Source organism: Gossypium hirsutum, chromosome A12 (assembly GCF_007990345.1).
Source record: "Gossypium hirsutum isolate 1008001.06 chromosome A12, Gossypium_hirsutum_v2.1, whole genome shotgun sequence".
NCBI classification, from domain to species: Eukaryota; Viridiplantae; Streptophyta; class Magnoliopsida; order Malvales; family Malvaceae; genus Gossypium; species Gossypium hirsutum.
The window spans coordinates 83,710,077-83,782,165 of NC_053435.1; the positions used below are offsets into that span (position 1 = coordinate 83,710,077).

General features: G+C 34.4%; 5 protein-coding genes across 8 annotated transcripts; all 5 read right to left on the reverse strand.

Annotated features, from left to right (window-relative positions):
• Positions 1 to 10,941: 10,941 nt before the first annotated feature.
• Positions 10,942 to 17,215, reverse strand: LOC107922900 (protein translocase subunit SecA, chloroplastic). Its single transcript, XM_016853109.2, has 19 exons — positions 16,596 to 17,215; positions 16,377 to 16,449; positions 15,884 to 16,090; positions 15,605 to 15,708; positions 15,319 to 15,498; positions 14,779 to 14,997; positions 14,552 to 14,665; positions 14,344 to 14,457; positions 14,006 to 14,173; positions 13,645 to 13,820; positions 13,451 to 13,517; positions 13,226 to 13,372; positions 12,900 to 13,064; positions 12,656 to 12,757; positions 12,321 to 12,572; positions 12,152 to 12,219; positions 11,764 to 11,881; positions 11,402 to 11,641; positions 10,942 to 11,320 (listed from the first exon to the last, which is right to left on the reverse strand). Exons 1-19 carry the CDS (start codon positions 17,025 to 17,027, stop codon positions 11,189 to 11,191), a joined length of 3,078 nt encoding a protein of 1,025 aa, XP_016708598.2. The 5' UTR covers positions 17,028 to 17,215; the 3' UTR covers positions 10,942 to 11,188.
• Positions 17,216 to 24,213: 6,998 nt separating this feature from the next.
• On the reverse strand, positions 24,214 to 24,762 carry LOC107919333 (uncharacterized). The gene has a single exon (XM_016848811.1). It carries the CDS (start codon positions 24,760 to 24,762, stop codon positions 24,214 to 24,216), a length of 549 nt encoding a protein of 182 aa, XP_016704300.1.
• Positions 24,763 to 31,524: 6,762 nt separating this feature from the next.
• LOC107922884 (proline--tRNA ligase, cytoplasmic) lies at positions 31,525 to 36,665 on the reverse strand. Of its 2 annotated transcripts, XM_041082896.1 has the most exons (14): positions 36,383 to 36,529; positions 36,099 to 36,173; positions 35,853 to 35,915; positions 35,666 to 35,751; positions 35,479 to 35,571; positions 35,234 to 35,350; positions 34,912 to 35,099; positions 34,569 to 34,635; positions 33,694 to 33,816; positions 33,419 to 33,571; positions 32,904 to 33,188; positions 32,590 to 32,808; positions 32,274 to 32,367; positions 31,525 to 31,814 (listed from the first exon to the last, which is right to left on the reverse strand). In XM_041082896.1, the coding sequence occupies exons 3-14, from the start codon at positions 35,905 to 35,907 to the stop codon at positions 31,750 to 31,752; spliced, it is 1,545 nt and encodes a 514-aa protein (XP_040938830.1). In that variant the 5' UTR covers positions 35,908 to 35,915; positions 36,099 to 36,173; positions 36,383 to 36,529; the 3' UTR covers positions 31,525 to 31,749. The 2 variants fall into 2 exon arrangements, with proteins under 2 accessions (XP_040938830.1, XP_016708580.2); XM_016853091.2 differs by lacking the exon at positions 36,099 to 36,173 and having other exon boundaries at positions 36,383 to 36,665.
• Positions 36,666 to 37,983: 1,318 nt separating this feature from the next.
• On the reverse strand, positions 37,984 to 42,263 carry LOC107922867 (protein transport protein SEC23). Of its 2 annotated transcripts, XM_016853075.2 has the most exons (6): positions 42,091 to 42,263; positions 41,211 to 42,005; positions 39,217 to 41,037; positions 38,697 to 38,813; positions 38,518 to 38,589; positions 37,984 to 38,440 (listed from the first exon to the last, which is right to left on the reverse strand). In XM_016853075.2, exons 2-6 carry the CDS (start codon positions 41,655 to 41,657, stop codon positions 38,303 to 38,305), a joined length of 2,595 nt encoding a protein of 864 aa, XP_016708564.2. In that variant the 5' UTR covers positions 41,658 to 42,005; positions 42,091 to 42,263; the 3' UTR covers positions 37,984 to 38,302. The 2 variants fall into 2 exon arrangements, with proteins under 2 accessions (XP_016708564.2, XP_016708571.2); XM_016853082.2 differs by having other exon boundaries at positions 41,211 to 42,257.
• A 2,540-nt stretch (positions 42,264 to 44,803) lies between these two features.
• On the reverse strand, positions 44,804 to 49,861 carry LOC107922854 (ABC transporter B family member 4). Of its 2 annotated transcripts, none has more exons than XM_041082897.1 (11): positions 49,760 to 49,861; positions 49,111 to 49,522; positions 48,846 to 49,021; positions 48,553 to 48,774; positions 48,244 to 48,482; positions 47,624 to 48,149; positions 46,391 to 47,536; positions 46,049 to 46,315; positions 45,711 to 45,974; positions 45,329 to 45,622; positions 44,804 to 45,258 (listed from the first exon to the last, which is right to left on the reverse strand). In XM_041082897.1, the coding sequence occupies exons 2-11, from the start codon at positions 49,475 to 49,477 to the stop codon at positions 44,902 to 44,904; spliced, it is 3,858 nt and encodes a 1,285-aa protein (XP_040938831.1). In that variant the 5' UTR covers positions 49,478 to 49,522; positions 49,760 to 49,861; the 3' UTR covers positions 44,804 to 44,901. The 2 variants fall into 2 exon arrangements, with proteins under 2 accessions (XP_040938831.1, XP_016708546.2); XM_016853057.2 differs by having other exon boundaries at positions 49,628 to 49,807.
• Positions 49,862 to 72,089: the final 22,228 nt, after the last annotated feature.

Consider the following 72,089-nt stretch of genomic DNA (forward strand, 5'->3'; position numbering starts at 1 on the left):
CATATCAGGTTGCCATGGTATCTTTCAACCATGGTCTTACACATTTCATATCAGAGAGCACACTCCCGCGAACCTTATCCTTACAGTGGGATTACCAGTCCAGGCTAAATCCCCTGTAATATAAACTCATAGAGTATTGTCGGGATTACCAGTCCAGGCTAAATCCCCTGCAACGACAATTACTCTAATGAGCTTGGATCTGAATTACCAGTCCAGGCTAAATTCAGACCCTAATTCGGATTACCCGTCCGGGCTAAATCCATTTACACGTATTCTTCGGGAGGGCTATATCAGGATAGGATCACCCGTCCGGGCTAGATCCTTTTTACCGTCAATTCCTTTTCAGAGATCCATCAAATTTTCCTTTCATTCAACCGGGATTTATTTTCAATTTATATCGAGTATTATCAATATTTTATCAAATATCATGAATTGAACATTCAAATCATATTTTCATCACATAATCACATATTTCAAGTATTTAAAATACAATTAAAGTTACACAAACTTACCTCATTGCTTGTTTGTGTTTATAATTTCATTAATCCGATATCTTTTCTTTTCCACGATCAAGTCCCATATTTGAGTCGTCCAGATCTTTATAAATAAATTTGATCATCATTTTCATTCATTTCATATTCTAATGCATTTAATTAATGCTCTAGGTAAAATTATCATTTTGCCCCTAACTTTTAATTAATGACGATTTCGTCCTTAAGGTCAGGAAAATAAAATTCTTGCAATTTAATGATTATTTCCAGCTATTATTCTCATATATATATTGATAACAGTCCATGAATTCTATAAAATATCAGAATTTTCCATAATTTCAACACTTTTCAATTTAATCCCTAAAACATATTTTCCCCCGATCTTGAACTAAATTAATAATTTCATTCAATTTTGTAATTTAAATAATAAAATAATCCATTTCATGCAATTTGGTCATTTTCGACATTTTTACAAAATTGCCCATAAAGTTTTATTTTTATTCAATTTAGTCCCTGAGCCTAAAATATGCAAATTAGCCATGCTAGATGAATATTCATATATATTTTTCCTCCTCCTCCTCTCCATTCCACATCCTTAATATAGATAACACACTTGTAAGTAACATTATCCATAATTTTTATTATTTACTTTTATGAATATTCAAGCTGTCCATCTATGTCATAGTCACTAAATTATTTATATCTGAAGCTCTAGAACTCTAAATTAAGATCCGATAATTTTCCATGAAACTAGACTCAAATATATTCTTACCATAAAATTTTCAGAATTTTTCGTTCATTCAATAAGTACAGTTTATTCTTTAAAGTTACCCCTATTCTGCTGTTTGACAGTTGTAACCCTTCTTCACTAAAAATTAATTATCTTCTCGTACATAATTCGAATGATGTTCCATTTATTTATATTGAAACTAGACTCATTCAATATTCTAAAAATAAAATTTAAGCCCATAATTATGATTATCCAATTTTTTATGATTTTTCAAAGTCAGAACAGGGGAACCCGAAATCATTCTGATGTTGTCTGACAAAATTTATTATATCTCATGATTTACAAATCTATTGCTTACACCGTTTCTTCTATGAGAAACTAGACTCAATGATATTTAATTTCATATTTTTTTCATCGTCTAATTAGATTTATACAATTTATGGTGATTTTTCAAAGTTAGTCTACTGCTGCTGTCCAATACTGTTTTAGTACAAGATATTAATTACCATGTTATAACATCCTTATTTTCTTTTTCTACACCATTTCTCATCACTTTCTCTTATTTTCTCTTCACTAACATATCAAGAACATAAGACCTTATGTAAGAAAACTCTACTATAACATTATTTCCATGTTTTATCAATAACAACAAACTTAAAAACATATTGAAATCTTGATATACTTACCTTGTTCTATTGATACTAATCTTTAACTTGATTTTCTCTCTCCTCCAACTTCTATTTCTTGAATCCAACTTGATATTCTAACTCCCCATGGCCTCCTTAACATTTCTCTCTCTTAGTAGCAATGGAAATTCTTTTGATTTCTAGGTGGAAATGGTGAATTTTTGGTGGAATGACCAAATTGTAAAGAAAGAAAATTTCTTTCTTTTCCTTCTCTTCTAACGTTGGCTGCATGCAAGGAAAGATGATGAAATTCTTCATCTTTCCTTCCTTTCATACTAAATAATTAATAATAAAATAATAATAAAATATCTCATTAAAATAATATATATCTAATTAAATAATCATAAAATATCATCAACATCATCATTACTTTCTAGATTTCTCTCTCTTCCAATTGACCATTTTTCCCTTTATTATCTTCTAAAATTCCATCCTTGAGTCATCATTTAATTTTGGTAAAATTATAATTTAGTCCCTCATAGTTCTTCACCTATTCAATTTGGTCCTAATTCATCCATTTTCCTTAGTTTCTAGATCATTCCACTCTTAAAATATTTACACTATTGGTCCTTCAACTTTTTCATATTTACACTTTAACCCCTTAAAATTTGAGTATTTACTCTTGTGCAACAAAACTTTTCTCACTTTTACAATTTAGTCCTTTCTTGAATTAATATATCATAATATACTTCTTAATATTGACATAACTCAAAATTTCCCTTTATGTCACTTTATTTCCTTATTTTACTATATCAAGGATAATATCTTACTGTAAAAATTTTCAGGGTATTACAGAGATTCACTGGGTAAAGTCTTGTTTACATGACATGAGATCCTGCATTAATTGCAGAAAGGGATTTAGCCCGGACAGGTAATCCGATGATCTCAATATAGTAACGATCTAGCCCGAACGGGTGTTCCTTAAGTGATCAAAACTCCCGATGAATATATGTGCATTGTTGATTTAGCCCGGAAGAGTAATACGATTAAGGACTGAAATTAGCCTGGACTGGCATTTCAGATCCGAGCATACTGGAGTAATTTTCGTTGTAAGGGATTTAGCCTGAAATGGTAATCCCGACAATACTCATTGAATTTATGTTATGAGGGGTTTAACCTGGATTTGTAATCCCACCGTAAGAGTAAGGTTCACGGGAGTGTATATTTAAAATGGTCACTAGCATGACTTGAAGAAAAACGGGATAACCATCGAGATTTCCAAGAAATTCAACGGGACTATAATAAGACACGAGAATAGAAATGTTTGAATTGATGAGCTCACTAAGATTAATGCTATATTGCTTGAGAGGAAACTAACTTGATGATTGAGTGTATGTGATATGGAATTTATACTATGTATGTTTGGCGTGAATATCTTTTATGGTTGTACGCAAAATAACCGGCAAGTTTACCTTCCTATTATTTGAACTTACTAAGAATGTTAATGCTTACCTCCTTCCCTTTCCTTGTTTTACGGAGCTCATGGACTCGTGAAGATTGGATGACGATTGGAGTACTGTCAACACTATCAGCTTATCTTGCTTTGGTATATAGATACCTTTACTTTGTTACAATGGCATGTATAGGCTTTCGGTTATTTTGTTATATGTGTCATTGGTTAGCCAATGAAAGGGCTTGAATGATATACTTATTCATTTTGTATATGGCCATAAGACATGGCTCATTTTGATGTAGGTTGTAACTTACTAATTGTGCATGTTGGTGTTTAAATGTTCATGAGATGGTTAAATGTGGTATATCATGAATGGACATGTGGAATGTGGCGAAATCACTTGGAGATGGCTAGGCCATAATTGGTAATGAGTTATAAAATGAGCCAAGTCTAAATGTGTTTGATGATATGGTAATCCTTAATACAAAGAGGATGATCTAGCATGTGTAAAACCAATGAGATGAGGTTAACATGCAATAGACCATTGAAGGTAGTCATTGGGCATATTTAGGCCCTGTTAAATGCCATAGAAGTTCACAGATGTGTGTGGATGTTGAGGTGACCATTGGCTTGGATTGTAGCCTCCAAAAAGATCCATACGGGTAAACACACGGGCGTGTGTTTAGGCTACGTGTGACACACAGTCAGTTCCATGGGAGTGTGGTACGACCATGTGTCCCTTGCACCTAAAATTTTTAGGTCAGCATGCATGGTAGTAAACACACGAGCAGAGACACAGCCGTGTGTCTCAACCACTTGGAGGACACGGCCTAGCACACGGGCGTGTGTCTTGGCTGTGTGCCCCTAAATGCATGATGAAGTCATAAACAGAATGCTCAAGTTTTTGGACACGAGTGTCGACACGGATGTGTCTAGGCTGTGTGAAGGACATGGGCCAGGGGCACGGGTGTGTGTTCGGCCATATGAAAACTCTTGTAGGTTCGAAATGGAAAATAGATTCAATTAATTCCACACGGGTAAGGGACACGAGCGTGTCCCAAGCACATGGGCGTGTGCATTGCCTCCACACGGGCATGTGAGGCTTAAACCTAGAAATTTTCCTAAGATTTTCTTAAGCTCTCGGTTTAGTCCTGAACCATTCTTAATGCATGTTTTGGGTCTCGCGGGCCCATAATAGGGACACTATGAATATGTTTGATTGGTTTTAATTTGAAACGAAATTTTATAGCCTATGATTTTTCGGAAATGTCATGTTTGTTTACGGTAATGCCCCGTACCTTATCCCAAACTCGGGTACGGGTAAGGGGTGTTACACAAATAGGTAGTCTATTTATTATTTCTTGCTTGCTTTAAATTCTAGCTTTGTATGAAGTATACTGACTTGTTTCGTTTTGTTTTGACTGTGATTACATTGCATTTTCATTATAGAAAAGGGTGTTGATTCACATTCGGTTGCTAAATAGAAAGCTTGTCATAGAAAATGAGTTTTTTAATAAAGTGGAAGACAACATGGCCGAGCGAATATGGTCCAAGAAAAGGCAACAAGAGAAATGTGACCGCATGTGAGGGGGGCAGGTGATCAGATCACACCTCATAAAAAAAGATTGGTTGCGATTCCTATTTTTCGTTTTTTCAAACAAAAGTCGATTTCAAAAAAATGGTTTCGACAAAACCCGTAAACGAATTTAGGATCTATTCTTTTTGGGTCCAATCTGATGTACTATCAATCCAATCAGTCACATCTACGTTTCTATCTTTTAGGAGTTATTCGCTTCGATGCCCAAGACAAGGCATCTCCCCAATTGGACTTGATAGACGACATATTAGTCTTTCAATCGATTTGCTCATTTTCTATTAGACTAAGGACATATTTAGGTTCGTCTACTAGTATAAGTTGTCTTTTCGTATTACTATCCAACCTCGTAATATCGCTTAGTATCAATTAAATATTAGACAACCGATGAGTAACATTTACTTCTATTTTGCTTTGCATGCAAAACTCATATGAGAGCAATTATACCAAGAATATTAATGTAATCAATGGATTTGTTTTATTAATCAATTTGTTCAAAAAAATTACAAATTTACAAATGAATATACTACACTCAAGGCACCAGATCCAACAGTCCTATTGATACAGAAGCTTCTACCAGTAACATTCAAGAACTCATGGTTGATTAAGAAAAGATTCATGATGGATAAACGTATGTGGTGTTCAACAAAAATGAATGCTACATTAATTTTCAAAATAAAAAACTTTTTCTTTTTGTTCAAAGTAAAATTATCACTTGTTGAATGTTTTTAATTAATTGCCAAGAGATGAGTTCGATAAATTTTTTTCTCTCTTTTTTTTTTTAAAACATCCTTGCATTTGAAACAGTATTTTAAACTTAAATAAGGATTATTATGAAAAACAGGGCATGCAGTTGTGTCCTCAGGCTGCATGGATCTCAGGAATCATGTGGTTCCAAAAACATTTGCTTCCAATATTCACACAGTCATATCATAGCCCGTGTCTACCACACAGCCGTACAGTTGGCCCATTTAACTTTCAAGAATTGTATCCCTATTTGAAATTTTAAGTTTTCTTTGCCAATTTTATAAATTTTACCTCTAAGTCACTGCATACAACTTTCAAATGCAACCAAATCAATTTACAATTTAAGCATATAAATCATTCATATCACTCACTTATTATCATACACCACAAATATATTGATTTTCTATTTAAGATATCAGAAATTATAAAGTTTGCATTTTAGTCTTTTATACCCATTCTCACACTGTTTAGCCTATGTACATGCTAAACTAAACCAAAATTTAGTGTCACACTCTTTTCCAAGCTTGGCGATGTGATGAGATGAGCCGACCACAACCTCAGTTCCAGCTTTTCAAATTTATCTTCAACCTACGCATTAAGCCAATGAAGGTTTAGTAAGTACATCAAAAAAATTAAAAAAATATTAGTTATATAAACTACTACACATTACATCATATATATTAAGTTTTGCTCATCACTATCATTAACTCAATCTTTTCCTTTGAAACACTTACCATAACTTACCATGTTACATATTTGTTCGTTTAAACCATATTTCATTTAGTAGCACACTGTAGACTAAATAAAACATTTAGGATTTATGGAAACAAATGCAGAGTTGCACCAAAGTGCATTAACAGAACAGAGGTGCACCGAAGTACAATGTCAGAACAGAGGACACCGTAGTGCAATCGGAATAAAGGGCATCGAAGTGCTAACAGAATAGAGGGCGCACTAAATATCCTTAATGGCATGTCACCTATATCATAATAGTTCACATCTCATCTACATGAGTTTTACTTCCAACAAATTGCAGCATTTTATACGTTTCAGAAGCTGCACTGTAATTTGTCACTTTTCACCATTTAGTCCTCGATCATATATATATATGCCAAACTTGTAGATTTCATCACACAATTAATATTCATAACATCATAACTTTAATATTTTTCATATAAACCCTCTTTTCAACATCTCAAATCATTATGGCATATTTTGCTTTCTTTTCAATTTTGTCCCTTTTTCACCAATAGTATGATTTACTTCATTTTTTCAAGTCACAAAATAGAATTTACATAATTTACATAGATTTTAATAAAAAATTATTTCATAAATTCATATAATAATAGTAATTAAAACATCTAAATAGCATAATTTTTAGCAAAATTAAAACTAAACAAGGTAAAATTCTTGAACTACTTACAACCAAAGTTTGGATAATAAGGTTTCCTTTCTTTTTACTCCTTGATAGCCTTTTTTCCTTTCTTTTTTCAATTTGATCCTCGCCATTCTTCTCTTTTTCTTCAATTCCATATGAAAACATATAATATATTCATGTTAAAAATCACAATCAAATAACTTTTTATGCTATTTTATTGAAATAAACATATATATCATGAAGATTTCATCATCTCTTACCTTAGTCACTTGAAATCACAACCTAATTCTTACTTTCTTTCTCCTTCAATACATCTATGAAGACTCTTCTCATGAAATTAAGGTAGCTAGAAAACTCCTCTATTGATTTTGCTAAGGAAACAAGAAAGAAATTTGAAGAAATAAGCTTAGAAAGGTTCAAAAATAGTGGAAGGACCTAAATCTAATAAAAACAAAAGTCCAAAAGATGGAAAAAGAAATGGTGGTGGCGTGGGAATGGAAAGATGAATGGCTTTTCATTTTTTCTCTTCAATTTTCTACACAATTCCATTAAAATATCTCTTAATTTAATAATCAATCAATTTTTATTAATTTACAAATTAATCCACCAATCTCATTCCAACACAATTTCATCTTTTAATCATTATGTTTCCATAATTATCTAATTTAACTAATTACTATTTTGTCGTTTACCTTTTTCCATAATATCATAAGTGGATCATACTTTATTTTAGTAAAATTTCACCCCTAGTCCTTCCTCCTTTTCCACCAATTCCATGTAATCATTTTAAACTTTTGATTTTCTCACTTTTGCCTCATCAATTTCTATTTTCCTACAATTTAGTCAATGTCCTAAATCAAGTTTCCTCATCTAATAAGCATTTCCTAATTTCTTATCGACTCTAACTATTTTCTAAATTGACATTCAAAATTTCTATTTTATCTATTTCGAAAATTCCCTACTATTTCCTAACCCGATATATCATTGTACCCAACTCCAAGGCATACCACGGATGTTACACCTAATGTGTTGTGATATTGGTTTAGCCCAAACAGGTAACCATATAAATATACTCAGCTTAGACGAGCAATTAGTGTGGTGTAGTTATCTGTGTATCAGAGTCTTTACTAAGGTTCATTGGGCGAAACAATATAAATGGAATTGAAATTTTGAAACGTGATGAAATGAACTTGATATCCAAAGTGAAAAGTTATTGAATGGATTGAATTTAAAATGATATATTTTTATGATTGTTAATAGCAAAGGTGACTGAGTTGAATCATGTATACTTGTTATAATCTTATGATTGTTGATTGAATGTACCATTGTGATATGTTATATGAAAGTAACATGAATTGGTAGGTTAAGTTACTTGTAGCATTTAATGATCTTGGTTATAAATTAATGCTCACCTTGTTGATGCTTTGAGTGCCATGTTTTATTCAAAGTTATGTCAAACTAAGATAGCTTTAAATATTTAGGTAAAAGTAAGGTAAGCATAGTATTTTACATATGAACTTACTAAGCACTATATACACTTACCCTCATTGTTTTCTTTCTCTTATGGAACTTGCCAAGCCGAATCATCTCAAAGCTCCCACTATCACCAAATTGGTAGATATACGATTATTTTAAGTTTAAGGTTGTGGCATGTATATAAGGGTCTTAGTGTGCACTTTAGCATTTGAAAGTGTTTACTACTTAGCAAATGTAACAAAACCCATCTTGTGTAATATGTTGCCTTTGTGACTTGGTAAATGTATGGTATTAGTTATGTTTTATGCTAGAATAAGTGATGATTTATGCTTTTATGTTTTGGTATGTGGAATGTTATAAAAATGGGGTAGAAAAGGTAGCTAAGTTAATGAATCTTTGGAATCTACATATTTGAAAAAGTGATGCTTGGAAGTATGTTTGTTTTGGTTCAAAATAAGGTTATATAAATTCATGGTGTACAAAATGAAATGGATAGGTTAGTTGTGGAAGCTGAATGGTATGTTTTAATATGTTTTGGCATAGGTAGATTTGGCATTTGAATGAATGTATTGAAATGAATTGATTTTGAATAGGATGAACTCATGTTTGAGTTGGTTTTGATTGGAATTTGTTAGGTGATTTGTTTGGCATGAAATGGTATGGTTTGAAATGGTTTTAATGGTATAAGGTGGTATAAATCAATTAGGTAGTATTGCACATCTTGTAATGGAACCAAAATGGTGTTTTTGTAAAAAATAAAGACCTCGTCACGACCACATATGTCCAACGTTGCAACATGGTGCCAACAATGAGTGACGTCACAACGTTGATATGTTCGAAGTCGCAACATGACTTAATAAGTTGGCAACATCATGACATTGTGAGGTCGCGACGTCGACCCTAAATTTTTAAAACCATACAATTTGGTCCTAATTCAAGCTCGGGTTAACAAAAAAACTTTCCTAAACTCGTGTGTGACCCAAAAACGATTGTGTAACCTATTATGTTCGTGAATGCTATAGACTTTCATGTTTGAATGATTGAATGTTGCATAATGGTTTGAATTTACTCCGTTAGTAGTTGTAGCATGTCGTAACTCAAACCCGGTCACGTCATCGTACTCTGGCAACCTTACGTAAGGCAGAGTTTGGTTTTTTGGGGGTGATAGTGGAAAAGTTGACAGATAAGTCACCCTTACTGCCACTCTACAGAACCGTACATGAGATTTTCACCTCATACAGCTCCTCGTTCAATTCTTTCGAAGTCATTGGGTGTCGTAACTCAAACCCGGTCACGTCGAGTATTAGGTGTTATAGAGGATTTTTATTTTATTTAATATTAATATAATATATTTATTTAATATTAATATTAATTTATTTTTTAATTTATTATTATACTTTTTTTAAATTATTTATGTATTTTTATAAATTTCTTTGAATTTTTTAGAATTAAGATCAAATTGAGATTATTTGTAAACTTTGAGGGTTGATTTTTTAAAATTATAACTGAATTAATATGATATGTAAAAGTTGGGGGTTAAATTTTTTATTTTATAATTTTTTTAACTGTCATGTCAGCTTACCGTTTGTAATTTTAGTGGGAGTAATCAAAATAACCAAATTATATAAGGTAAATACTTAAATTATAAAATTTTTAGTTTAGTTGCCTAATATAAAAGTTTTTAACAGTTAAATGATATTTGCATAATTTACCTATATAATATAATAATGGGGTGCAAAAGCATAGGTATTTTTTGTCCCTATGTGGAAGAGACCTTCACAAATCGTTTAATTTACCCATGACCCTTTTCATGTGCTTTTTAATAATCTTACTATCAATACATTTGTCAGTCCACATAAACTGAATGAAATATTGATGTTTCCTTAAAGTAGTTGACGACGGAAAAAAGAAAAAGGTGCTCGAAGGCTAATTACTTTTATATCCTTACATTGATGATAAACAGTTAAAAATTTAATTTAAATATGAAATCTGATATTGAAATGAACTAGACCTGAAACTATTTTAATCTAAAAATGGCTATAAATTTTAACTTCAATTTTGTTATTAGATTAGTGTAAAGTCATGAATTTTGTTTATCAACCCCGAGATTAAATAATAAAATTTCAAAAGTCAAAACTAAAAGTATTATATTAAAAATACTTAAATTAAATTATTTATTTTATAGAATCTTTTCATTTTAATAAAGGCTTAAAATTAAAGTAACAATTATAACTATGCCTCGTGGGTAAATGACATTTTTAATCCTTATACATTTTAAAATTTCAGTTTTGACCAAACATTAACCCTTAAATCCAGTAAGTCCTGTTATTTTCAAAATCTAATGCGATAAGTATATTATCACATATAATTCCATCTCAGCATATTACTAAAAATACAATTAATATATTTAACAAGCATCATTTACATCAAATTTTGACAAAGTTGGTATCTGAAGACATCAATTATTATACTGTACAAGCTTCTCTGAAATATTACATAATCAATCTGTAGCAAAAATTGTCGGATTTTTATGTAATTTTCCAAGGTTCAATAAACTGGACATGTTTCTTTCCCTTTTGAAAATTGAAAAATCTATACAAATCTAATCTTTACTCAATTATATAGGACTGCAACAAAACAGCACTTACAATAATCTCTCACTTTCCCTCTAAGAAAATGATACAATGAGAACACTAGGCACTGGCAGTTGATGAAGATGACTCTACTGCACCAACCGGGTCGGGTTTTTTATTATCGCTTCTACCATTGGTACCTACTTTGTCTGACCTATCATCCTCATCTTTCTTTACCATCACCGGTTTGAACTGTGACCAGAAAAAAAAACCGAGTAAGCTTGAGATGCTTATGCGATGGTGCATAAACCATATAACAAGTTTTGTTCATACCTGATATATCGAATATATTACGTTTCGTCGTATCTGTGCCATCATATCCAAGAAAAGGTTGTACCCTTCGAGCTTATATTCAATTAGTGGATCACGTTGAGCATATCCGCGTAAGCCTACAGCTTGTTGTACAAACTTAAGGGCTTGTAAATGTTCTTTCCACAGACGGTCGATATTGCTTAAGATTAAGAATCTTTCAGCTTCTTTCATTAACCCTTCTGCTTGCTTCTCCACCATATCCTAAATTCAAAATTATGTGGGAAAATATGCTTGAATCTTTGTTTAGGCACAAAATAAAAAAAAAAAAAAAGTTAAAGCAATAAAGAAGGCTTAGATTTGTTTAATATGGTTGATATACTGACCCTTTTCTGCAAATATGCTTCTCGACCACGACGGCGAAGGTAATCCTGTAACTCCTCATAACTTGAACACTCGCTCCTCAACAAATCTGGGGTCAAATCATTTAAAAAGTAGCAGTACCTGAAATTATTGCGGTATGTATAGAAAGGTTAGTATGTTTCTGCATAAAGCATGAGGAAGAACCGGTATACAAGTATGATGAACAGGATCCTAAATCCTTCGGGGCAAGTATTGTATTTCGAAGTGCATGAGAGTGAATACTAGTTCCGAAACTCAAAAAATGATGTAGGATAGAAAGATAGTTGCAATTAGACAGAATTCCGGTGACAATCCCGTCGAGTATTTGCCCCTTTTCGAAAATCAAACATAGAGAATAAAGTCGACTCTTACTGTTGAACTTTTGCAATGAGCTTTTCAAGATCCCAGCTTTCTTTTGGAGCATCTGAACCAATATTTGCCTATTTATCATAAAAATAAAAATAAATAAATACCCGAAGACTGATTAGAACCTGGATAGACATAAATGAGAGTGTTAGCCAAAAAGGTCATAAATCTTCACCTCTAAGATGTCATCCATTGTCAATTCAGCATATTCAATAATAAGAGATTGGAGATTGTCTGACATGAGGGCTCGTCTTCTCTCTGTATAGACACGGTCTCTTTGACTGTTTAAGACCTCATCATATTCGAACAACTGTTTACGAATGTCGAAAAAGTAGTTTTCCACTTTCCGCTGAGCTTCATCGAGTGCTTTAGTCAACATCTTGGATTCAATCGGTAGGTCTTCAACTCTGAAAGCTCTCATCAAACCCTTCAAGTATTTGCCAGAAAAAGTTTTAACAAGCACATCGATTAGCAAACTGAAAATTGGAAAAATGCAACCACAGAGCAAACCTGAATTCTATCCCCTCCGAAAATACGGAAGATATTATCTTCAAGACTTAGAAAAAAGCGAGAACTTCCGGGATCCCCTTGCCTGCCACTCCTTCCACGAAGCTGCATGGACATGAAATGCAATCTAAAATTGAATGGAACAGACACTACAGAAGCATATTTCATGTATTCTGAATTAATCAGGATTCTTCTGTTTCTTTTTGAAACAACAAATAAAAAATTTATAAATGTATTTCGAATTAACCTGATTGTCTATTCGTCGTGACTCATGACGTTCTGTCCCCACCACATGAAGCCCACCAGCTGCCACAACCTGTTTCCTCTCTTCCTCAGTGTAGGCCTTATATTCCTTTACAATTTCTAAAAAAGTACTTCGTAGCTTGGCTATAACTTCATCTTGAGCAGGTCCCTGTAAATACAAAACTACAATGAGTATTGTTTTATAGCGTATCTGACAGATACTATTTGGTAGTATATCAATGGATTCAATGATTCTTAACAGGTACAAGGGGGTTAAAAGTGAATATGTCGGACAATATGCAAAGTAAACTCTTGCTGTATGTAGTACACCTTTTCACAAGAATAAGACAGAAGCTCCTCAGCTTCAAGTTCACTTAAAGATTTCTTGCCCCAAGTGTTGACAGACAACTCTACGGCTTCCTCGGCTAACTTGGTGTTCTTGTCAGATAGCTTGCACGGAAATAACTTCCCATTCACCTGGAATAGCAACCCTAATCTAAATTAAATTCATCTACCAATACCAAAATATTTTCATATTGCAAATGAGCATAAAACCTTCCATGTCTTCATTGGAGGAGGTTTCTTCACTGATACAAAGACTCCTCCAGCTGGTTTGACAACTCTGCAACATTTACACACTTTAAATGTCAATGTAGACCAGTTCCCATGATGCAAGTAGCCACTATGAGGCTGCGATAACTTACAAACTATTGCAAGTAAAACTAAATTAGTGAATATCAAATATTAACCTTGGCATTAGCATCTCACGAAGCTTCAGCCTGGCCATAAATTCTGCATTGCCACCTAGGATGATGTCTGTTCCACGGCCAGCCATATTGGTAGCAATAGTCACTGCCCCTAGACGACCACTCTGTGCTACAATCTCTGCTTCTCTCTCCACATTCTCCGGTTTTGCATTGAGAACCTTTAACAAATAATTTATTAATATCTCACACAAATACATTTAGTGGCATCGTTGTGCTTGAGTTTCTTTTCCTCAAAGCACAAGACGAAGCTATACATCTTTATACAAAGAAGACTTAAATAAGCACATTGCAGCCATAATTCTTCGTTTCTAACATTAAATCCATAACTTAAAAAAGGGCTTACCTCATGGGGGATCCCAGCTTGCTGCAGTTGCTCCGACAATGAGTCACTTTGCTCAACACTTGTTGTGCCAACAAGCACTGGACGGCCTGTCTTGTTCATTCTAGAAATTTCTACAACAACTGCCCTCCATTTTCCATTAGTTGCCCGGAACACTACATCAGACTCATCCTGAGAAGACATTAAAGAGCAAAGGGATTAGGATAACATCTTAAATATAAAGCAACAGATTTCTGAGATTAGGATCAAAATGACAATAATCTCAGTTCTCACCATCTGCAAATCATAACCTGCAGTACAAATAAAAAATATATGATCATGGAAGGCAAGCTAGAACTAACCTTTCTTATCATGGGCTTATTTGTGGGGACAATAGTAACTTTAAGCTTGTATATGCTCTCAAATTCTGTGCTTTCAGTTGCTGCAGTGCCAGTCATTCCACAAAGTTTAGGAAACTGTATAGCAAATGTAGCGGCATTGGGAAGTTGAATTAATATAAATTTCCAAAAAGAGTTTCACCAAACTACTCAAGAGAAGAAAATCTCCAACCTGGAGAAAAAAGTTCTGGTAACTGATTGATGCTAGAGTTATAGTTTCATTTTGAATAGGTAAACCCTCTTTCGCTTCAACTGCTTGGTGAAGTCCATCACTCCATCTTCTGCCCTGATGGAAACATTAGTAATATTATATATAACTATTTGTCCTAATTAATCTCATATCTTACCTAAAAAATTTTATTCGCTTGTAAGTGATATCATCAGTTAACCATAATTTACCTGCATAACTCGACCAGTAAACTCATCTACGATAAGCACCTCCTTGCCCCGGATAATATAATTTACATCTTTAAGAAACAATTCCTTCGCTTTAATAGCATTCAAAAGATATGATGCCCATTGTTCCCGTGGATCATACAAATCTTTTACATCCAAAATTTCTTCAGCATCTTCATAACCCTGTTCTGAAAGTAGAACAGTTTTCTGCTTCTCATCCACCTGCATAAACAGCCTTCTTATTTAAGCAGACTTTTAAAAGTTCTGTTCTTTCATGTACTTGGATCTACGTTGACAGTGACTCTTAATAGGTTAACTTTTATTCATGTTTAAATGCACCAAAATAATATCATCATCGTACCTATATATTCACAAGAATTATTCAAGGAGGCCCCAACTCAATATTCTAAGTACTATTCTAGCAGCCTTTTTTGATGTAACAACCAAATTAAGGAGACCGCCTGGTAAAACTTACAACTCTAGTAACTAGATTGTGTTAATTTTTAGAAGAAAAAGAAAGACAATAGAGTTAAGCAGCCTCACGGTATAATGTACATCTCGCTCAAAGGCAGCAGCGATTTTTGCTGCTTTGTAATATGCATCACTAGGTTTTTCAGCAGTTCCAGATATGATGAGTGGCGTTCTTGCTTCATCAATAAGGATAGAATCAACCTCATCTATGATACAATAATTGAAATCTCTCAAAACAAGCTCCTCAACACTCTGCTTACAATAAAAAGTTCAGTCAGTTAAGCAGAAATGCTATAATGTCTTGATTGAATCAAAGCAACAAAAAACAAAGCCAGCATGTAAGGCAAGAATTACTTTCCGTGGCAAGATTATCTCTCAAGTAGTCAAAACCTAGCTCACTATTGGTGACATAAGTAATATCACACAAGTAGTTTTCCCTTCTCTGTTCACTTGTCATATTCTCTGGTAAAAAAGAAATAATAAGTAGTTAGCTATAATGATTATAAAAGTTATAAATCAGCATGCAGCTCGAATTGATGAGGTCTGATTGACCTAATCTCGAGCTTATGACAACTGCTTTAGTAAAATGTATTGTGAAGTTAAATATACATTCAAACAAGTAAAGAACAAGACCTACGTTGAATTAGGCCAACCTTCAACCCTAGAAAGCGAGGAACTTGACCAACCCACTCGCAATCTCGTCTAGCCAGATAATCGTTGACAGTAACCACATGAACTCCTTTTCCACTTAATGCATTCAAATAAGCTGGTAAAATAGCAACAAGTGTTTTCCCTTCTCCAGTCCTCATTTCAGCTATTTCTCCCTTATGAAGAACCATGCCACCTACAGGACCAAAGTTCAGGTACCTCAAGGAACTTCTATTACAAGCATTCACAAAAAATTTCCATAACCAGGTAGTGAAAAACTCAAGACTATAATTCACACATTGAAGTGGCCACTGATCAATGACAAAGAAACATTGGGCTGATCCTAAAAGCAGTCCTAGTAGCATTTTCAGCTCTAGATTACTAACGATCACTGTGCAACTAAAGTTCTTTTTTGTAGGAACCAGCAATAAGCATCAAATATCAATTTCGACAAGGAGATAGATATGAACATGAGACTTTACCTATTAGTTGGACATCAAAAGGACGAAGTCCAAGGACCCTCTTGGAGGCTTCTCTTACAACAGCAAACGCCTCCTGCAACAAACAAAAACACAAGTACAAAGTTGGATGTCATGTTGTAATAGAACATGTTGGGTAATAAGATACCTTAAGCTCCTTCTCTTTAATTTAACAAACTATTAGCATCCCAAATCTATACCATAGAAATGATTTAAACTTACAGGCAAAAGAGAATCCAAAGATTCGCCTTGAGAGGCACGTTCCTTCAAAGCAAAAGTCTTTTCCTTCAGCTCAGTATCAGACAATGCAGCCATGGTGGGTTCCAACTTATTAATAGTCGTAACAGTCGCAGCATATTGCTGCCTAGTGGACTCTCCTGTATCATTCCCTTTAAAAATTCCACCTAAAAGACCCCCTAATGAAGCTGTAACACCCACTCTTTTCTTCCTCCTAGTTCCCAATCTGGGTGTTTTGGCTCCAATTTGGACCACTCTAAGGGACTTCCCACTCAAGAACGAAGAACCCACATGGGGAATTGAAGGGTAGGTTTTGTTTCTGTAGTTGAAGATGAAATTTGAAGTAAATGGTGAAACAGAAAGAGAGTGATGGTGGTTTACCAAGGTGGAGTCCAATATGGGTGCTGCTGTGGCCATTTTCGAGGAGAGCTGGGGAAGAGGGGATGCTTATGGCTTTACGTATCGTTTAAGTCGTTAACCGATGATGAAAGAGAGAAAGGGTTGGAGGGGATAAGGTGGAGGAGTGAGGGAGAAAATCTAGTTATTGAAACTTATGGTTAACATGTGGCGTTTGCGTGCCACCCCCACCAGCCCCAACAGCAACAGTGACAGTTTCGGACTGCCATATTCGGGCTGATTTATGTAAGTATGCTGGAAAAAAAAAACATTTGAGAAATTAAGCTGATTTTTAAAAAGATTATTTATCTAAACTGTTTTTTTAAGTAATGTTTGATTTTACATTAATGTCATGGAACTGAGTAACCTATCAATTTTATCTGCCATGTAAGTATGGAGTATCACTTAGGAAACCTAATCGTTGCAACTTAAGATCCCAATTGACGATGATTATATGGTTTGGTGTTGAAGTGTAACTAGGGCTTTAAGTTTACAAAGATAATGTTGTCAAACGATAGAGCATAAATGCGGCCCTAGTTGATAGTGGTTCTGCGTGCACGACAACAAGTTTTTTCTCATCAAAGGAGGATGCTTTATAAAACTTAAACAGACGTATGAGGAATAAAACGCAATGGCCTTTTAGTATAATCAAGTATTTCGTTTTATCCATATCCATCAAAGGCGTTAAACCTGTTATTATAACATGTGACATAATTGGAGTGTAACATGTTTCACTAACAAAGTCACTGTCTTTGGTGGTAATGGACAACTCGAATTACTTGATTATGCTGGAAGGCCCCTACATTTTTCTTCCTCGCACTTTTGTGTGGATTTTATAAAGCACTTTCTTCTAACGAGGAGAAACTGGTCGTCGTACCCGCATAACCACCGTCAAGTAGTACTCCAATTATGCTCCATCCTTTGATAGCATAACTTTTGTAAACTAAAGCCTTAGTTACAGTTCAATCCGAGAAGATATAATCATCGTCATCGTCAACTTGGACCTCGAATTGCAAAACGATCCTAGTTTCTTAAGTGATGGCGCCATACTCATATGAAAAGTAAAATTTGTAGGTTGCCGAGCTCTATGATATCACCGTAAACTTAAATACAACTTAAAACTATGATCATGTCTCCCTCAAAGCGAGAGAGTAATAAATCTTTAAACCCAACAATTTCAACACACAAGAAAAAAGAAAAAAGAATTTAGAGGAGACTGAGATGTAGGTGAGTAAAGGATGAAGAATGTGCATTTATATAAGGGATGGAATTGGGTATATAAAGGGAAAAAATTATCCCAGGAATCTCGAGTTGCAAGGACTCAGAAACAATCAAGTTGGGCTAGTTGAAATGGCCAAAGAGAAAATGCTCCCTACAGGAGGGCGTAACGCTTCCTTTAAGACGCGTTTTCCACTAACATATCAAACATATGGCTGAAAAACGCGTCCTGCAGGAAGTGTTTTCACTGCCATGTTAGATGAAAACGCCTCTACAAGGAACGTTTTCTCTCTGAACATTTTAACCAAGCCAATTTGATTGCTTCTAAGCCTCTGTAACTCGAGATTTTCGGAATAAACTTGATTAGGGAAAATGTAGAAATCGCGAACTCAATGGCTTTAGTGTGTCCACATAACCCGGGAGCATCGAAGATCAGAGCTAATGATTATATGGTAACTCATACAGTGAAAACACTAACTTATTCATTTATTCATTAAATTTCCTATAAAGTGTAAATTAATACTAATTATTGAAGTAAGATCTATTACAATACGCAAGTTAAAGTTTTAATATTTTTTCGAACCTTCTGAGCAATTCTTTGCTTTTTGAAAATATTATACTTAACAAATGGATAGAGAAAAACTTAAATGAAAAAGTATCATTGTAATCCCCTAACCCGTATCCGTCGTTGGACTAGGGTTAAGAGGCAATACCGGACATATCAAAACATTTAGCATTCATTTTACAATCATCATAACATCATAGTCATACATCAATACAAAGTCCCTTGCATAAGTCAACGAGACCTTAAACATGTTTTAGAAAAGGGTCGGGACTAAACCAAATGCATACAAAATTTTTTCGAAACTTAAGTATTTTTTAAAAGTTATACAGGTCAGACGCCCGTGTGAACAGGTCGTGTGCCTTACACGGCATTAGACACGCCCGTGTGTCTAGGCCGTGGCAAAACAAGGTCATACATACTGACTTGTCTACACGGCCACAAGACACGCCCGTGTGCCAGGCCGTGTGGAAATTAAGGAGGCTACTGACTTGGGTCACACGCCAGTCACACGCCCGTGTGTCTAGCTCGTGCTCGAAATTGACTTGGCCACACGGCCTAGCACACAATCGTGTGTGCGACCGTGGGGTCTGCCCAGGCTAATTTTGAAATGGCCATTGATCAACACGGTTGAGACACACGCCACACGCCTGTGTCCCTGCCCATGTGAGCAAAAATAGGCCATTTACAAGGCTAATTTTCCATCCATTAAAGATCCTCCCTACAAGCATCAAAACCATATCATTTTATACCAAATTCTCAACCATTTCACAACCAAAACATACACCATTCATGCCATTTCATTATCAACAAATTCCATGCTTAACATCCATACCAAAACATACCATAACATGAGCCATAATCAAACCAAAACATATGGTTTATAACCTTAATATACTCATTAAATCTTATACCATATTCTTACCAATTTCACAATTAAGCATATACCAAAAACTTACCAAACTTACCAAATTTCTTGGCTATTCATAAACACATCATATTGATCATATTGTATCACATTTCATATACCAAAATCAAATCATAATCATAACCAAAACCAAGCTATATCACATGGTTAATATATACATCACAAAACATAATCAAAGTACTTCTGGCCTATACATGCCATACTCCAATATTTACACTTTCAAAATGTACCAAAATAGAGTTTGATAGTGTGGTGATGATCCTCGACGATCCCTGAGCTCCCGATAGCTACGATATCTATAAAACAATTGAAAACACACATAAAGTAAGCTTTCAAAAGCTTAGTAAGCCATATACAAATAAACTTAGCTCATAATATAATTCATTCATGTAAATTATGGCAAAATAAACACACATGTTTAAGTCTCATGTAGCTCAAATGTTTATAACCATATGCTAGCAAGTACTTTAGTTTTCTATAAAGATCATATATCAAAGGATCATATTTATACTCACCTTTCATTGCCAAATTACTTATACAATTCATATGTACCTAAATCGGATACACATTCACATAGTCATTCATTTCTCGGAATGCTCGTTGAACTATTCAGAATTAATAAGGATACTCGGATAGCTCGAAAAGCTCGTACAATGCTAACGTCCCAGACATGGTCTTACATGTAATCAAATATCGATGCCACTGTCCCAGACAGGGTCTTACATGTAAATCATAAGTCGATGCCAACGTCCCAAATGTGGTCTTACAGAAAAAACATATTGGATCCTATGTCATAACATATGTATCCTAACTATTCCTATGGTTCGTACAGGACTTTTTGGACGTCGAAACACTATCGATGCTTTCACAATTACACATATTCATCATCCAAGCCATTCAATTCATTTCAATAGCATATAAGCATAAATAAATTGATGCAAACACATTTATTTGTATATCGAGTTACCTCGTACAGAAATGAATAGAAACGAGCGACTATTCAACGACTTCCGTTTTTCTCTGATTTAATTCTGTTTTCTTTGGTTCTTAATCTACATCAATTCAAATTTAACTTATTCAAACTCACATTCATTCAAATCAATCCAAAAACACATATTTAGGGCATTTTACAAATTAACCCTCACATTTTCACATTTTAAAATTTTAGTCCCTAATTCATAAAATCACAAAATACACCAAATTTCCATACACACTTGCTTAGCCGAATATACATGGTGTTCATATAAGTCCACATTTTCATTTATTTCACATTTTAGTCCCTCAAAATCTCATTTTCACAATTTAGCCCAAATTACTCAAATTCATCAAAAATTCAAAGACAAAATATACTAACCCAACACATATCTTTCATTTTCTATCAACTAACTTCACAAAACTCATAATTTCATCAATGGAATAACTCAAAATCATAAAAAAAAATCAGAAATTGAAACATGGGCTTAATAGAACACTAAGCAACAATCACAAAAACATATAAATTATCAAAAACGGATCAAAATACATACCTTAATAAAAAAAATCAATGGTCGAACCCTGGCTTGTGTTTTTCTTTCTTTTTCTTTGTGTCTTTCGGTAAGGATGAGCATAAAATGAACTAATTTCATGTTTTGTTTAATTTAATTAACATAATAAGCCATTCACTAAATTAGCCTTATTATTTTTATTATAATTCCACTAACTAATGTCCATCCATGTCATTTCATGAATTCAATGGTCCATTTACAACATAAGGACCTCACATTTAACGAGACACATCAAATAGGCATTTTAACAAACATCAGGCAACTTTTACATTTTACGCGATTAGGTTCTTTTATCAAATTAAGCACACAAACGATCAAATTTTCGTACGGAATTTTTACACATACTAATTCACATATAATAAAAATAGAAAATAATATTAAAATATTTTTCTAACTTGAATTTGTGGTCCCGAAACCACTATTCTGACTAGGGTCTAAACCGGACTGTTACAATCATAAATAATTACACCTGTACATTAGGGTTGATTGCTACAATCATTTCCTTCATTTGTCATTGACTGGGACCGTTTTCCTAGCCGCCCATTGTACATTCCCCTATTTTGAGTTGGCAGTTGCGAGGATGACCCACCTCGGTAGAATAATGATGTTAGGAGTGTTTTCGAGACTATCATTGGATGATTATATGGTGTCACATGGGCCAATTGTGAATAAATAATGAGAATTGTCAGCGATACCAGATGCATCAGTGTTGTTGGAGGGATCGACATGTAATATGATACGGTGGGTGGTGGTCGTACAAAATATATCCCTATAGAAGGTGTTGATGTAGGGAATGATTGTGTGTGTTGTGATGCTTGTATAAAATAAACCGATGTTCAATGTGTTGATGCAGGAAATAGTTGTGCGCGTTATGGTGCTTATGTAAAATAAACCGGAGCTAAATGTGTTGATGCGGGAATGAGTGTATGGGGGTGGGTTGGTGGGTGGGTATGTTTGTGTTGTGATTCTTGTGTAAAAAAGAAAAAAAGGGATAGAACCAAAATTAAATTAACCATACTGATTGGGAGATTGCAAGACAATCGGGTCCTTTGGGCAGATGTTGACCCCCCTGCAGCATCTTTTCCCAACCTAGGATTGATGGACCCTCGTTTTGACCTCCTACGGCGATATTGCCTACTCCTTTCTAAAGTCAACAATAGATACAACTTGCAATTATGCCTAAACCAATCCATGTAATCTGGAGATGTCGCCAACTCCGGTATGAGAAATGGTTCACGCGTTGGCAAGTAATCGTACCTGCGCTGCCAAATCTTGATACTTAATGTTGGCTAATCTTCCTCAAGTCTCCCCCACATGTTGATCTTATATAGATCATCGAGATCTTCGGATGGCAGCCGAATACATTGCATACACCTGAACTACCGCATCACTCGATTAGATTCGTGCATTTCAATCATTAAAAAAATTATCAATGGCACTTTCATGTGCCAGATACTGCGATTGGCCAATAATTTGATCAGGACGCATTCTTGAAGCCTCAAATCTGTATATGACATTTATATAAACTAAAGTACAAATCTATAAATTTTAGCATGTTCCTAATATTTAATTTCAAATGCTGGAATAAAAAATCGAAAACTTTGAAATTAATAAACTAACATCCTCTTTGGTTTGTTGATCTAAAACTAGTCAGATATCCCTAAGCTCGATCGGTATATCACTGTGTCTCACAGGGTTACTCCATCTATTCAAATAATATGTTATTTTAAAATTACAACAATAAAAAATAAAAATGGTAATGATATTATCAAATGAATTTTACCATACTACAAGTAGGAATTCGTAGGGGAGTTCCACTCGGGGGCATAAAAATAGTAGTTGATACTATGCACACGATTGAAGAAGAAGTATGCAACTGCCAAATTTAACTTTTTCGAGTATCGTTGCTCGACACATTTCTCGGTATAATGTCGCTAGCACCAGTGATCCCTAACTAAGTTGTCTCGTTTTTTTCAAGTCGGCTAGTAGTAGTAGCCACCTTAAATGTATCAGATTGTAAGATTTATCTGGCATTAGTAAACCCCTGATTAACCTTAAGATGAATGCACATGAAAATTATTCTTTTTCAACATCACTCACAGAAGCCTCGATAGTTTGTAAGTTGTCCTCCAACCATCTCATCTCGATCCAGCTACCCCTAAACTTGTTCGACACCTTTCCTAGTAGTCACTTGCATGTTGCACTCCAATTGACACTAATAGCTGGCCTTGTAACAACTTCCCCATCAACCGATAGACCGAGTTGTAAATTAAATTCCTCGAGCGTGATTGTACACTCACCGCAAAGAAGATAGAATGTGTGTCTCTGGTCTCATCTTTTGACTAAAGCACTGATAAGTGGGGGATCCAATTTACTGGTCTCATCTTTTGACTAAAGCACTGATAAGTGGGGGATCCAATTTAGTCCCCCCAAGCATGCGAGCCACGTATAAAAATCATGCATCTCGCAAGTGTCCATAAATGACATCTGGTGCACTTTCCCTTAAATTGTTTATATACGTCTCCAAAATATGATCTTCGGGCTGAGTATATAAACATAAAAAATTAATAATCTAAATAGCATAATGATTAACTATTTTTTTTGTTGAAAATACTAGTATTTATTAGGCACTTGGCTCAAAGTGGGAACAATAAAGGATTACAGCTGGAACAAGCAGAATAAACATGAAAAGGCAAAAGTAAAAAAGAAATCAAATGGCTAGAAAACAAAGAAACAAGGCAGTAATGACACCGCCCATAGAAAAAGAAAAACCATCAATGCAAGAAAACCAAAACCCACTCGTAGCCAAAGCTAGAAGATAAGCACAAAATACCAGTCGAAAAAACTTCTCTCTTCTTGTAAAAGACGAAAATTTTAGATGATAGAACAGAGAAAATCAACACTTTGAGACCAACCATGGAGAAACAAAAGAAACCTCTCCAAAATCAAAGCATTCTACAGCGAAAAATGATGCATTTGTGACCAAAGCGCCCAATCCTTTTCTACTATCTTTAATACCGAGTCAGGAACACCATTGACCCAAAGACCAGAAAACTGTATTCTCCTACCTTTCATAGCCAGAGTATGGGCCGCTCCATTATTCCGATAGGGAACGAACAGGTACTGCACTTCTTCAAAGTATTTTTCCAACATCTGAATATGACTAATAATGGATCTAAGAACTGATTTGTCTTTTTTCTTTGCCTTAAGTTTTTTGATAACCGTCATAGAGTCCCCTTTAACCACAAGACATAGAAAGCCCATTCGAGATGCAAAAAATAAAGTCCTTTCACATGCCCTTACTTCCACCACGAATGCGTCAACAACATCCGTAAACAGATAAGTTTCTACCCCTACTACTTTTCCTTCAGAATCTCTAGCTAGGACTGCAGTTGATGAAGTTTTAGAGTTACTTTGAAAAGTTGCATCAAAATTTAATTTGATAAAACCTAACTTTGGGGGCCTCCAAACTTCATTTGATAGGGAATCACAAGACACTTCCATTTTCTCTTTACATAAATCAAGTTATTGACCATAGCCTCGAATAAACCCTAACACTTTCTGCAAAGAAAAATTAATACCCTCATGAATCAACTTATTTCTTCTGTACCACAGAGCCCATAAGGAGATTGCAATATATTGTTTATTATGATCATCTGCTAAACAGAAAGTATTAACAAAGTGATTTTTGCAGCTCAAAGTGGTATCAACAGGGGCGATTCTGATTTGAAAAGATGTCCAAACACTCTGTAACATATCATAGGACCACAATAGGTGGTCAGTATTCTCTGGTGCTGCCCTACAAAGGGGACAATCAACTCTAACCCGCAAGGTCCTTTGCTTCAGATTACAGAAATTAGGCAGAAAGTTGTTAAACAATCACCATACATGAATTTTGATTTTTGTTGGTACATGCATAGCCCATAATGACCTGTAAAAATCCTTGTAACCCACATTATTAGGATTGATGTAATTTGTGTATAGAAGATGTTCTGTAATTAAGACCTGTATCCAATTTTTACTGAATATTCCCTCGAGCCTTCATACTTCCAGACCAACGTATCCTCTGATCGAGCTCCAGACAATGGAATGGACAAAATACGCTCAACATGCACAGCATCAAAAATGTTATGAATCAACTCATTATTCCAGGTACTGGTTTCAACATCAATTAATGGTCCACTGTCGTCCAATTTGGTCTAATATTATATCCTGATATTCTATTATTTTTCGATTCCAAAGAGCCAAGGTTCATTCCAAATATTAATGCTAACCCCATTGCCAACTCGTCATAAAAGCCTATCTGCAATCAGATCTCTAGCACTGCAAATGTTCCTCCAGGTAAATAATGGGTAAGATCCTATCCTTGCTGATAGAATATCTGAATAAGGAAAATAACAGGCCTTAAGAACTTTGGCTAATAAACCGTTGGGCTGGGATAAAACACGCCAAATTTGTTTTGCTAATAAGGCTTTATTAAACAAGAACAAATTTTTAAACCCCAGCCCACCATCGCTTTTCGGACAACTCAAAGCATCCCAACTAGTCCAATGAATACCTTTAAACGGTTTATTATTAGACCACCAGAACTTGTTCATGATACCTTTAAGTTTACAACATAAAGTTTTTGGCAAAGCAAAACATTGCATCACATAAACTGGAATAGCCTGTAATACAGACTTAAGAAATACCTCTTTCCCCCCATTGATAAGTAGCGAAGACTCTAGCTTACAATACGTTTTCTGAAATGATCAATAAAATTGGCAAAAGCCCAGTTCTTCTTCCGTCCAACTTTCATAGCAACCCTAAGTATTTCTCTGGAGTTGATGCTAGCCTAACACCCAAAACATTAATAATTCTGTCTTTAACATCTGCTCCCACATTAGCCCCAAAATAAATCAGAGATTTGTCAAAATTCACCCTCTGACCAGAAAGCATCTCATATTCCTTTATAATATTTTGAACCACTTGAACCCCCTTAATGGACGCATCTCCAAAAAGTATACAGCCGTCTGTAAAAAACAAGTGATTTATCAATAATCTTTCCCTTCCAACCGAAGCACCCCTCATCAGTCTATTCTGCTTAGCCTCATTAATAAAGGTTGAAAAGCCCTCTGCACAAATAGGAAAGAGGTAAGAGCTAAGAGGGTCGCATTGTCTTAATCCTCTTGAAGGTGAGAACCACTCACTATTCGACCCATTAAGGCTTACAGAATAGGAAACCAAACAAATGCATCTCATTATAAGAACAATCGAATCTGTATGAAAACGTAAATGAGTCATCATTCTTGCCAAGAAATCCCATTCCACTCGATCATACACCTTAATCATATCGAGTTTAAGCGCAAAATTTCCCTTCTTCCCTTTCTTCTTCATTTTCATCGAGTGAAAGACCTCATAAGCAATAAATACATTATCCGAAATATGCCTTCCGGGGAGAAAATCTCCTTGAGTTTCATTAATGCAACTTCCTAAAATAGCGCTCATTCGATGCACCAGATCTTTTGCAATAATTTTATAAACAACATTGCAAAGACTTATAGGTCTAAAATGAGAAAGATTCTTTGGTTTATCTACTTTAGAAATTAAGACTATTCGGGTTTTATTAATAGCTTCCATTTCATAATGCCCATTAAGAACAGATAAGCAATAGATAGAAATTTCAGAACCAATAAGATGCCAGTACCTTTGGAAGAAAATTGCTGGAAAACCATCAATGCCAGGAGCTTTTAAAGGCGCCATCCTCTTTACAGCATAAGTGATATCCTCTTTTGTGAATTGTTTAATTAAAAGAGCATTCATCTTAGTAGTGACTCTTTTCTCCACTAACCCGAAAAGACGATCATCAAAGCCCATCTCAGAAGCTGAAAATAAGTCACCAAAAAACTTCGAAGCAAGTTTAAGCATCTCCTCCGTCGTGGAAACCTTTTCACCATTTTCCCCCTCTAATTCTTTGATTCAACCACATACTTAACGTTGAAAAGCTACTTGATGAAATTAACTCGCGTTTCTATCTCCATTCTTCAGCCAATTGACTCGAACCTATTGTTCCCAAAAAATTTCTTCTTGGTCAGCTTTTAAGTTGAGGCCCAATTGAATATCTGTGATCTCAGCAAGAATCTCATCAGTTGGATCCCGGTTATAAAGGCAGTTTAGCCTATTTTCAAAATCCACCTGTTTATTTTTTGCTTTCTAATATTGTGCCGACTCTAACTCTAAAGCTGTTGTCCCAATTTCTCAAGCTTATCTAGAACACTTTCAGCAATATTCACCCAGCTTCTTTTAATCTCCTCATCAAAAGAATTTTCTAGAATCTAATTTGCCTCAAAACGAAAAGAATTTCAGCCATACCATGGAATTTATTTATGCCTTCCTATAGTATCCATTAAAATTGGACAATGGTCTGAGAAAGAATGGGATAGATGTTCTAATTGATAATTGGAACAAATATTAATCCAACTCAACGAGGCAACACCCCGATCCAGTCTCTCCCTGATGTTGGTTGATAAAAATCAGCCTCGTTCCCATGTAAACCATCTACCAATATACCCTAGATCATTAAGTCCACAATTTTCCAATATTGTTCTAAATTCTTGCATATTACGTTCAGCATGAAGCCTTCCACCATTCTTTTCCAAAGAACTCATAATTTCATTAAAATCCCCCATCACAAGCCAATGAGTCATTTGGTTCTGCCCTAATCGTCGAAGTAAATCCCAAGACTCTCTCCTATTTTATTCAACCGGGTTCTCATAAAAATCCGTCAAATGCCAAACCGCATCAACCTCGTCATCGTGCACCTCGACATCAATATGGGAGGAAGAAAAACTCTTTATTTGGATCAAAGAATTTCCTTTCCAACCCAAAATAGTCCTTTTTTCGAGCCCAATGCCCCAATATCAATCCCATTTTCAAAACCACACTTCAATCTCACCGCTTCCATCTTTTTAGCACTTAATTTTGTTTCTATAAGAAACAAAATTCGGGGATTAATGACTCTCAATTTGTTTTTGAGCCTTTTAACATTTCGTGATCTCCCCAAACCACGAACATTCCAGTTAAGAATTTTCATTGCATTTGGCTGCTCTGTTCCCCAGAGGTAGCCTTTAAGTCAAGAAGTCCTTCATCCATCTTGTTCCCTTCATTCATCGATAGTCCTTCCACAACCCTCTGTCATTTTTTCCCTTCCAAATTATCTAAAGGGACATTTTTCTCCTCTAAAATTAGATCTGTGGGCCCCTTTCCAAAATCATCATTAATTAAAACGCCACTGTCCAGATTACGCCAATTGTTGGTATCTTTAAAAACAATCTGTTGATTTGATTTCAAATAGATAAATTTGGGATTTGAAAATTGATTCCATGATTCCCCCATTAAATTACGCCCCAAATCATTCCCTCATTTATTACTTTGATTGTTGCCTTCCAAACTTTCGTTGCTCCACTGTGAACCATCAGCTTGTCGGAGCCACCTACTCGCCACCATATTTCGCCGTTGCTCGTAGCACTCAACGATATGTCTAAACCAAAAACAATCTTGTTTGGTTCTATTCAAAGTCGAAGTGGACAATAACTTTCACCATGCCCCAACTTGCCACAAATGAAACAAAACAAACTCAATTTTTCATATTGAAAACGAGCATAAACAGTAATTTCTTTATCAATTTGGATTTTTTTTCTTTCGTTTCAATGGGGAAGAAACATCCGAACGAACACAAATACGCATAAATTTCTTCAAACCCATGGTCGGGATTGATGTGTCATATTCTAGAAATTTTTCTAAAAAATCTCCAAACTGTTTGGCCATTGTTTCTGTCATCAAACCTGGAGGCAAGTCATGGATTTGAACCCAGAATTCAGTAAAGTTTAAAATTATATTTGATGGATTTTCTCTTTTTTGGATTGTTTACAGGATCAGCAAGTGGTTGTTGAAGAACCAAGGAGAACCAGTAAGTACCCACTGCACATCAACTTTATGGAAAAACTGAAAAAGATACATTTTATCTCCTAGATCCGTAATACATATTCCTCCAATTGGATGCCACAAATCAACCATATTATTGCGTAACGACGGAAAATGGACCACACTATCCGTGAGACATCATCCCACCAAACAGAATTGATAGCTTTGATCCACAAGCTCTACTTCCTCCTGGAACGCCTCTTCTTCCTCATCCAACAATCTCAGATTTGCTAGATCCTCTTTCATACCAAAAACACTCCAAAGGAAAAACTAGAGACTAGATAAAATCCAATCGAAAGAAGATAAAAAATCAAAACAAAAGAAGAACTAAATGGAAAAAATTTTGCAATAAAAAAAACGTGTCATGAGACAGACAAAGAACGTTTCATGAGACAGACCGCAGATGGTATAATTAACTATTTAAAATTAAATAATTTAATAATATTTTCTTACAATTTGTAATTGAACACCGAAGATATACTTGTCATACAAACGAAAAAACTTATTTGTCATTTAAAAATTATAACAAATAAAATAAAATCGAAGAGAATAAAACTCAGAAAAAGAGTTAAAATAATTGAGGATAGAAAATTGGAAATTGAAACTTGAAGATTGAAAAAATAGGATGGAAGAATGAGTGTTGAGTATTTGGTTGAAAAGAATAGAGTTTGGAGGGGTTTATATAGGAAATTTTATAGTTTGTTGGAGTCATTGGAAAAGTTACTATTAAAAGAAAAATGCGTCCTACAGGGCGCGTTTTACTGATGTGGCAGTGAAAAGGCACCTTGTAGGACGCATTTTTCTTTCTCTTTCAAAAACAACTTAGATTAGTAAATTTTTAGAAAATCAGCATAGTTTCTCAAAATAAAAAATCAGCATATTTAGATAAATCTACCGCCATATTCGCTTATTATTATTTTTATTTGGCATAACCACTTATTTGGCCCTCTAATTTTACAGAAAAGAAAAAAAAATTATTTTAGCCTCTTATTTAATTTGCTTTTGTATTTTTTAACTCTTGAACTTGCATTATTTGTCAAAATGGATGAAAAAGCTAACCTATGTTAGCTTTGTTGATCATCACATGCGAATCCATGTTAGCAATTAATTAAATTTTTAAAAATTAAAAAATATTTTTATACTTTTTTAATGACTATTATTTTTAAAAAATATATATATATATTTTTTTACAATTTTTTTATTTTTTTAATTAAAAAAAGGTTAATTGATTGCTTATTTGATATCCATGTGTTTTGTTAACTTTTCCATCTATTTTGAGTGTCTAAAAGAGATGAAAAATTACATGAGGGACTAAAATGATTTTTTTGTAAAGTTAAAGGGTCAAATAAGTTATTATATTTTTTTATTTCCGGAAGGACAAAAAGTAATCTAGATTTTTTTGTTTATATTAATAATTTCTGCTGTTAGAAACAAATCAAACCCTTTCTATTAATCAATTTATAATATTAAAAATTGATCCATCCACTATTAAATTTGCGATGAAATATAAGGATAAATTTTTACCAGTAAAAATAAATAAAATTTTAACAGAAAAGTTAATTTATTTATTTTTTCTAATAAAAATGGGACTTTTTTTGTATGAAGAGCAGTAAAATAGTATTGAAATTTAGAATTTAAATTTGAAAAAATAAAATAAGTTTGTAAGTTAAACGAGATGATTTTTTTGTTGTTGTCTGGATCAGGACCACCTGTTTATTTTTCGAACGGGATTGGATCAAATTCAAAACCAGTTAAATTCAAGTTACTTTGCCATTCTTCTTAACCGAAAGAGGATCATCCCATCCTCTGAATTTAGTAAAAATTCAATATAATTACAAAAATTTTCTCAAATAAAAACCATAAAATAAATAAATTTCTTCGAGGCAAAAATAAAAATGTTTTAAACTAAAATGAAAAAAAAATCAAAATTCTAATTTGCTCACTTTTTCTATGTCACTACAAAAGCACAATAAATCAACATTCTCTTAGTGTTACATTTCTTTATAGTTCTAACTATTAGCTTTGCTTTAAAAATAAATGTAAGAAAGAAAACTATATTACTCACTTTTATAATCAAGAGTAACATCAAGAAAACTATATTACTCACTTTTATAATCAAGAGTAACATCAAGGGCTATATTTGACTCTGCCACCCTATAATACGGTACTTGCAAAAGCCAGAAGAAGATATGACAGCAATAAGAAAAAAGGATCCAAGCCATTACCATATCAACCAGAACATGACATTCAAGATTTCCCAAGTACAATGACCATATATTCTAAGTATGCAAATTGTAATAAATATCAGATAAAACACAGTATATCTATTATAGCAAAGCAAAATTCTGCCAAAAAGGAAAAAGAAAAACCACAGAAGTTTTAACATGATTAAAAACTGAATCTTCTCATCAGTTTCATATAACAATTTTAAATTGAAAATTTCCCTGTTTACAATGGCCCCAATGACCAGAACCGTTGACATCAGGCAAAGAACCATGAAAAGGAGATGGTTGTAAAAAGTGAATAAACCTAGTAACTTCTGCCCCAATAGGTCCACTTTGTTGCAGGCTTCCCAGAAGCAAAGCATTTAGTACCTGCATAATATTTTCTTTGGATGAATAAAGAATTATACAAGACAAATAATATCCTATTTCCCTGTTCCCCCATTCTTTTCTTTTGTAGATGAAAAGTTTCAAGTAATCGAACTGCATCCACACGAGTCTCCATGCTAATGCAAGGTGGAATTCACAGAGTTCACTCAATGAGAAAAGACTGTATTGTTCACAACAATAGCAACTAGAGGAAGCTTTGATTCCTCACATATATGAGGCTTGCCCGAATCAAGCTTACCAGCTTCTCTGGCTTTTACTTAATCCTTCATTCATCCTCTCGTATTTCTCTAATTCCAATAATTTTCACAGTTTGTTCACAGACTAGATTTTTAGGCAGTTTAACAGTTCATAGAAAAACAAAAGATCACAACTAGAATTATAAGAGAGGAAAAGTACCCTATTGTATTTAAAAGAAATGCCTGCTTAGATGGAATCAAGTACCTTCTGGAAGTTCAGGCTGTTCAAATGGGGTACATAGAGACTTAGCTGCTCCCATCTCACCCTTTGTTCGAGCTTTAACATCTTTCTCCACCTCCTATATATACAAAACATAAAACGTCATTTAAGAACATTAGTAACATATGCCTGGAGAGATTTAAATATGACCCAACTCATGTTGGTGCCTAACAAAATACTTCATATTAATGATGCAATTCTGAGATAAAGGATAAAACATAAGCATTCAAACAACACCGACTAAATGCCAAAACGTCATGATCCCTGCAAATAATAAGGATTCTGCAAATTCAAGTCATACCTCCTCGTCACACCAAGGAGCTAAGATCAGTTTCTTTTGCCCGAGAGCTTTTATAAACTCATCCCAAGTTTTTACAACTTCAATGCAGGCATCTCTTTTTTGTTTTGCCACATCAAATAGGTTCTGTTGAATCTTTTCCAACATTCCTTTTACTTGTTCAACCAAAAAGACTCTAGAGATATCAGTCTTTTCTCCATTGTCACGGCGAACTGCACGCACCTGTCAAATAAAACACATTTTGGTTTAATAATAGGAAAATAATACACAAAAGAATAGAAGGAAAGCAGCAATGAGAAAAAGGGGTGGGGATTCACCTGATTATTTGCCAAGTCTCGAGGTCCTATTTCAATCCTTAGAGGAACACCTTTCATTTCCCAGTTTGAGTACTTCCAACCAGGTGAGTAGTTCTCTCTAAGATCAGCTTCAGCACGAATACCAGCATCAGAGAGGATTGCCACAGTGGCAGCACAGGCATCAAATATCCCTTGAGTATCTGCATCTTTGTAAGGCACAGGAATCACAATAACTTGCAAAGCTGCTACTTTTGGAGGCAGCACTAAGCCTTTGTTATCCCCGTGAACCATCACCATTACCCCAATCTGAAAAAAAAAAAAAAAGGAAAAAGAAAAACAGCAGGATAACAAATAAGCAGAATAGCAAGAATAAGGAGGGAAGAATTAAAGAGAATAATGAGTGGTTAGGGATTCTTTCGACTAGCAAGTCTGTGTGATCACCTAAAACAACAAAATATACATGGCAGGTTGGTATCACAAGGAACTTGAATTAATAAATGCTAAGACCACTCAAAGTAAAGGGAAAAGTGTTTTACCGTTCGAGTGCTATATGCCCAGGAATTCTGCCAGACCATAGACTTTTCCCCCTTTTCATTTTCAAAGTTTATCTCAAACATTTTTGCGAAGTTTTGGCCCAAACAATGGGAGGTTGCACCTTGAATACCACGCCCAGTGTTTGGAATAAATGCCTATCATGATATGATCAGGTCAAAAGCTCTTCACTTTAGGTTAAAGCACATTGATCAAGCAGACAATTTATAATTGATTATAACTAGTCCAAATTGTTATTACATGCATGCTTATACTATACCTCAACGCTGGTTGTGTAAAGTCCACCAGCAAACTTCTCCAGTTCACTCTTCCTGCCTTTCGTAACAGGAATTGCCAAGAATTCTTCATATATACGTCGGTATAGCTCCAATATTTGAAGAACCTGATGTATAACAAAAATTTAGATAGATTTAAAGTGATCTAGCAGATATGCTTACCACTGTTGGTTAATAAGTCCCTGTTTTTCCAGGTCTGTTAACAGCACAATATACCAAAAATGATGTGAAAATGAGAATATATTGCATGTTAGATTCTGGAGCTAAAGTCTACAATCTACAAGCACAAAGTAAATTCAACAATAAAATACATATAACTCAGCATGTAACTTTTAGCACATCAGTCCTTCCATAATATATTCACCAAAACAATCCATACTTGGACACACACAAAAGGTTCTAAGGCACAGGCACATTCTTCAATGATACTTCAAAAGGCAATAAAAGTGCAACTTGTAAGAGCAATGAACTATAACCATTTGATTATTTACACATTGCAAAAACAAACAGCAAAAATATATTAACATTATTGACAATTATAAAATAACATCTCATGTGAACTTTCTGAAATGCTTACTTAAATACTTAATTCAGGAATTCTGAGGCAATAATGCTTTTTTAAACCAAAAGCCAGTTGTTGGTAAATGTGGAAGAACAAAGGATCAGCCATGCAATATTTCCATTCATTTTCCCCCTTTATTTATCTTCTCTCTTCCCGATGGAATTGGGAGGGTCAAAGTAAATGGAAACCTTGCATGGCTGATCACAACAAGCCCATCGGACTCCAACAGCACAATGCACAAACTTTACCTCTCTAAGTTTAAATACTTCTCAAAAGTAAAAATTTTAAGACTGCTACCTCAGTGTCTGCCTCCTCCTTGGTTGCGAAGGCAGTATGCCCTTCCTGCCATAGAAATTCACGACTCCTACAATCAAGCATCAAGTTAGCAGTGCAAAATCCATTCTCAAATATTTTAAATAAAAATTCTAGCTTGCCATTGAAAGAATAGAGTAATTAATCTATACATCTGTGAACATTAATAATTAATGCTAAGAAAATTGACCCAATATTAGAAAATTATCTGAAAACTAGCATCTCATTACATGTATGGGATAATCAATCAGGTGGAATGGGCAGGGGGAAAGGAAGTACAATCAAAATGGAAGAGCTAAAGTAGACAACGGAGTTTAACACAAACTACCTGATAAATGGTGTGGGATTGCTAAACTCCCATCGAACAACATTGCACCACTGATTAAGCTTCAAAGGCAAGTCACGGTGTCCTCTTATCCACTTAGAATAGTAGGGATACATAACTGTCTCACTAGTTGGGCGTAGAGCAATTGGCACCTCCAAATCAGACTCACCAGATTTTGTCACCCAAGCAACCTGATTAAATCAGGATCCTAAAAATTAGTTTTGAATGACTTCAAAAAAACTGATTAAAGAAAAGTAGAAACTTCAAGCCGAGGCATATTCCACAATCACAATGTCATCATGCCAAAAAAGAACTTAATTCTCACCTCGGGAGCAAAACCCTCTATGTGATCCTTCTCCTTTTGCAAAACACCCGGAGATACAAAAAGAGGGAAATAACAATTCTTGACTTTCATTTTCTTGATTTTCGCATCGAAGAACGTCTACAGTTTCACATGATGGATAAGTTAACCACAAAAGAAAGGAAGATAGAAGATTAGCAACCATAACCAATGAAAACTTCTACTTATTTACTAGATAAAATGAAATATAGAAAGATCATACGACTCACTTGAATGTTCTCCCAAATTGACATTGCCCATGGCCTAAGAATATAACATCCAGAAATGTCATAGTACTCAATCATTTCACCATTGACAACAACCTAAAAAAAGCCAAAATGAGTATATAATAAGATATTAAGGTCCCAATTTAGTATAACAAGCCCTAAATCATTGCATAATTGCTACAAAACATACCTCAGAGTACCATTCACCAAAATTCTCATCCTTGGTAAAGGAGAGACCCAAACCAGTTTCCTTCTTCACTTCCTTCTTTTTCCCTCCTACAACAACAAAGTATTCACAAACATAGAAACCACCACACCTTTATGCATTCATTAATAATAAAAATCTAACCAAAACAAGCCCCAAAAAGAAAACGTACCACCGCCAGCCTTTTTCTGCTCCCCTCCACCCTTTTTCTGCTCCCCTCCAGCCATATGTTCAACTTCAAGTAAAAACACACATAAAAACATAAAAGTAGAAGAATTAGAAACAGTGTATCCCCATCAAGGCAAAATAAATCCACTACCCTAGCAATTACACATTGCTACAGTCTCAAGCATGTGGAAAAGATCTTATTCATTGGAGAATAAGTGTCTAGATTAGTGAATAAGCAATTATTCATTACTTTTACTGCGTTGACCGACTTTCAGATCAGAGATTTAGAAGTTACTTTTCCTGGAGTGTCCAAAAGGCAATGTTCCTTGACATTTTAAAGAAAGGGTACAAAGCATTCATGTCAAAACTCAAATGGGTAACCATAAAATCGTTGAAAAAATTAAAATTGCTCAAGAATTAAAAGGACAAGCCAAATTTTATAAAGCTGGAAGTGGAAATCGAAATTAAAAAGAAAAACTGGGAAAAAAAGCAAAATGAAAATGGAAAGCAAAGGGGGAAAACGTGAAGTCTTACCAAAGAATGGTGGAAGATGGTTTGATTTGCTTTTTAGCTTATTCTCCATACACAGTGAAGAAATGAGAAGATAAACAGAGGGAAATAAAAAAGGATGGGCGGCGGGGGAGAAAGATGCTGATAAATTAGAGGGTAAAACCCTGGGTTTCGAGTTTGACTCACTGGGAAATGGGGAACCCGTTTAGAGGGTAAATTAAAGTCGTCGTCACTCGTTGACGACTCACAACTGGACCAGCTCAGTAACTCGGGATACAGCCGCGGATTACGGGTCAGCGGCTCCTAAATCCCTAATGGCCTAATCTGTTTCTATTATTTATTTCTTGGGTTAATTTCACTCGGCCTCCTCAAACTATGGCCTAAATTTTAAATTGGTGTTAAACTTCAAAAATAACCTAATTAAATCCTCAAAATATTAATATAATATAAATTAAGTTCTTCGCAATGAGTTAGCATGCATACCGCTTGCTCAAATCTAATATTGAACATATTGATGCGCTTACAACTTAGACAAGACATGTTTATAAATTTTTTAACACATCATATCTAAATTATTTAGGCAATAAATACATGCGATAAATACATGTAAATTTATAATTTAATTTATTTAATGCCTATATTGATAATTAAGTTGAATAAAGAATCTTCATATAATACTAATACTTTGATAATTCAATTAGAATATCTTGAGATTTGGAAGCCAATTTAGAATTTAGACAGTAAATTGAGGTGTTTGGTAATTAGCCCTATTAATTTTTTATTTTATATATTTAAATGTCGGGACAAAAAGTAGTGGCAATATTGTTCATAACAATGTTCTCATAATCAAATAGGACCCAACTCCGATATAAAAATAGAAATATTTTCTTTTTTATGTTTTGTTTTTAGTTGAGTTCTTCATTATGTTATAATCTATTTTTATCTTTGAATTTTGTTAATTTTCTTTTGAAGAAGGCCAATTTCATCGGACAAAATTCATGTAAGAGGTCTAGTATTATTCTAGGTAGAGATTTTATCTCCCTATTCTGTAGCGAATTGAGTGTTTAAAAAGGTACCTAAAATGTTGACTATGTGAGCGTGCATAATCACCCACGAAAAATACCTTATACAATATATGTCATAAGATAAAGTAGAGCTTAAATCTGACAAAGTATATAATGAGATAGATCATGCGAGATGATCTGACTTTTCAAGCATCCAATAGAATGCTTCCACTTTAACTTAAATATAAACATTTGAATAATTTAATGACTAACGAAAATTAACTAACCAAAAAGCTATTAGTTACTACTTCATGGAGCCCTGAGATGAAATTAGCACAGTAAATTGATCACCTACTTTTGTTTTATTGTAAACTAAAAATTTATTAACCCAAGATGAAATTATAAAATATTAAAATTTATATTAAATATAAAATATTTGAAGTTTTAATATAACAACAATAACAAAAACTTCTTAAACTTCAAAAAAGAAAATGCTGCAGCAACCACAGGGATACCATTGGAAGAGACTTAAAAAATAATGGCGTTATAAATTGGACTCTTCACATAACAAAAACATACAAAAATGGCATAATAATTTGATATAAAAATAACACCATGCACTGCTCTAACAAATCATTTTCAGCTAAAAAAATGAAAGAACAATTCTGAAACTTGTAACAATTACTATCAAGTATAGCTAATCCTTTCAAGTTTCTTTAACAAAAAGGGAAATCTTGTATTAAAAAAAAAAAAAACTAGAAAAGGAAAAAAATTGATTAGAAAAAAGGAAAAGATGAATGAGTTAGATTACATTCCTTCAACAGGGAGAAGAACAAAAAGAAAGAGCAGAATGGTACCGAATAAATGATGATTGGATGCAACTCTCCGGGGACTCCTTTTTTGGAGGGATTTTAACTGCAAAAATACCTAAAAACATCTCTTAGATTGGTTCCGGGGGCACTGCTTTTAAACCCCGAATCCATTCGCAGAAGCTCGGATCATCAAAATGTATAAAACTGCTTTTCAGTTTCGTCCGTTGTTCAATTGTCAGGGTTCGAAGTTGAGGAAATCTTGCCTCCTGCAATAGTATCATGGATGGTTAATACCGAAATGTTTCCAAAAATGCACAAGGTCCTTGTTTTTTTTTTCTCTTACCTGCTCGTAAGGAGGATCCTTGTGTGCTGGTATGAGCCGAGAAACAAAATATCGAGCCTGAGAGCTGCCCTCCTGAAATGAAATAGGATCATTAGGTTCTTTTCTGTCAATGGCTAACAAAATAAAGACACAACAATGCAAAGCTAATAGAATGTTGGGATCAATCAAGGAAAAAAAACCTTGAATGCCAGGATCCGAGGGGCTGGAAATCGTAACTCCGAGAGCTCTTCAGCCAATGTTCTACAAGCTGCCAAAGCTGCTGCACTTCTTCCTTCATCAGCTGCAAGTTCGGCACCCTGAAGCCAACAGTTGAAAGGAAGATGTTTAATAAACCTAGCTTTTAAAGATGATTCTATACAAAGTAACCTGGCCAATCTGTCTCCAGATATAAACATACCATGTAAAACACATAGAGAATCAATGATATAAACATGGTAGACGGATGACATATCTGCGACCTTATTTACCTTGTGAATTTAGCAAAGCATAAATAACTTCACAATTCAAACCCTTCCCTTCAAACTAAATATGTTTACAGATGTCTATTCGATCACATAGCAAAAATGGACCCTGTATGGGACAGACTGTGCATGCAGACTCCATAAATCAGAGATGACAATATAGAAGCAAAAGTAGCTAGAAATCGAATATAGCAGATATAGAGCATAAGAAAGCTAAAAGGTGGGTAGATTTACATACCAACCAAATGAAGACATCTGTACCATGGTCTAGAACAACAGCTGTATCAGACTGCATGGCAAGATCATAAGCAGGCAATTCTTCGAAAGTGCCTCCTTCCCGGTGCATCAGACAACGAGGGGCAATCATGCGAAGGGAAAGATCAAAGGATGCATTCAAAAACAAATTCCGCAGTACAGACCTCTCATCTTCATGACCAACTATACTTCCCAACAGTGGGCCCCTCCTAAGATGGAATAGAAGCTCTGGTAGTAAAGATATTTCTTTTGGGAACCGATAAAGCTTTGACTTTGGCACTTGAGACCCAAATTTTGAAGCAATATCTTTAACTCTCTCATCTATTGTTGTCTGCATATCAATTGCATCAGAATAACTTTTTGCTTGCAGCAGAGTCCTCTTGGCAATTATGACTGCAGCCACCTCATCTTGAACACTCTGAAGATAGGCCGAAACACTATCCACAGTTGGCAATCTGATAGTAATCACTCTAGCTATATCAGCTTGATAAACATTTGAGTACTGAATAGCAAACTGGAAAAATACGAAATCACTCTTGATGTCATGTTTATTCTGCATCGATATTGAGAAGCACTGTGTTTCTTCAACACTCAGCATTTGAATAGAGACAGCCATATCATTTTTAAAGGTTTCATGGGTGTCTATATTTGCCTCTTCACCAGGACCCACAACCTGAGTAACAAGAATATCATCAGAACAACGTATCTCCAACAAACCATGGGAACCAGCAGCTCTGGCAGATGCCCTTTGTAAGTTTACACCAAAGGCTTCACCAAAGTCATCATGAAGAACCAACACACCTCCTGAAGCATTTGCAAGTGGCTGCAGCACAGGAACCCTTACAGGGCAAGTCCCAGCACAGAGAATGTCAACCACTATGTTATGTTGATGAGCCTCACGACCAAGTTGCTCCATCCATTTGATTGCTGTCTTTTCTCTATGAGGATAATTAGGGTGAGTATAAGAATGAGGGACAAACCCAGGACCATAAGTATTTGGTCCGCCAGCACAAACAATGATCCTGCTATTGCCACCTGGCCTTTTAACTACACCTCGAGACATATCTACAGATGGTCCTTGAATAATTGCCATAGCGACCTCAACAGCAGTACCCAAGCATCTATCTCGTGACACTTCTGGAACATTCAACTTGTATGGCCTCAATGAAGAGAATATTAGGTGTGCAACCTGTTTTGAAGCATGCATTGGCGACAGGTATATACCAGTTCCATAAATCAATCCTTTCAAGGTCTCCTGTGTTGGTGAAGTGCCACCTGAAATCACATCAGCAGACGCTATGGATTCCTCCGTAAAGTCATACACTGATACTGTGCTACCATACAAAATGATTCCTATTCTGGTTGTCGGTGGTACTGAATCAACAAAAGCATGCAAGGAGCTCTGTAAATGCTGAAGGTGTGCGTCATCTAAACATTCATCAATAACAAGAACAACCGGTGCGGAAGTTCTGGAATCAGTAACAGGTACAAAACTTGGCCTCTTATTCCCTGTTTGAATAAAATCAACCAAAGGTGATGACAGCTCAGGAAAATTACGGAGCTCTTCCTTGCTTGAAGCTATATATTCACCTTCACTTCCATTTAGATTCTGGCATATTACACATTGCCATTGGCCTGAGCCAATTAGTATGTTGGAATAAAGATTTGAATAAGCTCCACAATTATGGCATCGATGAGGATCACGGTGTATCACTTGAGGACCCGTTGAAGTTTCCCTCCCAGGAGAAACCAATACTCCGAAGCCTAAACTAGGTACATTTGCTAGCTTCTTGTGTTTCAACAACTAATATACAAAATAGATAGTAGAGGACAAGTAAATTATAAATACAAATAATGCACATAATTGCAAGAAAAACAGACTGTAAATTTTAATAATATGTACGAATCACAAAATCTGAAAAAAGAACATTGAGACTTAGGTACCAAAAGCACAGGAAACTGAGAACAATAAGATACCTTATGAGCTGAGAATAAAACGCATGGTGACTCTCCTGCAGGCATTGATTCCTCTGTAGCACTGGGAGGTTGCTGTTGAAGCTCAGCTGACCCATTCGGAAAATGGGGAGGTGAAGATGTAGGCAAAGACGAACCTGATGAGAAAGCCACCGGCTGGGGGGTCGCAGGAGAGGTTCGGAAAGGCACGGCAGCAGGCCGGACAGGCGATGTAAATACAGGAGGGCCAGGAGGAGTACTCAGATGGGGAACAGGGCTTCCGGTTTTAACCCCATTTTCCGGTGATAGCATAATCGGATTCTTTATCGAAGGGGAAGCGATCTGATCTTGTTGTAAATTTGGAGGAGTGAATCTAGGTGCACCAGGTGAAATTGTGGGAGGAGCAGGAGTCATTGGACTCTTTTTATCAGTATTAGGTTCTCCGGGAGATGCTTGTGGCGGAGTAGCCATTGCAATTGAATTGAAAGCTTTCTCTTAATTGAATATCAAGAACAGTGAAACAAAGGGACTAAAAACAAGTAACGCCCTGCCAAATTCAAGCTTTTGCGAAAAGCTTCGATGCGGTGTTCACCAAAAGAAAACCATAAAACCCCCATAAACAAACAACAGCCAAGATTGGATTTCGAAGGGAACCAAAAAAAAAAAAAAAAGAAGCAATTTGCAAGAATTCAATCAAGATTCAAGAATCCCCCACCCATAAAATTCACCTTCCAAATGATGGAGCTTTGATCACTCAGCTCTCTATCCTACACCTCAATTCAAACTTCAATACAATACCTTTCTTCCAAAATCGAAAATCTAAAATTAAAAAAAAAAAAGAACAACACTGGAATTAAATCTAGGGTTTTAAGGAAAATAAAAAAAAATTAAGGAGATTTCATACCTGATATGAGAGGAAAATGAGAAAGAAAGGAGAATCTTTTTGTTTGAATCATCATAGACTTGGAAATCATAATAATCTTTTATTCTTTTTAATCACTCATCTTTGTTCCTCTATGTGTTGGGGTTTTAACCCCTATACCTCCCTTTTGAGATTTAATGTCTATAATCAAATTTGATATAATTACTTTTAAATAAATATTTAATTTATAATTATTTTTATTTTCTATGATACAGAATTACATATTTGAGTATTTATTATTTACTTAATTTTTTTTTAATTTTTATAAAAATATTAATTTTTAAATTAAATTAGTAGTTGAATTAATTATGTCATCGATTCGTCGATCCAGTCAATAAAATTGATTTAATTAAAAAATTTATTAAAATTATAAAAAATTTAATTTAATCGATCCGTATCGATTTTTAATCTAATAGGTGTAAAATCACTCTCCATATTAATATTCCTACCTATCCGATTTAAACAACTATCATTCAGTCCAAAATCCAAATAACAATATGATTAACTATTCTAGAATGCAGATAATGAATTTTTTACATTATAAAAGCATATAGGACTAAATTAACATATTAAGAACTAAAATAATAATTTGCCTTCTTCCCCTGCTGGGTCGATCGCTTCTTTTGATTGGTTGACATGACGTGTTCTTAATTTGAACGACGTCGTTTCCGTTTCCTACGTGTCAATTTATTGGCCCCTAGATTTCGTATTCACAAAATGGACTCTCTCATAATCTAACGGCTAGTTTACATATTTTGTTTTCTGCTTGAAGGCATAAAACGCTGCCGTTTGAGGATAGCAACGCATTTATTTTCTTGTTCTTTTTTCGGCCCATAAGTGTATCAATTTGGACCTTAAAAGTACCGATAGAGAAAAAAAAAAAACAGAGTCTCAACCGTTGTTTCAAGAAGTGTTAATATTTTAAATTTTAAAGATAGATATATGGGTCAGTATTTTATACAATAATTAGGGCTGAGAGATAAAAAAAATTTAATAAAAAATTTAAATTTTGAATTAAATAATTCAAATTTGATCTAAGTATAAAAGATGGACAATTTGAATCTATTCAACTCAAATTCAAAAAAAAACTCGAGTCAAAATTAAATGAAATAAACCACTTTTTTCGAGGTTTGGGCTTGTATTCCTGCTTGCTGAGTCATCTTATGAGTTATACTATATAAAAAGGGGTTAAGCAGTAATGAAAATAATACTAAAAAAGTGAAGAACGAAAAATTATAATTAAAATAACGAAAAATTGAAATAAAATAGAGAAAATTGATTTGATGATAATTCTAGTTATATATATAATTGTAACACTTCAAAAATTTGAATGTCATTAGTAAAAGTATTTTGAAAGATAAATAGTAAATTTTTTCAAAAATTAAAAATTTATCAATTAAACAATTATAGTAAAGTCAAAATTTGATATTGGGAAAAAGGTAGAATAGTAAAATTTTAGTAAAGGTTAAATTAAAAATTCGTGAAAAGCAGACTAAAAATGCAAAGTTATCATTTTAGAAAAAGGGACAAATATTTAAGAACTATTTTTTATGAATGTGACATAAATATGATTGATAGTTGAATTTGAAAATTTGAGATATAGATTATATTGAAAAGTGGTTAAAAGTATACGGGCTAAAGTGTAATTTTATTATTTTATATGAAAAAGGCTTAATTGTGATACCACAAATAAATAAAAGTAATAATTATTTAGGACACATAAGTATGCCACGTGTCAAATAAACGATTGATGAAAAAGGGTAAATGATTATTTTACCTTTATGTTTTAAATATGACAAAAGATATCTTAAAAGATAATTTAGTCATTTTGTCATTAAATATTATTTTTTAATTTTAAATAAAGTATTTACAGGAGAGATCCTCCTATCCAGTAGTATGACGTGATAGACCGTTACAATGAATAAAGGACATACTGACATAATGTAAGTAAGTTACGAATGTAATGGTCTTAAATAGTAGGAGGTTATTATTATTTTCTAATAAAATTAGATTTGAGTGCATTAACACGTAAAAAAAAAGAAAAAAAAGTGTAATTAAAAAACGAGGTAGTTTGAACGAATGGTTGAGGCCATCCTTTCAAAAGGGGGCTTACAACATGTGTCTAAACTCTTGAAGGACAATAACAAAATTAATCCAAACAATTTGAAGATTTGAAGTATTTAATGGCGTTAAAGTCAAAATTCCCTTACTAGAAGATGCCACTTTATTTTATGAAATATATACATATATTTTTAATAATAATAAAAAAGGCGTGGATTCTCAAACTTATTGAAAGGTTGACGTTGAAAAAGGCAAATGGGTCGTGCACAGTGTGACAGCTTTTACAAATAAATTAATTTAGCTGTCTCATGCCGCAATTCAATCCAAGTTATATCCATTTAAATAATTAAATGCCATCGTTTTCCTCTAGAACGTGCGATCAATGGATTTCATTTCTGCCATCAGCCATGACGCTTTTTCCACTACACCTTTACTCCATTGCCTGCTTTCACGACAGCAATGAAATCGTGTTGTCTGCTGCTTCATGCTTACTTTTTTATAGGCTGTAATTTTGCTTTTGAAAAAATTGACTTGTAATGCCACTTTGAAACACTAGAAGTAAAATTAACTCGGGTTCAATTACTGGAACCTACCTATAATACAGGGATTTATCAAGCAACTTTTAATCATAAACTTATTGTAAAATTATAAAATACATTAGAACAAGAAAAATGCTGATTACTTTACAATAATTTTATGATTACATCAAAAACAAACAATTTAAGCAGCAGTTTATGAAGTAGAAGCACTCATATGAAGTGCAACCAAAGAAGCATAGAAACCATCTTTCATATTTATCAAAGTATCATGTTTTCCTTTCTCTACAATGACACCATTTTTAACCACTGCAATCATATCTGCGTTTTTAATAGTCGACAACCGATGAGCAACTACCACCGTCGTGCGGTCCACCATGATTTTATCTAATGCATCCTGGACCACCCTCTCCGATTCGGCATCCAACGCGCTTGTTGCTTCGTCTAGGAGAAGTATCTTCGGACTTTTAACTATGGCTCGTGCAATGGCTACCCTTTGCTTTTGTCCACCTGATAATTGGACACCTCGTTCGCCTACTAACGTATCGTAACCCTGTATGATAATTGATTATAAAGTGATTGTATGAGCGAATTGAACCCGGATTTTATTATCAAGTTCTAACCTGTTGTAATGAACTTATGAACTTGTGAGCATTGGCTAACTCTGATGCAGCTAAGATTTCAGCCTCGGTTGCATTTCCTCCCTTTCCGTATGCGATGTTAGCACGGATTGTTTCGTTAAACAAAATGGGTTCTTGGCTAACAAGCCCCATTTGTTGCCTCAACCATTTCAATTGGAGTGTTTGGATTTCGACTCCATCGATAGTGATACATCCCGAATTGGGATCGTAAAATCTCTGTAATAATGATATCACAGTGGATTTCCCACTCCCGCTTTCTCCTACCAATGCAACAGTCTGAAAAATAAAAGTTGACATTAACATGCACACACACAGACATATATAGTTTAGTGTCTATAAAGTTGCAAAAGGATTGTTTTGTTACCTTGCCAGCTGGGATAGATAAACTCAAGTCTTGGAAAATTTGAATGTCTGGTCTTAATGGATACTTGAAACTGACATGAGAAAGTTCGATATCACCCTTCATGTTTTCTAATGTTGTCCCGGACTCGTCACTCGGGTCTATCTTAGACTTACGGTCGATAATTGCGAATATTGAAGCAGCAGCGGACCTGGCTTTGCTGGAGTCAGGAGCAAGGGTGCTTGATTGAGAAATGCCAACAGTTGCCATTGTCAAAGCAAAGAAAACCTGCGAAATTCGGTAGTGGTCTCAGTATCAAAGGGACATACATTGTGAATATATGAGGTCTTAAAATGACTCACTTGAAAAACATCCGAGAATGTGGCATCGCCACTCTCAACAAGTCGAGATCCAGAGTAGAAACTGGTGGCGTAAACATTAAAGAGCAAGAAGAACGAAAGTCCAAATCCGCCTCCACTAATCAACCCTTGCCTTATCCCTGCTTTCAATGGACCTTCACATTTCTTTCTATAGAGTTCCATTACTTTTTCCTCGGCAGAAAATGAAGCAACCGTTCGTATACTCCCGACTGCATCACTAGCAACTTGGCTTGCCTCCTCATACATCATCTGCAAATATATTTACATCTAAATGAAGTAAATGCTTAAAAAACTTATCGGGTTTTTAGATAGTTTCGAGCATACCTTTGCGTCGGCGCTAAATCCCTTCATGGCTCTTATTTGAACATATCCATTGACCCCTAACAAAGGGATTAGTCCTATGATTATAAATGCTAATTGCCAACTAGCAACAAAAGCAATGACTAAACCGGCAACGGCTGATGCAAGGTTTGAGACCATTTGAGCTAGTGCATCACCAACCAAGGCACGTATTGTGGCTGCATCCGCCGAGAGCCTTGCACCAATTGAACCACTTGAATTATCTGGTTCATCAAACCAACCAACTTCCATGTGAACCACTTTTGAAAAACACATTAATCGGATTCGTTGGATTAGTTTACATCCAGCAACCGAAAAGAAGTACGTTCGAGATGGACATGCCAATAATGCTGCCGAGCCAAGGGCCACGTATATCAGTGCCCAGAATCTTGTATCCTGTCTTAACTCATGAGGTGGTTTATAGAATGTTTCAATCACACGGGAAATCAGTAAACCATAAATCGGAAGTATGCAACCATTGATAGTCGCAGCTATAGTTCCAAGTAGGAGCACGGGAATCTCTGGCTTGTTGAGGTAAGCTAGCCGACGGATGGGAACTTCTGGATACTTTGATGACTGTTCAGTAGAGTCTTCGGTTTCTACTACTGCAGGTTCATTGACTTCTATTCCAGTAGGCACACCAAAGGCTATAGATAAAGAATGGCGGCTGCTACTTCCGATAGATGATCCCCTACTGATTGATCGCTTCATTGATCTTCTCAAGCTTGATTGTCTAAATGATTCCGGGTTAACTTCTGATACATCTGTTACTTGTTCCGACTCTTTATTTACTTCTTGTAATCGAATAAGCTGTGAGTACGCTCCCTCCGGATCCTTGAGTAGTTCTGAATGTGACCCTTTTTCAACCATCTTTCCTCGATGAGTTACGGCAATTGTATCTGCATTTCTCACGGTACTCAAACGATGAGCAACGATGATTGTAGTCCTATTGCCCATTATGCGGTCCAATGCTTCTTGCACCACTCTTTCGGATTCAGCATCTAATGCACTTGTTGCTTCGTCTAAAAGCAATATCCGAGGGTCCTTTAGAATTGCTCTTGCTATTGCTACTCTTTGCTTTTGTCCACCAGAAAGTTGGGTTCCATGCTCTCCAACCATGGTGTCTAGTCCCTACATATTAAGTTCAAAGTTCAAACCTTTCATATCTTTTATAACATATGTGATATAAAACAAGTTTTTCAGACAAAGGATTAGAACCTGAGGTAGTTTATCAATGAAGTTAGCAGCATTTGCAAGTTCAGCAGCAGCTCGTATCTCTTCTACGGTTGCACCTTCTTTTCCATATGCAATATTATCCTTTATACTTGCTGTAAACAACACAGGTTCTTGGCTAACAAGGCCAATCTTTCCCCTAATCCATCTAAGTTGAAACTCTTTAAGATTAATACCATCGATAAGTACTTCACCGGCTTGTGGATCGTAAAACCTTTCTATAAGACTAATTACAGTTGATTTCCCACTTCCACTTTGTCCAACCAAAGCAACTGTTGTACCACATGGAATAGAAAGAGAGAATCCACTGAAAATTTGCTCTTCTGTTCTAGCAGGATAACTGAAATAAACATCCCTCAGTTCTACATCGCCATTAATGTCCTCCAAAACTTTCCCACTCATATTGTACGGGTCAATCTCCGGTTTCCTATTGATAGTCTCGAACATCTTAAACGCCGCAGCTTGACCAGCAGCAAATGCACTCATGCATGGTGATGATTGCCCCAGGGACCTTAAACATATCCATAACCACAAAGAGTTCAGTTTCAGCCAATGAACTATGAAGCATGCGTCATAATTATGTCGAGATTCGGAATTTAACTTACAAGGAACCAATCAATACCGCGACAATCACATTAATGACTTGACCTCCGGTGTATCCATTGTTCAAAATCAACCTCCCACCAAACCATACAGCCATACCATAACTGCAGAATAAGATCATCATAGCTACACCGAGACCAAGTCCAGCAGCAGTCCCTTCATGAACACCTGATTTATACGCAGTAACAAGAAGCTTGCTGTATTTACTTATAGCCAGCTGCTCACCAGTAAACGATGCAACCTGGAACCATATCAAATAATCAGTCACATATTTCCAACAAGAACAACAACTATGTTGTGTTAGAACATACAGTTCTGATAGAACCAATTGTCTCTTCAACGACGGTGCCGGCTTTAGCATACGCTGCTTGTCCTCGAGACACCATCTTTGATATAATAAGAGCCATTGCTCCACCAGCTGTTACAAGTAGAGGTATAGCTGACATCATGACAAGAGCAAGGAGCCATCCTCTAACAAATGCTATAACAAAACCTCCTAAGAATGTAGACACCAACTGTAAAAACTTCCCAACCTGCAAAAACCAAATTAGTTAATATTATTTCAATGATTTCAACCAAAATTTTAGTCGATTTCGATATATACCTTTTCGCCCATCGCGTCCTGTATGAGAACCGTGTCACCGGACATACGTCCAACGACCTCTCCCGTAGTTGTTTCCACATCAAAGAAAGCTATATCTTGTCTCAATATGGTTTTTAAGTACAAACCTCTTATTCTTGCAGCTTGTCTTTCACCTGTAACCATCCAGCAACTCACCTCTGCAAAAAAAACAACAACAAATCCCAGCTTTATTAGTCTACGGATAAATTGAGACATAACTGGGACATATAAAGGAGAGATTATTTACGAAGACAAGCCGCCGTTCCGGCCCCGGCAGCGAGGTAGACAAATCTTAAAGCAACCCTTGAGACAACATGAACTACTCGGTCGTTACTCTGGTTTTGTCCAAAAGCATCAATAAGATCTCCAAGTATGGTAGTCATAAGTGGCATACATAAACCGTTCCCAATCGCGCCGATCGTGCCGATGATCATTAACACGATATCTGTCCGATCGGCGAATGCAAACAGCTTGTAAAATGGAATAGAGTTGGTTTTTTCATTCTTTTTGTTGGTTTCTGTGTCTTTATTTTCTCCATTAAGCTGTTCTTGGTTTTTTGATGTGCTGGCTTCATGTAAGTTGGTGTCACCATTTGAGCCATTCTCAGTAGCCATTATTGAAGCTCCTCAAGCAAAACAACTTGAAAATTTATATCGAAGCTGCAAAAAAAAAAAAAACAGACAAATCGAGAATGTTTGATGTAACACAACAACCTCGTTTTTTTTAAAAAAAATGAATCAAAATTTTTTAAAACAAAGCTTCACCATTATTTGAACAGTAAGTAGTGAAGCTCGAAGAACACGCCATTGATAAAGCTATGATTTAAGCATTACCCAAATCCCAAAAAAATCACCAAAAATGAAAAAAATTGAGTCAATGAGAAGCATTTCACATACCGAAGATTCAATAAAGGGTAGTTGAAAACTTGAAATGAAACTCTCAAAGAGTGAATTTGGGTTGTTTAGAAACATGTATTGCTTACTTATATTGCTTTGCTTGAACAACAAGTACATTCTGTCTTGCAAAAAGGTCTTCAATAATTTTCAATTGGTTAAATTTGTCATAAGTCCTTCTACTCTTTGAAAATTCAAAATTTGGTTTCTATACTATTATTTCTAGTTATTTAGTCTCTTCACTTTTCAGATTTCAAAACTTAGATCCAACTGTTAGCAATGTATAAATTATTTTGTTAAATTCAAGTGATTTACAATATTATTTATTTTAAGTACATAATTATCTAAGTATTTTTTTTATTTTAATATGTCACACCAATAAATTTAATAGTATTAGCAATTAGATCTAAATTTTAAAATTTAAAAAGTAAAGAGTTTGAGGGGTGAAGAAATGCCTTTTCACCTCAAAAGTAATGCCAAACACTTGGCTTTTAAGGTTGAAAGTGTGGTAAAAAAGTATTACTCTACCCGGAGTTTAGATACTTTTAATTTTTACATTTTAAAGTATAAATTATAAAATACCCTTATATATATTAACTATTTAAAAGATATTTAAAATTTTGCATTAATTTATATTTTAGGTATTATTTTATTAAATCAAATATTACCTAATTTAATTTATTTTTTAATTTTTAATATCATGTATAAAATAAACATTTTAACTTTCTATGACAAGTTTGAAAGCAATGCCAAAAACCTTAAATTAAAAAACTATATTTTTTCACAACATTTTTCAAAAACACTTTCTCCAATCAAGTTTTTTAAAAGTACTTTTCAATTAGAACAACAATGTTAAACTAAACTTAAATTCCTTAGAGATTAAATTTTAAAATTTTAAGAATTTTAAGGACTTATCATAAACCTTCCTGCAACCCTGCAAAAGTCAATTTCTTTTTCTAGCTTTCTCCATTCAATGATATGTTATAATATTGTGTAAATGATGCATGATGCATTTGACGATGGAGATATATATATATACACATTTCTAGCTTCTTATAATGTATGAAACCGTGTTCACATTTATTACGGCTTATACTGAAATACCGGAAAATCACAACTTGGGATATTGACAATAGACACCGCCAAGTTTTGTCTGCATTTGGAACAAATCTATTCTTTAAATTATTATATTTATATGTCATGTTTCTTTTTCAATTTTAATATTTTCTTCTAGAAGTTTTATTTTATTTTATTCTGTTTCCCGCTATTTAATTGGATTGATTTGATGGGTTTGCCTTGGAGTTTATTATTTATAACATTAGAGACAACAATCACAAAAAAAGTTGATTATCACATGAAACATTTGAAATCATCAATCAAATAACATTTAGGGATAAAAGCAAGACTTATATCTAAATTTGGTAACTTTATCTTGGTCTGTAAAATTTTTTTGGTTGATATTAGTATGGTGTTTGATATTTTTTTTAATTTTATCTTTAAATTTAAATTTCGTTAAAGTGTGATGATGTTACACTAATTTTTTTTTAATCAAAACATTTTCAAAGAGGAATAAAAAACAAAAGCTCGGTACAAACTCCTTGACAACAACAAAAAAAGTCACAACAAATCACACTAAAAACCCTTATTACAACGATAGATATAAAAAATCTTGACTTAGGGTTTATTTAGACAGTCATCACTATTCAAAACTCTTGGGGAGCAAGTAGCCTGATGCGACCTTAGCTCGGGAAGTCACTACCGAATCCATTGAGCTGCCATGAGGGCCTATAACTCGGTCACGAGCTAAGAAATTTCAAGATGCATTAGCAAGCTATGTGGATCGAGCTTGGGAAGAGCAAGAAGTCGAATCCAATAGTCATGCTTGGACTAGCCCAATAGGCGTCATGTAATACCCCCTTACCCGAGACCGTCGTCGGAGTCGAGCACGAGGCGTTAACAGACTTAAATTATCACTTAAACAATTTTAAACAATTTATTTTACCTTTCGTAATAAACTGTCTATCTGCATCACAGTCGCAAAAAATTTCATATCTCGAGTTACAAAACTCAAAATTCAAATCCGTAAATTTTCCCTAAAACTAGACTCACATATATATTTACTAATTTTTTTACAGAATTTTTGGTCTTGCCAATTAGTATAGTTTATTAGTTAAAATTTCCCCTGTTTCAGTGTTCAACTGCTCTGACCTCTATTTACTTTGAATCACTTTTCTCTTTTTACAGAATTCATATGACTATTCCGTTTATTTCTATTAAAAGTAGACACAATAAGGAATATATACATATAAATTATGACTCCTAATTATTTTTTACAATTTTTAGTGAATTTCTAAACTCAGAACAGGGGATTCAGAAATCACTCTGACCCTGTTACACCAAAAGCCAAATATCTCATAAAATACAACTCATTTACCTTTTTATTTCTTCCATATGAAAATAGACTTAATAAGATTCAATTTCATATTTTATTCACCATCTAATTTGGTCTCTATTATTTTTAGTGATTTTTCAAACTCACGTCATTGCTGCCGTATGATACTATTTTATAGCAAATTTCACATTTTTATGAAATTCCATGGTTTAGATAGCACATTAAGCATGCATAACACCATACATGAATTTTTATTAGCCATTCCAATGGCTAATCATAACTAAACATTTCCTTATCACTCAATAGCCATATCATAAGATTACATACACAAAATGATTATCATGCTGTACATGCCATACTCAAGGTATACAAGCCACTATACCAAAATGGTCCACGGATAGTGTGAGCGATCCTCCAACCGTTTCCGATTTCTGAGCTGACTTGACAAAACTCGATACAAAATAAAAAAATTTTGCAATTTAGTCCACAATCTTTTCCTTTCCCCGATCAAGGTCGATTCCACGTCTTTCTTGGTTATGGAGCTTGGAAGCTTGAAACAAACCCTAGCTATGGAGAACCCTTGAAATTTCGTCCTAATGAAGAAGATGGACATATTTTGCCATCATTTTCCTTTTTTTAATCTTTTAATTACCAAATGACTAAAATACCCTTTCGTTAAAAACTTTGGTTATTTCTACCTATGTATGTCCATTTTTGTCCATGAAAACCTAATGGTATAATTACCATTTAAGGACCTCTACTTCAATTATGCTCTTCAATTAAATTCTTTTACATCTAAAACTCATATTTATCAACTTTTTCAATTAAGTCCTAATAGGCAAATTAGACATGCAATTCATGAAATTTTCTATCGATATTCTAACACAGGTATCTAATCACTCAATAAATTATAAAAATTAATTGGAATAAATTTTTCTACTTCAGAATTATGGTTTCGAAACCACTATTCCGTTTAGGCCCTAATTGGGGATATCACAACTCTCCCCTCTTTATGGATTTTCGTCCCCAAAAATCTTACCGGTAAATAGGTGTGGGTATTGATTTCTCATAGTTTCCTCGGGCTCCCATGTTGCCTTTTCTACTCTGTGCTTTTGCAATAATACTTTTACGAGAGCGATACTTTTATTTCTTAGTTGCTTGACTTCCCGAGCTAAAATATTAATCGGCTCTTCATTGTAAGTCATATCTGGTTGTAGCTCAATTTCCGTCGGTGAAATTACATGTGAAGGATCCGAACGTTACCGACGTAACATAGATACATGGAACACATCATGAATCTTCTCTAATTCAGGTGGTAATGGTAACTGATATGCTACCAATCCAACTCTTTCAATTATCTCATACGGTTCGATAAAACGCGGACTCAATTTGCCTTTCCAACCAAATCTAAGAATTTTCTTCCATGGAGACACTTTTAAAAACACCTTATCACTGACTTGAAACTCGATTTCTTTTCTTTTCAAATTCGCATAGGATTTCTATCTATCTGAAGCAGCTTTCAAACAATCTCGAATCCTTAAATTTTCCCTGAAACTAGACTCATATATCTATTTACTAATTTTTTTACAGAATTTTTGGTCTTGCCAATTAGTACATTTTATTAGTTAAAGTTTCCCCTGTTTCAGTGTTCGACTGCTCTGACCTCTGTTTACTACAAATCACTTTTCTCTTTGTACAGAATTTAGATGACTATGTCGTTTATTTCTATTAAAAGTAAACACAATAAGGAATCTATACATGTAAAGTATGACTTCTAATTATTTTTGTACAATTTTTAGTGAATTTCTAAACTCAAAATAGGGGATTCAGAAATCGCTCTCACCCTGTTCCACGAAAAGCCAAATATCTCATAAAATACAACTCATTTACCTATTTTATTTCTTCCATATGAAAATAGATTTAATAAGATTCAACTTCATATTTTACTCACCATCTAATTATATTTCTACTATTTTTAGTGATTTTTGAAACTAACATCATTGTTGCTGTATGATACTATTTTATAGCAAATTTCACATTTTTATGAAATTCCATGATTTAGATAGCACATTAAGCATGCATAACACCATACATGAATTTTGATTAGCCATTCCAATGGCTAATCATAACTAAGCATTTCCTTATCACTCAATAGCCATATCATAAGATTACATACACAAAATGATTATCATGCTGTACATGCCATACTCAAGGTATACAAGCCACTATACCAAAATGGTCCACGGATAGTGTGAGCGATCTTCCGACCGTTCCCAATATCTGAGCTAGCTTGACAAAACTCGATACAAAATAAAGAAATTTTGCAATTTAGTCCACAATCTTTTCCTTTCCCCGATCAAGGTCGATTCCACGTCTTTCTTGGTTATGGAGCTCGGAAGCTTGAAACAAACCCTAGCTATGGAGAACCCTTGAAATTTCGTCCTAATGAAGAAGATGGACATATTTTGCCATCTTTTTCCTTTTTTTAATCTTTTAATTACCAAATGACTAAAATACCCTTCATTAAAAACTTTGGTTATTTCTACCTATGTATGTCCATTTTTGTCCGTGAAAACCTAATGGTATAATTACCATTTAAGGACCTCTACTTCAATTAAATTCTTTTACATCTAAAACTCATATCTATCAACTTTTGCAATTAAGTCCTAATAGGCAACTTAGACATGCAATTCATGAAATTTTCTATCGATATTCTAACACAGGCATCTAATCACTCAATAAATTATAAAAATTAATTGGAATAAATTTTTCTACTTCAGAATTGTGGTTTCGAAACCACTATTCTGTTTAGGCCCTAATTCGGGATATCACAACTCTCCCCCTTTAGGGATTTTCGTCACCGAAAATCTTACCGGTAAACAGGTGTGGGTATTGATTTCTCATAATTTCCTCGGGCTCCCATGTAGCCTATTCTACTCCGTGCTTTTGCCATAATACTTTCACGAGAGCGATACTTTTATTTCTTAGTTGCTTGACTTCCTGAGCTAAAATATTAATTGGCTCTTCATTGTAAGTCATATCCGGTTGTAGCTCAATTTCCGTCGGTGAAATTACATGTGAAGGATCCGAACAATACCGACGTAACATAGATACATGGAACACATCATGAATCTTCTCTAATTCAGGTGGTAATGGTAACTGATATGCTACAGGTCCAACACTTTCAATTATCTCATACGGTCCGATAAAACGCGGACTCAATTTGCCTTTCCGACCAAATCTAAGAATTTTCTTCCATGGCGACACTTTTAAAAACACCTTATCACTGACTTGAAACTCGATTTCTTTTCTTTTCAAATTCGCATAGGATTTCTGTCTATCTGAAGCAGCTTTCAAACAATCTTGAATCCGTAAATTTTCCCTGAAACTAGACTCATATATCTATTTACTAATTTTTTTACAGAATTTTTGGTCTGGCCAATTAGTACATTTTATTAGTTAAAGTTTCCCCTGTTTCAGTGTTCGACTGCTCTGACCTCTGTTTACTACGAATCACTTTTCTCTTTGTACAGAATTCAGATGACTATGCCGTTTATTTCTATTAAAAGTAAACACAATAAGGAATCTATACATGTAAATAGAGCTGATCATGGGCTGGGCGGTCCGGCCTGGCCCGAAGGCCCGCCCAAAAAATGGGAGGGTTTGGGTAAAAATATAGGCCCAAAAAATGGGCTTGGGCAAAAAACGAAGCCCGTTTAGAAAACTGGCCGAGCCTCGGGTAAGAGTTTTTTGGCCCGGGCCCAGCCCAGCCCGCCCTGAATTATATATTAATATATTTTTATTTTATTTTTAATCATTTTAAAATTTTAATATAACCATTTTTTATTATATTGTCAATTTGTGTATTGTTTTAATAATTGTTTTAGTGTCATTTTTATTTGTTTTAATATTTGTTTTTATGTTTTTAAATATATTTGATTTATTATATTTTTAAATTTTTTTATTTAATGAAATAAGAAAAAAAAATTTAATATGGGTCGGGCCGGGCCGAGCTCGGGCTTAGTAATTTTATTTCGGGCCAGGCTTGGACAAATTTTTAGGTCCATATTTCAGGCCGGGCTGGGCCCGGGCCTAGTAGACGGGCCTAAAATTTTGTCTGGGCCCGGCCCGAGATGATCACCTCTACATGTAAAGTATGACTCCTAATTATTTTTGTACAATTTTTTGTGAATTTCTAAACTCAGAACAGGGGATTCAGAAATCGCTCTGACCCTGTTCCACCAAAAGCCAAATATCTCACAAAACACAACTCATTTACCTATTTTATTTCTTCCATATTAAAATAGACTTAATAAGATTCAACTTCATATTTTACTCACCATCTAATTCTGTCTCTACTATTTTTAGTGAGTTTTCAAACTCACGTCATTGCTGCTGTACGATACTGTTTTATAGCAAATTTCACATTTTTATGAAATTCCATGATTTAGATAGCACATTAAGCGTGCATAACACCATACATGATTTTTGATTAGCCATTCCAATGGCTAATCATAACTAAGCATTTCCTTATCACTCAATAACCATATCATAAGATTACATACACAAAATGATTATCATGCTGTACATGCCATACTCAAGGTATACAAGCCATTATACCAAAATGGTCCGCGGATAGTGTGAGCGATCTTCTGACCGTTCCCGATTTCTGAGCTGGCTTGACAAAACTCGATACAAAATAAAGAAATTTTGCAATTTAGTCCACAATCTTTTCATTTCCCCGATCAAGGTCGATTCCACGTCTTTCTTGGTTATGGAGTTTGGAAGCTTGAAACAAACCCTAGCTATGGAGAACCCTTGAAATTTCGTCCTAATGAAGAAGATGGACATATTTTGCCATCTTTTTCCTTTTTTTAATCTTTTAATTACCAAATGACTAAAATACCCTTCATTAAAAACTTTGGTTATTTCTACCTATGTATGTCCATTTTTGTCCATGAAAACCTAATGGTATAATTACCATTTAAGGACCTCTACTTCAATTATGCTCTTCAATTAAATTCTTTTACATTTAAAACTCATACTTATCAACTTTTGCAATTAAGTCCTAATAGGTAAATTAGACATGCAATTCATGAAATTTTCTATCGATATTCTAACACAGGCATCTAATCACTCAATAAATTATAAAAATTAATTGGAATAAATTTTTCTACTTCAGAATTGTGGTTTCGAAACTACTATTCCGTTTAGGCCCTAATTGGGGATATCACAACTCTCCCCCCTTTAGGGATTTTCGTCCCCGAAAATCTTACCGGTAAATAGGTGTGGGTATTGATTTCTCATAGTTTCCTCAGGCTCCCATGTAGCCTCTTCTACTCCGTGCTTTTGCCATAATACTTTCAGAAGAGCGATACTTTTGTTTCTTAGTTGCTTGACTTCCCGAGATAAAATATTAATCGGCTCTTCATTGTAAGTCATATCCGGTTGTAGCTCAATTTCCGTCGGTGAAATTACATGTGAAGGATTCGAACGATACCGACGTAACATAGATACGTGGAACACATCATGAATCTTCTCTAATTCAGGTAGTAATGCTAACCGATATGCTACAGGTCCAACACTTTCAATTATCTCATACGGTCCGATAAAACGTGGACTCAATTTGTCTTTCCGACCAAATCTAAGAATTTTCTTTCATGGAGACACTTTTAAAAACACCTTATCACCGACTTGAAACTCGATTTCTTTTCTTTTCAAATTCATATAGGATTTCTATCTGTTTGAAGCAGCTTTCAAACAATCTCGAATCTGTAAATTTTCCCTGAAACTAGACTCATATATCTATTTACTAATTTTTTTACAGAATTTTTGGTCTTGCCAATTAGTACATTTTATTAGTTAAAGTTTCCCCTGTTTCAGTGTTCGACTGCTTTGACCTCTGTTTACTACGAATCACTTTTCTCTTTGTACAGAATTTAGATGACTATGCCATTTATTTCTATTAAAAGTAAACACAATAAGGAATCTATACATGTAAAGTATGACTCCTAATTATTTTTGTACAATTTTTAGTGAATTTCTAAACTCAGAATAGGGGATTTAGAAATCGCTCTGACCCTGTTCCACCAAAAGCCAAATATCTCATAAAATACAACTCATTTACCTATTTTATTTCTTCCATATGAAAATAGATTTAATAAGATTCAACTTCATATTTTACTCACCATCTAATTCTATTTCTACTATTTTTAGTGATTTTTTAAACTAACGTTATTGCTGCTGTATGATATTGTTTTATAGCAAATTTCACATTTTTATGAAATTCCATGATTTAGATAGCACATTGAGCATGCATAACACCATACGTGATTTGTGATTAGCCATTCCAATGGCTAATCAAAACTAAACATTTCCTTATCACTCAATAGCCATATCATAAGATTACATACACAAAATGATTATCATGTTGTACATGCCATACTCAAGGTATACAAGCCACTATACCAAAATGGTCCACGGATAGTGTGAGCGATCCTCCGACTATTCCCGATTTTTGAGCTGGCTCGACAAAACTCGATACAAAATAAAGAAATTTTGCAATTTAGTCCACAATCTTTTCCTTTCCCCGATCAAGGTCAATTCCACATCTTTCTTGGTTATGGAGTTTGGAAGCTTGAAACAAACCCTAGCTGTGGAAAGCCCTTGAAATTTCGTCCTAATGAAGAAGATGGACATATTTTTCCATCTTTTTTCCTTTTTTTAATCTTTTAATTACCAAATGACTAAAATACCCTTCATTAAAAACTTTGGTTATTTCTACCTATGTATGTCCATTTTTGTCAATGAAAACCTAATGGTATAATTACCATTTAAGGACCTCTACTTCAATTATGATCTTCAATTAAATTCTTTTACATCTAAAACTCATATTTATCAACTTTTGCAATTAAGTCCTGATAGGAAAATTAGACATGCAATTCTAACACATGCATATAATCACTCAATAAATTATAAAAATTAATCGGAATAAATTTTTCTACTTCAGAATTATGGAAACCACTATTCTGTTTAAGCCCTAATTCGGGATATCACATGTCATTTGTAACTTATTGCAAGTTGAATTTGATTTTTTAATAAGCTCATCTTAGATTAATAAATGAGTTACTGGATTTTATTCAACTCATATTAGTTTAAAATAATTGAGTTAACGAACTTTGTTTAAGTTATGCTTTTCTTAAATAATCTAGTTGCTGGAATAATTTAATGATGCATGTGTTTTTAAGTTTTAAGTTCATTTATTTAAGTTAAGTGTTTAATGTGTTAAAATGTGATTAATATGTCTATTTTAATGTATTTAATTGCAGGTGTATTTTCAGCTGAAAACCGTTACATTAAAGGGTTGTTACAAATTGATTAATGTGACTTTTCAAAAGAATTTCGGTTACATACAAGGGGGAGCATTATTTTTCATTAAAAGGAGTTGTTATCATCAATTAAAGGGAGCATTACACATACTTAAATTCGGTAACAACCTTTTCCATTTTCCATAACTGATTGTTGATTAAATGATCACTTCATGAGCTAATTTTCCATTAAAGTTGCTGGTGTCCATTCTGTTAACCAAGGAGACTTCAAAAGTTTTCCCAAGCATTCAAGTCCATTGATTCAGTTGAATTGAAGTGTATTGAAGGGTGGAGTTACTTAGTTCAGAATTTCAAAAGTTTTTAGGCTTTATTTCAGCTCATTATTAGCTTATTAAGATGGTCATATGAGACCATTCGGCTAGGCCTCTTTGGTAATATAAATATGTGTAATCAGCCTATTGAAACGAACCTTTTGCTGAATTTATGTTAAACTTGAGTTTTGTGAGTTCTCTAATTCTTTTTGTTCTTTTGAAATTGATCTGACTTATCAAGCTTTGCTTGTGGCGTCTGTCATTTCCTTGTTAAACTAAACTTATCACTTTTCTAAGTGTGGTGTTTAACCTTACCTCTGGTTCCTATCTTGCATAGATAGCGGGTCAAGTTTTTTTATCAAACTAAATGTGGTGTTTAACCTTACCTCTGGTTCCTATCTTGCATAGATAGCGGGTCAAGTTTTTTTTATCAAACTATCTCTTATAATTTCTACCGATTTCAACCTAAGTGCTTGTCTAAGTTTTGTGTCAACAATCCAATATTGTTGGTTTACTCTTAAGCTTTAGCCGAATCCAATTCTTTAATTCCATAACCATTTCGAAACCATTCCATTTGAGCCTATCTTTCATAGTTTCAAACCACTTTTGCCAACCATTCAGATTTACTCAAATTCACGATTAGGCAATATTACGACTCGAATCATCATCGAATCAAGTTCGTATGATAGCCCATATTTGTCCAATATGTGAACAAGAGGAGATGAGGGTCCCCTGACACAACCAAAAGGCTCACCCTCTTCTTTTATTGCAATGCAACCCAATTTTTTGCTCTATTAGCATTTCACATGATTAAACTAAATCGAACATTATAGTTCTCTGCAACTAGTTTGTCAAGCTTGTTCAAATCAGGTGCAAGCTTCCATATTGAATTGCTATCCTTTTTGGAGGCATTTTGAAATGAATTAATTTCTAGATTCACCCACTCTATCTTATGTCTAACAACATATTTAACACCGATGCACATGGCATGCAGTTCAACCAATTCAGCTGATTCTACAATCATTGCCTTCACATACCCACCCTTTAAAATCGCCATTTCATTCATAACAATCACCTCAATTCCAGCTTTATTAGATTGCAAATCAAAGGCATCATCCACATTTATTTTCAACCACCCAGGGTTAGGTTTTTTCCAGAAGTTGCTAGCTTCCTCACTTGGGGCTCTTATCATATGATCTCTACTTTTTTACATTAAATCATCAAAAATATGAAATAAAACAACTTTGATTCTAAAGATAACCCTCTGAATATCAATTTTCTTTCTTGCCAACATTCTTTTGTTGTATCGTTGTATCTAGTGCTCTAAGTGTAATATTTTCGTCAATATACACTTATAAATTTTCAAACAGATTGATTAAAAAATTTATTGATTATGATTAACATACTTTGTATTATTGTTCTCAAATGGTTTTTTCACACAAAGCAAAATGGAAGCAAATGTTACTCATTAGTTATCTAAATGTTTAACTAATACTAAGCAGTATTATGTGGTCGGATCGTAGTACGGAAAGACAACTTGTATTAGTAGGCGAACCTAAAAATGTCTTTAGTCTAGTCGAAAATAAGTAAACCGATTAAAATACAAATATGTCGTCTATCAAGTCCAATTGGGAAGATGTCCTTTCTTGGGCATTGGAGCGAATGACTCCCAGAAGATAGAGATATAGATGTGATTGACTGGACTAACAATACATCGAAAAAGACTCGAGTAGAATAGATTTTGAATCCGTTTATGGATTTATTCACTTGTGACGTTCATAGTGTGACATACACTTTGATGTAAGTAAAAGCCTGAGTTAAAATAGATAAGGAATCGAAAGCTAATGTGTTAGGTGTACGACTTCTATAGTATGTAGCGCAATTCACAACAATAGAATTCATAGCCCAAAACATAGGTAAATGATATCCTCTCATTGACATTACATGGTTGAAGAAAAGTAAACATGACCACAGGTTGTTTATATTTGTGATAAATGACTTGATCACTATTTGATAATGATTGAATTTTCATGAAATAAAATACAATGGTTATCATGAGATAAAATAGGATCATATTGGGAGAACGAGTATTATCCCTAAGAAATTAAGGATATCCTATGAGGGTAACACACTTATAACAAGGTCATTGGATGAGTCATTGGGGAGAGCTTAGTCACGATACTATAGTGGAATGACTTTATGACTAAATGAGTTTATAATTAATTGGTGAAAAGCTAAAACATAATTATAAATCATTTGAGCCTCAACTACACATGTTCAATCGATCTCTCTGTTAGCTCATTGAAATAAAAAATAAATTCTTAGTGTGGATTTTTCCTTTCACCGAGTTCATTGAAACAAAAAATAAATTCTTAGTGTGGATTTTTCCTTTCACCGAGTTCCTATAAAATAGTTTTTCGGCCTACCCTTCTACTGATCCTTGGATACTTCCCCCTAGACAACCATTTCAATTCTCTTTAGTCGAGGGCGGGCTCCTCTTTTTACCATAGTCTTGGAGGACTTGTTAACATCCTAACTTCTAGGATAACTAGTGAGATTCCCTGTCCCTTTAGTAGATTAAGGCCATCTTGGGACAAATAGCGTTTGGATTACTTCTTTGTAATCAATATTGTTCGATGTACTATGCTTGAACGTGTAGCATATCCATTTGTTGTGGGCCGCTCTGACCTTCAGTACTCCGCTAACTATCGTTGGAGTGGCTATTTGTACCTATGATCTCTTTCATGTTGGTCCCCTACAGAACTAGCCATTTGGTGGGTACTTTCCCAATGGTTTCCCCCTTTTAGTAACTCCTTCTATTATTGGGTTCTAACTAACTCCTCTCGTCCTTGTAGACTAACCAACGTACTTTCAATCAATAACTAACATACAGGGTTCCCTGAGCACTCTCTGGAAATTCCTGATGGTGGATCATTATCTGTGATCCTCAGTTAAACCTTATTTCATTTGATTGTACACCAAACACCACTAGTGTGTTAATTCTCGTGACTACTTCTTGTTGGGTACCACTCATATGCCCTAATGGCTTTCACAACTACTTTTCTAGTAATCTCTTCCCACTTTTATTATGTTTTCCATTCAATGACATATTCCTTCGACCAGCTTGGCTAACTATTGTGTGCCTATACTTTCATTTTGCCTCTTCCCCTTCTTCTATTTTTGTAGAAGTTCTACTATTATCATTTTGACTGACCACCTATGTTTATTGTCCCAATAGACCCCACAAGTTGCCATAGCTGAGCTATGATCTTACTTGTCAAGTTCTATGTTTAATGTTTTGACGGGCTCCATTGGTTGCCATAGTCAAGTTATGGCCTTACACCTTGTAATCACTGTGTTTACTATCCTGTTGGACTACCCCATTTTTAATGTCCCATCGGACTATCTATGATACTATAACATCTTTTAATCATGGTCTTACACAATATAACTTCCTATTTACTGTCTCGACAAACTATCAAAGGATGTCATAGCGTTTTTCAGCCATGATCTTAGTCATATTCAGCCATTCCAATGTGCTTTCACATGATGCCATAACATCTTTCAGTTATGGTCTTACTTGTTTCTATCATGATGCCATAACAGCTTTCAGTTATGATTTTACTCATTTTTAGCATATAGCCTCTGATCGGACCTATGACCTAGCCATAATCTTTTTTATTTATCTTTCTCATTGCATTTAATCCATTTCTACATTTCACCATTCCTAGCTTTGATGTTTGAATATCGCAGTGTCCCTTCTGTAAAACTTGGAGCTTCGCACATCACAAGTGGACCCAACAACACCGTATGACGGTATCTAATAAATCATCCCTTGTTCTCCATCCTATCTTCATCTATTTCCCTTGATAATTTCACTTTTGGTATTCTATATAAAATGCAAGTGTTTTATAAATAAAACCTTATGGGATCATGCAAGCTGAACTGAAATGGCATATATCAGTATACCATACAAAAATCAATAGAGATTATTCGTCATTCCAGAAATGGAGTACAAAAACTCACCTAAAGTTTCTTCACCTTCCTCCCCCAACTTAGCTTTCTCGAATTACAGAGCTCATACTCTCTCCTGAAAGCTAAACATATAACCAAACTCATGAGTTAAGCTCAGAATATTTAGTTTAAACTTAGTTCTCAGAAACATACAGAACCCTTACAAAGTTTCTTGAAAATCATTGACTTTACTTTCTAAATCTTACGTGTATAGAAGGACTAAGAACCTTACCATCGCTGGTCTCTTTACTCTTTCTATCCAAAACTCATGATCATCACTCTATGCAGAGCTTCTCCTAACTATCTCTTCTTAAAAGTAACTAAAAAAGAAACTGAAGAAGAGAATAAAATGGAAAAGAAAAATGAGAAGAATTCCCTTTTGAGAAACCATTTCCCTAATTATTATAGCCCCCTCTTTCATGGTTTTCAACCCTTTAGGAACCATCCATTGCCAACTATTTTGTCCCCCACTAAGGGACCCCACTGGTTCTAATCTAATTGAACCATATTTGAAGCTCAACTATGTCCAAATCAGCCTCAAATTTTTCGGTAGAGATCACCGACTAATGGCTCTTTTAATTTAATCCTTAACTATCTGACTTTTCGGGTTTAAAGGAAATCGGGTGTGACAGATTCCTAGTTAAGAGTGACAATCAATATAATTGGTATAGATTTATTAGCTTAGTTAACAGTTAACGAATCAATTGACCATCGATTTATCATTTACATTTTCTAAAATAAGGAAAAAAATTAGATTAGTTAGTTTAATTGATAATTTAAATTTAGTTTATAAACAATTTTTTATTTGAATTTGCACTATAATTTATAACTTGATTAGATTAATAATTGCTTAACTTGTAATTAACTTGATAAATACATTTACCCACTTGGCTATCCTTTGCGTTCGAGCATTAGGATACTCGAGTTGTAACACCTCAGAATTTGGGGTTAGAAGTTTTGATATTTGTAGGTAGAGTCAGTGGCTAGATCAGACAATTGGGTTTGTTGCTGTGTTTTATGTTAGAATGAGCCTACTGGTATGGTGGTTTGTTGTATGTTAATTTGCCTCTAGGTTCTGGGTTTGAATATTCATGTGTGTTTATGGGAGTAATTTTATTTTAAATTTGTTTTTTTTAATTGCTAAAATATTTATTAGTTTTAGCTATTTTTATTTATTTTTATTTTGAGAATAAAAAAATGCCAAAAAGGAAGAAAAGTGGGTTGCATGTTCTTCCCTTCTTCTCCATATTTGTTCTCTGTGACTTTTCAATTTTCTTTCTTCCTAAAAAGAAAATATACAGTTTCTTTTGAGTCTTTGATTCTTCCGTTTTATAGTTGTTGTCGGTTGTTAAGGCAGTTTTGTTCTCAAGTGTTTGGTAAACTAGAAGAAAAGAAGGTTTTTGAATCAGTTTGGAGGAGCGAATAGAAAGATTTTGGTGTTTGTTATTGCGTCTAAGTAGTGTGTTCAGAAACTCTCCATTCTCGTTATCAAATTTCTTTTTTTTTTTTGTGAAATCTGACATATTTTGTGTGCTTTTGAAATTGACGAATTGACATGTTGATTGTTGTGGAATTGCTTGAAATTCTGAGTGTTTGAGGGTTGAGGATCATTTTGACATCAAAGGCAAGTTTCGCAGCCTGATTCGGTGTGGTTTCGTGACCACACGGGTGGCCACACGGGCGTGTGCCCTACATGGGTGGCTCACACGGCCGTGTGCAATTAGGAATTTAGGGTTTTTGATGATTTTTGGTACCACACGGTCTGGCCATACAGGCATGTATCCCTACAAGGGCGTGTAAGATCTTCACTTAGCCATGTCTTATCTACTCTTTATTTTTAGCACTTTTGGACAATGAGTTACACGGGCTGCTCACATGGGCATATGTGCTATCTATACGGGCGTATGTGGCATCCACACGGGCATGTGTGGCCTTCACATGGGCGCGTAGGCCCCCACACGGCCTGGGCACTTTGAATGTGTACATTTCTGATTTTGTACTCTATTTTTGTAAGTTTGTCTTCAAATGGTGTGCATTTTACATTTGCATTAATCTTTTTGGGTTTGATTGTGAAGAGAAGGGACTCTGATCTGTTCTGCCAGTTTCAACTGTAACATGTCTGTACAACGGTTTATCGAAATGCACAGTACGACATATATGTCAGCTCTGCTGCATATTAACATTTGAGTGGCTTAGTCCACATACTTGGTGTGTAGGGTTGGATGGGTCTTTCGAGGTCTTATGTAGTGTGCATGGTTGGATGAGCTTAATTAGCTCTTTTTAGGATGTGATTGGGGGACGGGGAGGTGTTTGGCTGGTGGGGTGGGTTTTCATTGCTTGTTACATTCATTCCGCATTTTGTCTGTCTGTCTCATTATGAGTGTAACATCCCGAAATAGGGCCTAAACGGAACAGTGGTTGTGAAACCACAATCCGAGGTAGAAAAATTTATTTTATTATTATTTTGAGGTTCATGGTATGATTGCATGATTGTGTGAAAATTTCGTGATGAAATTCTATGCATAAAGTGCTTAAGTTGAGGTTAGGGACTAATCGAATAATTTGCAAAACTTGCATTCTAGAAGTTTTTAGCATGAAATTTCTTTGGAATATTAATTAGGAGGGTTTAAATAAAAATTTGACCAATTTTAAGTTCATGGACAAAAATTAGGACATGGAAGGAATTTTTGAAAGTTTAGTAAGGAGGGGCAATTTGGTCATTTGGATATTAAATGAATTAAAAAGGGAAAAATAACACAAAAATGGTCATCTTCTCAATTAGTTTCTGCCGATTTTTGCTCTCCTCCATAGCTGGGGTTTCTTCAACTTTCAAGCTTCATAGTAAGTGATTCCAAGCCCCGTTTTTAATGATCTTTACCTTTTTAGAGTCCCGGTAACTTGATTAAGCTTATTCTAGCAATAATTCAACCTAGGGTTCATATTTGGAAAAATACCCATGGCTGAAATTTGTGTATTTTGGTGTTTTATGATAGAATATGAGGTTTTAAATTATGTTAAACAACTTATGCTACTAGGTTATAAGTGAAAACGAGTAAAAGGGCTTAAATTGGAAAAAAATACCAATAGTCATAAGTATATGTTAGAGTGTGATTTAGATATTGCCATAGAAGGGAAAAATGATCAGCATGTCATAAAACATAAGAAAATAGGATGAAGTTTAATTTACGAGCCTTGGGGCAAAAGTGCAAATATGTGAAAGTTTAGGGATAAAAATATAATTTTTCCAAAGTTTGGGTCAAGGACTATTTTAATAAATGTGAATATTAAATAAGTTAAATTTGCTATTATAGATCAAGAAGAACGAAATTCGGGAGTAGATCGGGGAAAAGAAAAAGTAAAAGACTAAATTGTAAAGTTTAGTCACATTTTGTATCAAGGTAAGTTACAGTAAATAAATGCAATATTCTTTTATTTTACATTATTATTGTCAATTTCCAGCATTTATATATTTATGTTATGAAAATATTTAAAGTCGAATTTAAGGTGAAGTGACAGAGGAAAAGTGTTAGAAAGCCCCGGTTAAACCCTAGGAATGTTAGGATATTAAGGTTGACAGGACAGAACAGAAATGAGCCATGTAAGTCCATATTAGAAATATGGCTTTGGAGACAGGATTGAGCCATGTAAGTCCATATTATATATGGCATTGGAGACAGGAATAATTCATGTAAGTCTATGTCAAAGACATGACATTGGCAGGATATTGATAGACATGAACGACCTTAGTATCCTTAGTATTCTGAGTGGTTCAACGGGTCAGGATAAGAGTTAAATTACAGTGAATTAACAACAAAGGAAAAGTAGATTATACTTATGAAAAAGGAAAGGTCAGGTAAGAAAGAAGGTAAGGGAATAAAGAAGAAGATAGAAATTGAGAAGTAAAGAAATTTATGATGTTAGATGATATTATGCATAATTATCCATTATGTTGAATGTTGTGATTTATTTGCTTGTAAGCTTACTAAGCCTAGTGCTTAATCTCTTTATTTTCTTCTTCTTATAGTACTTATCTAGTCACTCGGGGATCGAAGGAAACGTCGGAGGCCGATCACACTATCAAAGAAATAACTCGGTATAATTAGACGTTTTGTTTTGGGTATGGCATGTATAGAAACTTAGCTACTTTTGGTATAATATGAACAATGAATGATGTGTAAATACTTGCCAGTGATTAGCTAATAAAATGGCCGATGATATACATGTTTATTAATATGTATGATTGAATGGTGATTATCATATGAAAATTATGAAAAATGTGAAAGTAACCTAAAAACAGATTCAAGTAACAAAAATGACGTAACTTTTAAAAATCACAAAAATTGTAGAAACATAGTTTGAATATGAATAATATATGGAATTAAAGCTTATTATGTCTATTTTCTTATGGAATAAGCAAAACAGGTAAAGGTTTTGTATTTTATAAGATATCTGAGTTTTAGTGAAATAGGGCCAGAGCAATTTCTAGATCCCCTGTTCCAAATTTAGAAATTCACCATAAATTTTAAAAAAATAATTAGGTGTTGTACTTTATATTTCTAGAATCCTTATTGAATCTAGTTTTATTAGAAACAAACGGTACAGTCATATGAATTTTTTACAGAGAGAAAAGTGGTTCGTAGTAAGTAGAGGCCAGTGCAGTCGAATTCTGAAACAGGAGTAAATTTAACTAATAAACTGTACTAATTTGCTAACTCAAAAATTCTAGAAAAAAATTAGTAGATATATATATGAGTCTAGTTTCAGGAAAAATTTACGGATCTTAATTTGGAGTTTTGAAACTCGAGAAATAAATTTTTAAGCAACCATGACGCAGAAAAATAGTTTATTCCAAAAATTAAAATAAGTGGTTTAGAGTTGTTTAAAAGGTAATATAAGTTTAGTAACACCTCAAGCTTGACTCTGGTGATGGTTTCGGGCGTGAGGGTGTTACAATGAGACTAACTATTTATAGATCGAGGTGTTTCAGTACTGATATGTTTAATTTGTTGGTGAAGACTATTCGTATATTGGATTGCTATTGTGTTTTATTTTTATTGTGACATTTCGGTATTCATTTATCTATCATTTTCGAACTCACACTGAGCTCGTGTAGCTCACATCTTTAGTTTATTCTTTTACAAGTACCCTCGTTTTCTGCAGCTGAGCTTGGCACGCTAAAGGTCTCGGAGTAACATGTTTTAAGCCGGACTAATAAATGGACTTTTCAAATTTTTAAATTTGTGAAGTATTTCGAACTGCAAACAGCTATAAAGACTGTGGTAGAATCTAATTTTGGATTTTCGTTAGTAGTTTTGCTTTGATTCCTTGAAACTTCGGAACTTTATTTCCATGCACTTTCAACGTGACTTGAATTCTCTATTTTGAATCCCAAAAGGGCTAAATGGTTTAGTTTGATTTTAATAACTGTGTTTGAATAAGATTTTAACAACTCATTTTGTAAAATTATTTTTGATCACTTCGGTGATCAATGTAACCTCCGAAATTTGGACTAAATTCCTAGATCGGGTTTTGCGGCGTTACATTAAGTGATATCAGAGCCAGGTTTGCAAAAAATCGGCCTGTGTTTTTACGTATCCGTATCCATATCCGTGTGCGCGTATGTTTATTTTTTTAAAAAAAAAGTTTTGATAAACTGTACCATAATATTTTAAAATTATGTGTGTTTCACTGATTTTGAGGAGATAAAATGTCTAAGACTCCGATGCTAGTCCAGGGTGGAAATTTAAAATTGTAAAATTAGAAATATAGATTTTCATATTTATTTTGTGTTTGTTTTTTGAAAATGTAGATACTCTAAGTTAGTCACAAGACTGATATGGATTCTGATGGTAAGGGTGATCGTAAGGGTCAATCTGGTGTGACTCTCGAAAAGTTGTTAGCTTCTCCGGGACGTGAGTTGGTGAGAGAGGTGTTAGAGAAAGTCTTCGAGGCTAGTTTAGAAAAGAATAGAGAGTTAGTCCAAGTTAGGTGTGTGGATTGTGGAAAGAAAATGGATCGTAGTCCTTTGAGGTTTGAGCCCTGATCTGCAAAGTGTATAAGAACGCAGTTGGGTGTTAATGAAGGTTGTGCGAATGGTTCTGGTAATGGGGCAAGCGTATCAGTTTGTGGGCACTGTAAGAAGCGCCATTCAGGCGACTGTTGGAAGAAGTTGGGAGCGTGTCTTAGATGCGGGTCCACGGAGCATTGAATTAGGGAGTGTTCGCGACGACATTGAGACAGGTATAGTTGTAGGTGGTTATGATTCTGTATGTTATTTATTTGAATGACATTGACGTTTATTCGTTGGATAATGTTTGTGTGTGTGATGGATAAGTGTTCTGGATGTGTGTTTGAGGTTTGGGTTCGAGTGTCCGTGTATGTAAGTATGTTGATCTGGTTTATGAGATAGATGTTTGGGTTAGGTGTGTAAGGTGTGTGAGGTGTGGAGGTATAGTATGGTAGTACTCGCGTTTAAAATGCGCAACAAAAGCGTAGTGGTAGAGTTTGTGTTAGATAACTATTCTGTTAGTGGGAAATTTCGGGGATGAAATTTCTTTAAAGAGGGGTGAGTTATAACACCCTGGAATTTGGGGTTAGAAGTTTTGAGATTTTTAGGTAGGGTCAGTGGCTAGATCGAACAATTGGGTTTGTTGCTATGTTTTATGTCAGAATGGGTCTGCTGGTCTGGTGGCTTGTTGTGTGTTAATTTGCCTCTAGGTTGGATTTTGCTGACCCTACTTACAAATTTCAAAACTTCCAACCCTAAACTTCGAGGTGTTACACGAGTGTCCCATTGGTACTACAAATGTTACAATTGACACTGTACGCTTACAGTTAAAACCTTACTTTTAAATTGTTTTATAAAATTGTTTGTATTTCTGCACACTCGACACGCAATCACTGATCGATGCCCGTACTTGATCTCTATTCCTTCGAAGTACCCAGAAACCATCCATCAAGGGCTTATCCACCTCTAGTTCAACATACATGCAAAGAAAACTCCTCCTAGGACCATCATAACCTTATGGATCACCAGCCTTAGTCACTCGTCCTAGATGTTCTCTTATGTTTCTCGCATTTTTTCAATTCAACATCTCCAAAGGAAGATTATGAATCTGGATCCAAAAAGGGATTCAAGAGAAATCAATTTTAGGAATAACTAAATAATTTTCCCACATCTGCAACTAAATTAGATTGCCTATAATTGGACCAATGGCTCTCATAAATTACCCTTTGCATTATCCTTTTAGATATAAAGGAGATCGCAAAAATATTTTCCCTAACTTATCGTATGCAAACAATCTTGTCATTTGATGAAATTCCCCAAATAAACATTGAGAACTCCTTTGTGATTGAGAATTTTTCCAGCAACATTTTTCCTAATCACAATAAACCTTGTCACTCAAGGCTTTGATCATCCCCCTCATCCAATGGAATCTCCTCAGACTTGAAACAGAAAAGAGAAGAGTAAGAAAATTGCGCACAACACTATTTCCAACCTTTTGGTCACAATGGAAGCACACAAACAAAACACAAGCCCAAAACCTAAGTATTCAATTAGATAAAAAAAAAAAAAAACAAAAACAAAAACAAAGAGACCTACGTTAAGAATAGACTTAGGGACACCTTAGAATAGGGAACAATGCTTACAAGAAAAAAAAAGACCTAGAGATAAAACGCCCAAGAGTAAAACTTTGACTTCAGTTGGGTTTAAACAAGGATTTTCTTGTGAGACTGACATAATGTCATATGATCATATGAATTTTAAAAAGAAAATTAAAAGAATTTATAAGTTTTTTTTATAATTTTTAGATTTTATATAAAATTTTTAAAATTTTCAAGAGATATCTGTTACAATAACATTAATGAAAATCAAGTTCAAGAAAAAATTGTTCTGAAACTTACGTGAACAAAAAAAGCTGAAGAATCAAGTTAATAAAAGAATATCAACTTTAATGACTAAATATTGGTGTATCCCTAAAATTTATAATATTAATAAATTAAAAAGCGACGTGGGTGGGGGGACACATGAAGATAAGATCATCAAAATGCCTAGTCATCCAACCTCTTACATTAAAATATATAACTAATTGTTCAACGTTAACGTTTTCCAAATAATCTCTAAGTAGATTTGATTAATATAATGTTAAAGAGGAATTAGAGTATGAGGGGATCAGATATTTTGTTTTGAAAATCCGAGATGAAATTGATTTGAGAAGCTAAAATTAAAAATTATGTTAAAATGGATTAAATTAAATTCTTAATCTGTAGAAAGGATTAACTAATTT

Coding starts and splice junctions, on each gene's coding strand:
- LOC107922900 (XM_016853109.2), bottom strand. CDS start 17,027: ATGGCCACAGCAGCACCCATATTGGACTCCACCTTGGTAAACCACCAT. Junction 14,458..14,551: donor ACCAGAACTTTTTTCTCCAG/GTTGGAGATTTT, acceptor TTTGCTATACAG/TTTCCTAAACTTTGTGGAAT. Junction 11,321..11,401: donor TAATATATTCGATATATCAG/GTATGAACAAAA, acceptor TTCTGGTCACAG/TTCAAACCGGTGATGGTAAA.
- LOC107919333 (XM_016848811.1), bottom strand. CDS start 24,762: ATGGAAGTGTCTTGTGATTCCCTATCAAATGAAGTTTGGAGGCCCCCA.
- LOC107922884 (XM_016853091.2), bottom strand. CDS start 36,431: ATGGAGAATAAGCTAAAAAGCAAATCAAACCATCTTCCACCATTCTTT. Junction 35,572..35,665: donor TTGGTGAATGGTACTCTGAG/GTATGTTTTGTA, acceptor GGCTTTTTTTAG/GTTGTTGTCAATGGTGAAAT. Junction 34,636..34,911: donor AATCCCACACCATTTATCAG/GTAGTTTGTGTT, acceptor GCTTGATTGTAG/GAGTCGTGAATTTCTATGGC.
- LOC107922867 (XM_016853075.2), bottom strand. CDS start 41,657: ATGGCTACTCCGCCACAAGCATCTCCCGGAGAACCTAATACTGATAAA. Junction 38,590..38,696: donor CTCGGATCCTGGCATTCAAG/GTTTTTTTTCCT, acceptor ATTTCATTTCAG/GAGGGCAGCTCTCAGGCTCG. Junction 38,441..38,517: donor AGGATCCTCCTTACGAGCAG/GTAAGAGAAAAA, acceptor ATACTATTGCAG/GAGGCAAGATTTCCTCAACT.
- LOC107922854 (XM_041082897.1), bottom strand. CDS start 49,477: ATGGCTACTGAGAATGGCTCAAATGGTGACACCAACTTACATGAAGCC. Junction 49,022..49,110: donor CGGAACGGCGGCTTGTCTTC/GTAAATAATCTC, acceptor TTTTTTTTGCAG/AGGTGAGTTGCTGGATGGTT. Junction 45,623..45,710: donor TATCTATCCCAGCTGGCAAG/GTAACAAAACAA, acceptor TTTATTTTTCAG/ACTGTTGCATTGGTAGGAGA.